The 55,017-nt window shown below is 41.8% G+C and overlaps 1 protein-coding gene across 1 annotated transcript; it reads right to left on the bottom strand.

Moving 5' to 3' along the window:
• Positions 1–1,561: 1,561 nt before the first annotated feature.
• On the bottom strand, positions 1,562–54,358 carry GOLM1 (golgi membrane protein 1). Its single transcript, XM_065406926.1, has 10 exons — positions 54,283–54,358; positions 44,253–44,400; positions 39,933–40,112; positions 25,789–25,843; positions 23,178–23,280; positions 15,078–15,216; positions 11,408–11,585; positions 9,011–9,337; positions 2,061–2,186; positions 1,562–1,638 (listed from the first exon to the last, which is right to left on the bottom strand). Exons 2-10 carry the CDS (start codon positions 44,379–44,381, stop codon positions 1,562–1,564), a joined length of 1,314 nt encoding a protein of 437 aa, XP_065262998.1. The 5' UTR covers positions 44,382–44,400; positions 54,283–54,358.
• Positions 54,359–55,017: the final 659 nt, after the last annotated feature.

The raw sequence follows: 55,017 nt of genomic DNA, 5'->3' as shown, positions 1-55,017 counted from the left end.
CCAGGTTTAATGCAGCTTCTGAGCACAGCCCTATTTATTGTATGGCAACTACCGTTATTTAAGATACAAAAAAAATTGTGCTCAAATTATTATAGCCAGATTACTGGCACTGAGCTATGGCATACAGTACGTAACTGGAAAGGAAATAAAGTGCATGAGTAGTGAGTGAAGCATCAGATTTCCCTGGCTGGCAGAGTATAACTTAAAGGCAGTGTGCAGTCCTTTGTACAATTTAGTCATGCCTACCACCTCTTCTCTCCTCTAATCTTGTTTTACTGTCTCCTATTCTGCATTAGTATCTGAACTGTTGATTTGGATTTGTTCAAGTTATAACAATAGTCCTCTTGAACAAGAGTTACAGGATACAAGCTGCTTTCATTTTCTTTTCCCTTTGTCTGAAACACTGGACTATGGCATACAGGTGACCTTCAGTATCAAGATCCAAATCCCTGTAACCTACCCACTTTTATCAACCAGGATTTACAAGTGGAATCAAGGACAAAACCTCAGGGGTAGCTGAGAGTATGTGTGATATTAATTGTTTTAAAACAGCATGGTGGAGAACTATCTGTGATAGATGGTGTGGTGGACTTTCCCCACTTTAAACTCCTGCTTCAACAGGCACCTTGCAGTAACAACGAGAGACCAGCACTCCCAAAGCTTTCCTAATGGCACTAGGAGGTATTGTATGTTTGTTTACCACAATGAATACATTCAACATGTTACAATAAAAACATTGTACAATAACAGTGAGAAAGTATTCTGTTATGTATGATAAACTTCAATGTGTTCAAGTTTACTCATGGAGTCCCACATAAAAATGTCTTTAAATGCAATGGTGGATGTGTGAAGGAAGGAATATATATGGCACACCATTTTAGCCTTCCCTTAGACAGTGGTAGCTTCAAGTCAGTTTGGCAGAAACCAAATCCTCCTACTAAAATGAGTTGTAAAGCTAATCCACACCACCTTGCTAGCTTTGTGAATGCAGGTTCAGCCTCTTTGAAATGACCTCCCATGGGAACCATGCTATTCTTCTGTGGTGAAGAGAGATGATATTACAGGAGGGGAAAAAAGGCTATCCAAAAGCCCTGTAGTAGTTTGAGGGGGTCAGATCAACTATTCCAGCCTTTGTGACGATAAGGACTAAACATACCATTTACTGGGGGAGGATCAGTCTAAGTTTAGCATCTGAAGCACAGGTAGGGATTCAAAATATGATCTTACAATTACTTTGTTTCCCCTACTTCATGCCATTGTTGTATGATTGTACAACTTAGCTGACTGTTTAAAAGTATTACAATTATTGCTAGCTCATTAAGGTTTTAAAACAGTAAAAAAAAAAAGTTTGACAGAAGTCAGAACTGCTTTAAATCTCTGTAAGAAACATAGTATAATTTTAACCATTGAAGCATAGTACTAAAACTTCACAACCGCAATCTACTTTATTTGGGACCCTTTTAAAGCCTTGAGATGGCAATCAAGCATTCTAGCTTCACCTAGATCTTTATGGTTGGATTTGTTTGCAGGTGATTGAGTCACACATGGTGTGCTTCCTTATTCACAGCCTCTGTCTCTCCTCTTCACCTTGATCAAATAAGTGGTTCTTCATATTCGGATCTTCAGGATTTTGGGCTACTAAGGGAGGAAAAAAGTGAAATTCTTAATACTGTAAGAGTTGGAACAACAGCAAGAGAAACAACATTGTCCTTACTGAAAGGATTGGATCACTGTAGAATAGTGCAATATCACAAGTATCCAGTTATGGTTTGCTTTTACATATACCATGAAACTGTACTGAGTGTCCAGTTCTCTTCTCTCATGTAAATGGGGAGTAACTTCACTGAAGTCTTATTGCACCAGAGTAAAATTGGTAATAGCAAAATCTGGCCCTGGCTATATTCAGAGCAAGCACAAAGGCATCAGAGTTAACTAAACTGATGAATAGAAAGCCAGTCAGTTTCATCCCTCCCAAAACCCTTTTAAGGGGACAGTTCTAAAAATACAGTATGCTGTGTACAAGGGGATTTAAAAAAACAAAAAACAACTCAGGTTTTTACCATGCAAGTTATTTTCATTGCCTGTCAGTGCTGCTTGCTTGTCAGTTTCAGATTCAGCCTCATTTTCATCTAAGTTGTAGTCAACTGCTATGTTGTTCTGGTTTGCTGCTTCGGCTCCCTGTTTATCTATAAAGATATTTAGTTTAATTAGTTAGTGGCCAAAAACCTGCTACAGCTGCAGTAGAGCACTGTTGCTAGAAAAACAGTCTCCCTCATACTCCAACTCTACAACAGGTAGAATTTATCTTAAACCTTTGAAATTTGATTACCCTCTGCTTAGAGGTTCAGTTCTCAGCTATTCTTATTTGCTGCAGTTGCCTATCCAATTTCAGAACTAAGTTTGCTATAACCCTTGTATATAGAAGGCTTGATAACATGAGATATGTAGGGCTGGAAGGGACCTTCAAGAGGTCATCTAACCATCGCCCCTACTGAGAAGCAGAAATGCATACACCAAGACCATGCCTGATGACATATGTCTAATTTGTTCTTAAAGCTCCAAATGACAAGGATTCCATCACCTCCCTAGATAACCTGCTTCAGTAATTAACTATCCTTATAGTTAGATATTAAGAAAAGCACTCAAACCTAATCTCCCTTGCTGCAAATCTGTCCAATGGACAGATTAAAATTCCCATACCCCAGGATGCTAAACAAGTCAATGTTCAGCGGAATAGGAAGAGCAAGTGTTAGCAAAAGGTTACAGAAAGAAATGGTAAATGGCAACCAAAGGAGGATAAACTGAACAAAAACAGTAGTAGCTATTAGTGGCATCTGCAAAGGAAAAGAATAATGAATAGCTTCCTCTGTTCAGCAAGATGTTTCAAACAAGCCCCAGGAACACAGGACTTCAGGATTCACAATGGTAGTCCACATATGATAGTCTTGCAAGCCTGTTTGTCTAATGACGTGGGACAAATAACTAGTTTGGTAGGTAAGTAACAATTAGTTTTATCATAGCAAGTGTGGGCAAGGAGATTTTGTGCTTATGCAGGTAAATTTTCATGACAGTTCTGAAAGACTGATATGAAGAGCAAGTGTTGTATGTAAAGTTAGCCTAACTACATGTATCACATTCAAGGAGTATAAAAAAGACTAGTTTTCTGAACTTCATTACAATCTTGGGCGTCTTACTTTCACTTTGCTTTATCTGCAAGAGAATATGTGCTAGTACCTGGAAAGCAGAGAACTGGTTTGCAGCAAAACTGGGAGTGGGGGATTCTTTTCATTTTGCTACAATCAGACAATCTTCATTTTCTGGCCTGTGTGAACTCTTCTGCACCATCCTGTTGCCTGTGTGCTTTTGATTTGTACTTTAGATGAAATTCCAGATATAGCTCAGAATGTTGTCACTAAGGCCTGGTGTACACTAGGAGTTTGTCGAATTTAGCACCGTTACATCGAATTAACTCTGCACCCGTCCACACCACGAAGCTATTTAGTTCGACATAGAGGTCTCTTAAATTCGACTTCTGTACTCCTCCACAACGAGGGGAGTAGCGCTAAATTCGACATGGCCATGTCGAATTAGGCTAGGTGTGGATGGAAATCGACGGTAATAGCTCCGGGAGCTATCCCACAGTGCACCACTCTGTTGACGCTCTGGACAGCAGTCCGAGCTCGGATGCTCTGACCAGCCACACAGGAAAAGCCCCGGGAAAATTTGAATTCCTTTTCCTGTCTGGGCAGTTTGAATCTCATTTCCTGTTTGGACATCGTGGCGAGCTCAGCAGCACTGGCACCGATGCAGAGCTCTCCAGCAGAGATGGCCGTGCAATCCCAGAATAGAAAGAGGGCCCCAGCATGGACTGATCGGGAAGTCTTGAATCTGATCGCTGTGTGGGGCGATGAGTCCGTGCTTTCCGAGCTGCGAGCGAAAAGACGGAATGCAAAGATCTACGAGAAGATCTCTAAAGCCATGGCAGAGAGAGGATACAGCCGGGATGCAACGCAGTGCCGCGTGAAAATCAAGGAGCTGAGACAAGGCTACCAGAAGACCAAAGAGGCAAACGGACACTCAGGATCCCAGCCCCAGACATCCCGTTTCTATGAGGCACTGCATTCCATCCTAGGTGCGGCCGCCACCTACCCCACCAGTGACCGTGGACTCTGAGGATGGGATATTGTCGACGGCCGCTTCCTCGGACAGGTTAGCGGACGGGGAAGATGAGGAGGACGAGGCAGTCGACAGCGCTTACAACGCTGATTTCCCCGACAGCCAGGATCTCTTCATCACCCTTACAGAGATCCCCTACCAACCGTCCCCAGGCGTTAACCCGGACACAGAATCAGGGGAAGGATCAGTCAGGAAGTGTTTTAAACATGTAAACATTTATTTGTAACAGAACAGGAATATTAACAATATTAACAATGGGTTTGTCATGATTAGTTTGCCCTAGGCGCTTAACGTCTCAGTCCTTGGCAGTGCAACTACTCAAAAAAAATCTAACAATGTCCGGTTTAGCATGATTGTTCTGCCCTAGGCGCTCTACTGTTTAGTCCCTGCCAGTGCAGCTACAGTAAAATCCGGTCTATATGTCCGGGGATAGAGCTGAAATCCTCCAGGGACATCTCTACGAAGCTCTCCTGGAGGTAATTGGAAAGCCTTTGCATGAGGTTCCCTGGGACAGCCGCGAGGGGGTGGGACAGGGGCAGAGTTCATGCTTGCCGGATTGCTGGCAGCAGGGACTGGGATTGCTTTCAATGTGAAAGGAGGCCAGTGCTACTATTAAAGTTTTAAGCAGCCACAAGTCTACGGCTTACCATGTCGGCCTGCAACACAAATTCCGGCGTCCTGCCCCGCTTCTCTGATCTGCACTGCACGACCCCAGGCACTGAATGCGAAGGCCGAAAATTCGACCTTGTCCTGAGTGCGCATGTGATAGGTGCTGTGCATGGTCTTGTTCACAGAGAAAGACTATGTTCTTTGTTCACAACTAAATTTATCTTTCTGAGGAATTCACTCCCTTTCTCCCATCCCACAGCTGCGACTGTCTCCCGACCTAGCCTGGCATCACACTCCCAGAGGCTAGCGCAGATTAGGCGTAGGAAGAAGGACACGGGAGGACATGTTCTCGGAATTTATGGGCTGCTCCCGAGCCCAGGCAGCCCAGCAGACCCAGTGGAGGGACAACTTGTCCCAAATGCACCGATCACACATGGAACGGGAGGAGAGGTGGCGGCAGGAAGACCAGCAGGCGACTCAAACGCTGCTTGGACTAATGAGGGAGCAAACAGACACGCTCCGGCGCCTTGTGGATGTTCTGCAGGACCGGAGGCAGGAGGACAGAGCCCCGCTGCAGTCTATCTCTAACCGCCCTCCCCCGCCACCAAGTCCCACAGCCCCCTCACCCAAAGTCCCAAAAAGGAGGGGCGGCAGAGTCCGTGAAAACTCTCACTCCACCCCTGCAGACTGCTCAAGTACCAGAAGGCTCTCATTCCCCAAAATTTGATAAGTCCTTTCCTTCCCGCCTCACCTAAGCCCCCGTCCAAGTTTCACCCCCCAGTTTCATGTGTAGTTGCTAATAAAAAATACGTTTCTGTTAATTACTGTTTCCATCATGTTCTTTTAGAGGAGAGTCTGTCTGAAGGGGGGGAAGGGGGTTGGTAATTGGACAGGACAGTCACCTTTACCAGGGTACAGAAGCGGGGGCAGGTTCAGCAGCAGGGCACACACACATTGCAGTCACTAGTTACCCTGGTCAGTCTGGGAGGTGGTTTTCATGTTGTGTGTGTGTGGGGGGGAGGGGGCTATTTGATTTTGTGGCGGGGGAGGGCGGTTAGAAATCTTATGCAGCGGTCCTTATCCTAGATCACAGAGCCACGCAGCAGGGGATCTGTAACCGTCCTCCCCCTGCCACAAAGTCACATAGCCCCCACACACAGAGTCCCGAACAGGAGGGGTGGCAGGCTCCGTTGAAACAACCAGTCCACCAGTGCGGAGCCTGTCATTCCTGGAGTCCTTTGCATCACTACACTACACCCGCTCCCCACCACAGTCTGTGTCCCAGGTTCAACACTTTACCGAGAAAACAGTAATAAAGAAAACTGTGTTCATTAACAAAATTCCAGTGATTTTATTTTTAAACGTGTGTTGGAAGGGGGGGAATGGGGTGAACGGGGTATGTAACTGGAGAGGATAGTGAACATTTACTGGGTAAAGAAACGGGGGTAGGTTCAGCTTCTCTAAACAAACTTAATAGTCACAGGTTACCCTGCTCACTCAAGAACCTAGCTTTCAAAGCCTCCCGCATGCACAGCGCGTCCCGCTGGGCTCTTCTAATCGCCCGGCTGTTTGGCTGGGCGTAATCAGCAGCCAGGCTATTTGCCTCAACCTCCCACCCCGCCATAAAGGTCTCCCCCTTGCTCTCACAGAGATTGTGGAGCACACAGCAAGCTCCAATAACAATGGGGATATTGGTTTCGCTGAGATCACAGCGAGTCAGTAAGGTTCTCCATCTCCCCTTGAGACGTCCAAAAGCACACTCCACCACCATTCTGCACTTGCTCAGCCGGTAGTTGAAGAGTTCTTTTTCAGTGTCCAGGATGCCAGTACAGGGCTTCATGAGCCAGGGCATTAGCGGGTAGGCTGGGTCCCCGAGGATGACTGTATGCATCTCCACATCCCCAAGAGTTGTTTTGTGGTCTGGGACGTAAATACCTTCCTGCAGCCGTCTAAACAGACCAGAGTTCCTGAAAACACGAGCGTCATGTACCTTGCCCGGCCATCCGACGTTGATGTTTGTAAAACGTCCCCTATGGTCCACCAGTGCTTGCAGCACCATTGAAAAGTAGCCCTTTCGGTTAATGTACTGGCTGGCCTGGTGGTCTGGTCCCAGGATAGGGATGTGAGTTCCATCTATAGCCCCACCGCAGTTTAGGAATCCCATCGCGGCGAAGCCATCTATGATGACCTGCGCGTTACCCAGGGTCACTACCTTTGAGAGCAGTAGCTCAACGATTGCGTTGGCTACTTGCATGACAACAACCCCCACGGTAGTTTTGCCCACGCCAAAGTGGTTCGCGACTGACCGGTAGCTGTCCGGCATTGCAAGCTTCCAGAGGGCTATGGCCACTCGCTTCTGGACACTCAGGGCTGCTCGCATCCGGGTGTCATTGCGCTTCAGGGCAGGGGACAGCAATTCACAAGTTCCATGAAAGTCCCCTTCCGCATGCGAAAGTTTCGCAGCCACTGTGATTCATCCCAGACCTGCAGCACTATGTGGTCCCACCAGTCCGTGCTTGTTTCCCGGGCCCAGAATTGCCGTTCCACAACATCAACATGACCCATTGCCACCATGATGTCCTCGGGGCAGGGTCCCGTGCTTTGTGACAGGTCTGTGCCACTCTCAGACTTCAGGTCCTCACCGCGCTGCCGTAGCCTCCTCGCCCGATTTCTCAGCATCTGCCTCTGGGAAAGGTGGATGGTAAGGTGCGAGGTGTTGACAACGGCCATAACTGCAGTGATGGTCGCAGCAGGCTCCGTGCTCGCAGTGCTGTGGCGTCCGCGCTGTCACTGACCAGAAAAGTGCGCGAACTGAATTTCCGCCGGTGCTTTCAGGGAGGGAGGGCGGGAGTGACGGTTGGATGACGACAGTTACCCAAAAGCACCCTCGACACATTTTTTTACCCAGAAGGCATTGGCGGCTCGACCCAGAATTCCAATGGGCAGCGGGGACTGCGGGAACTGTGGGATAGCTGCCCACAGTGCACCGCTTCCAATGTCGATGCTTGCCCCGTTAGTGTGGACTCACAAAGTCAAATTACTGTCCTTAGTGTGGACACACACGTTCGACTTTAATATCGATTCCACATATTCGATTTAAGTAAAATCGAACTACTCTCGTAGTGTAGACATGCCCTAAGACTGCACCACTAGCAAGATGACTGTAGCTAGAAGTTTTGATGTACTTATAAAGCTCTGTTCACATTAGACATTTTTGCCAGTATTGTAATGTCAGGGGAGTGATTGGTTTTTTTAAATTACATTTCTATACCAACAAAGCCTTAATGTAGATGCAGGTATACCAGGATGAAAGTGCATTTGGTAGTATTGCTTATTTGGCCTGAGGACTGGTATAAACTATATTCAGCAAAAGCTATATCAACACTAGGAATGTGTGTCAGTACAGTGTTACCAGCAAACCTTTTCTAGTGTATCCCTGGGCTATAATTGAAGCCAAAGATTCATGTCTGCTTAAAAACATACTACTTGCTAAATGTTTCAGCCTTTGGGCTTAATCCTGCAAGATTCTGAAAGCATCAATGAAAGCTGAGGGTATGTGCCATCTACAGGAGACTCAATGCTTCACAGAATTAAACCCGTAGAAAGGACAGAGCCTAAGGACATTACTATATAGGCAGGAGAAACTGAGTGATCTGGCTGGTAAACACTGAGCAGTGAACTAAAACATAATGGCTCTAGTTCACCAGGCGTGAAGTAATGCAGAGTAAATTCAAACTGCTTTGTCTCCAGGTACATATATAGTAGTGCAAGTCTGCCAAGTCAAGTCCAACAGAAATATTACTGTTTAAAAGAATTTCCTTTTAATTTATTAAAAATAGAGTGGTGGTGTTTTTTTTGCCAAACCAACAAAAACATTTCACCCCCACCCCTCGCTATAGCTATATTTTAATAGGTCAAATCCTATTAGAATTACTCATAAGGAATCTGATGTCAATGGACGTGCTCGTGTAGGTAAAAGAGCAAGAGATGGCCCAACATCTGTACCAAACAGGCAGGACAGCTGATCCCAGTGGAGATTTGGACCCAAACCACTCCAGAATACAACTAAAAAGCATAAGAGCTGGAAACAAATTCCAGCTTCCACCCACAGAGCAAGGAAAGCAGGGAACTTGTCTCTGAGCACCAGTCTCTCACATGACAGACCACTGCATTGTGACATAAGCCACTTGGCAGCTAGATAGTCTGAGTGAGTCTTTGTACTAACCATGCTGATTGGGCTCCTGGTCATCCGGCTGAGCATCATAATTTAAGAGGTGCTCCCGCTCCACTTCTTCATTGGCAGCATTTTCTTGATTGACAGCATGGCCTGCAGGTGGTTCTTGCATTTTGACAGACTCCCTTTCTGCATCACCTTCTTTAAGAACATTTACCCCCTCATATGGATTCGTTTCCTTTCCTAGTTCAGGAGATAGTTCCTCATGATCCATGGCACTCTTGGCTGAATCATGTGGGGGTCCTTGATCAACAAAAAGCTTCTCATCTTCTGTTTTAGGCTCCTCTTTGTTCACCGCAACCAGATCACGTGTCCCTTCTGAAAAGCAATGTAATCATAGTTTGTGCACTAAGCAGAGTTTTGAACCTAGCAAAGCTTAAGCCTTTAAAAAGCTAGAACAGAATCAACTGCCCTCTGCCCACCCATGTTCAGTATTTTTCCTGTGCAGGGACATCTCTTTAAGCTGCATCAACTCCAAAGGATGTATAGGCATAAATCAGGGTACCCTAAGTTAAAGGTTCTATTAGAAACCACTGCAGGATTTATATTTCATAAGGGGTTTAAAGTCTGCATTGTCTTTGTTTTATGGTAAAAAGGGAAAAAGTCTGAATCCCTTTCAGGTTATAGTGAGATCAATTAATAATTGGACATGCAAAGTAGAACTATTTAAATACAGAGTTTTAATGTTCTATGTAAATGCCTATTCTCACAGCATTAAAAGTGTAAAAAGCTTATTTTTGTGTGTGTGTGCAACCTACACTGTTAGCAATGCAACTGGCTTTAAACAGAGTCAGCCTACTACAAGGTTCACCAGATGTGAGTTCTACAAATAGCCTGTAGCTGCTTTTGTCTTTAATATGGAGATGCAGCTCAGGGACACTACTGGTCCCAGCATACACTGCTGCGTCATTTTCGCCATGTAGCTGTATTCTTACAGCGTTTTGAGATACAATTCACAAGAAGATCCTTATAAAAAAAGTCACATTGAAATACTAGCTCTCTAGAATGAGACCTGCAATATGCTCAGAGTTGTATTTTAAGAAAATATGGTAAAAAAAATTTACAAGGAAATTGAATTTCAAACGTATACGATGCTAAGCTGAGAATGTGGCAACCATTCATTCATTCATATTCATAGAGTTTAAGGCCAGTAGGGACCATTAGATCATCTAGTTTAAACTCCTTTATATCACAGGCCCTTAAATTTCATCCAGTTACTTCTGTGTTGAGCCCAATAACTTGTGTTTGATTAAAGGATAACTTCCAGCGGTTGCAGGAGGGTCACACCTACTAAAAACAAACTAATGTGTTAGGCTATTAAAGTCAAGTCCTTGTTTCAGAAGGTCTTCAGAAAAGAGAGCGCCTTTTCCATAGCAAATTAGGGATACTAATTTAGGCCTGCCAAACATAACATTGTCCTGTTACTTGCAGTGTACACCTAGGGCTAGATTCACAAAGATTAGGCACCTCATTGCCACTTCAGATGTCTAAATCCAAAATTTAGATCCTCAGAAACTCAGCTGCCACCTAACCTGTGGGAGACCCAGGTTCAAATCCCCCTCTGCCCAATGTGAAGCATGGACTTAAACACAGATTTCCCCCTTCCCAAGTGAGTGCCCTAACCACCGGGCTAGCGGACAGGTCTCAATCTTTTTCCTACTGAAGCGGGTATGCAATAGAGCAGGGACAGGAACCTGGGTCTCCCAGAAGAGTGCACTAATCACTAGGCTACAGAGTCACTCATTCTTTCTCTGACCCACCACCACTGTTTTTTGCAGGAAAGGCTCCTAAGTCTGGTCAGTCCTAACTCCAGGAGAGGGTTCACAACTGTGACTCCTAAGTGGAGATAGGTGCCTCTATCTGGTCCAGAGTTGGGCACTTAAGTCCTTTTAAGGAGCAAGGCTAGTCCCTGCACCTCTCCTCAGTATTGCCTATCTTAGGCAGCTCCCCACTTAGCTTGCCGGCTTTTGTGGATCCCATTCTTAGGCATCTAACTCTTCCCATACATCGTATAGGGAGCCTGGGTGCCTAAAGTTAGGTGTTTCAATGCTGAGCCCAAGTCCTCTTTGTGGATGTAGCCACCACTACTTGAACATATTTTTCAGCCAATGGAAGTATTTTAATTTAAAAAAATATATATTTTGACAGACATTAGCTATTAACTATAACTTTCCATAAGCACGGAAAAAATACAATGTCAATCTGCTGAACTAAGTTGTATCCAATTTTTTCTACATGTAATTAAATTAAAATTAAATTTTTATGTTTAATTAAATTAGAATGAAAATACATTTAATTTAATTAAAACATTTAATATAAAAATGGTGAGAAGCCATTTCTCACCTCAGTTGCTATTAAGGTGTTAGTGATGTAAATAGCCAATCTTACCTTTGTCTTCATGAGACTCAATCTCTGGTACCTTTTTTACACTGGGTGTTGGCTTTGATGCTTCTAGAGCTACATTTCCAGGAATTTTGTTCTTCTCTTGCTCCTCATCTCCTTTCTGCTCTTCCAGGTCATGCAGCTGGAGCTCCGGTCGATTAAAAGTTGGCAGCTGAATATTACCCTTAAAAGCGTATACAGACATATGTGATTTGTCCATCCAAATGCTTATTCCTATGCTCTGATTTATATTTCATTTTTAACCCTGACTAGAGAAATCTAAATGCTCCAAAACCAATTCAAGAAATAGACTTGAACTGAAATCTTCATTGGAGTCAGAAGTAAAACACAACCCCGATAAACAGGCAGCACAGTTTCCACACACAGTACACCAACAGAACAGTTTGATATAATGCCTCTTCCTGTACTACTCCACCCAATACCATCAGATTCAGTAATTGCTATTCATAGTGCATCGGGGCTATTGTTCTCTGAAGCAACGTTTCCGAGCGTGAAGGACATGTCCCTCTGGAGCACCAAGAAATAGTTTTGGATACAGAACAGAGGCAGTGCAACTTGCCCCCAGGCTGCCCTGCTGGGCTAGAGGAGCTACTACTGTTTTTCTCAAGGAGGGCTCAGCTTTCAATAAGTTTTGGGAACACTAATTTATGGCAGCCTAATTCAGATACATGAATTAGTTCAATTTGGACTGTTCTGATGTTACCAGTTAGGAGTCCTGCCCTTCTCCTCTGCACTCAATGCACATATTTTTGTTGTTTACTTGTCGTAATGCCTGATCACAAGTTTATCCAAGCCTTATGCCAGAGAGTGGGTGAGTGGCAAACATGGGTTTAGATGGACATCTTGTAAACCCCTAAATGCCATCTCCTACAAAAAAGTATTGTAATCCTTCCTCCACCTCATTGGCACCATCTGCTTCTTTATCACACCTGTTGACAGATGAAAGCCAAAATAATACCCTAAGAGTGACCACCACCAGGACTGTTCACAAAGGCAGATGGTAGCTAACAAGTGTGGGTTTAGTACAGCAAATGTTTTACAAAGCCAGAGACCACTTCGGCTATCACAACTTGCTACAGCATGAGTGTTCATTGATACAGAGACTGTGTGCACAAGTAACCACATAGCAGACATCAGCATCAGATGATAAGGTGAATCAGTCACTAAGAAACGTCAGCTGAGCTCCAACTGTGGTATACAGAATATGGAATAGTCCAGTTTATTCAGGGGTGAAAGTAAGTCCAGTGACTTACCGGTACGCTGGGGCCAGCTCTGGCCCCCGGAACGGGCGGGGCCTAGGGCGAAAGGGGCATGGCTGAGGGAGTCCGAGCCAGCCCCAGCCCACCCTGTAAGGTAAGTGCCCCCCCCCCCCCCCGGGGTAGCAGCAGCAGCCCGGGACTCCGGGGGCTATTTAAAGGGCCCGGGGCTCCCCTGCTTCTACCGCCCCAGCCCTGTAAATAGCCGTGAGAGCCCTGGGGTAACGGGGGGGGGGGCGGGCTTCCCCAGGGGGCTATTTAAAGGGCCGGGGCGGTAGAAGCAGCAGGAGCCCTGGACTTTTTAAATAGCAGCCAGAGCCCCGCAGCCCTACCCAGGGCTCCAGCAGTGGGGCTCTGGTGGCAATTTAAAGGGCCTGGGGCTCCAGCCCCTGCTGGGAGCCCCAGGCCCTTTAAATTGCCCCCTGGGGAAGCCTGGCCGCCCCGGTACCGCAAACCGGCTCTTGCCGGTATGCCGTACCGGGGCGTACCGGCTTACTTTCACCTCTGCCCCCTAAAGATTCAAATAAAATCATTCTGAGATCTCAGATAAAGTGGTTTCAGATGAAAGGAGGAAGCGGGCGGCCTCGCTATAAAGAAGCAACTCTGGTCCACCAATTCAGGAGTGCAGCAAAAGGAATTACAATTGGCTGGCTCTACAGGGGCATGCACCAAGAAACCCCAGGATGTAGGTACCCCAGGATTATGAGAACCAAGCTTCAGTTAAACAGGCTTCACTGTAATGCAATGGAACTAGGCTAAATATAGTATCAAGGAAAGTTCTTAACAGTGAAATCTGTTAAACTGTCATAGTCTCCCCCAGCTAAGCTAAGCAAAGCAAGTGCCATCACTGATTAATTTACAAGTAGACTAGAGATAGAACACTAGAGCATATACCAGGAAACCCTTACTCTAGTGAACTGCTTAAAGTTTAATGGGTGTAAAAGAATATCAGCTTAAAGATCTGCCACTTTAGAAATTCAGCCATTGAAATTTTAGGGGCAACAAACCTTACACCTATGAGCATTTTACTGGCTAAATGCTAAGCTAGTTTGCTTTTACAAGCATAAAACTGAGCAGCACTTAAAGTTCTGCTGTACTATATCAACTTCTTGCAACTTGAAAACTAGGCTGTAATAAAGCTATTACTTCTCTGTACTTGTTTACAATGTATGCAGCAGAAGAACAATTCTACATAAGCTCACAGAAGCCAGGGAGCATATAAAATATTTTATATGCACAGTACATAAAATTGTCAATGCCAACAAATAGGAACCCGACAGTGCAGAAAATCACATGCACCATGCACAAAAAACTTTCCTGTCTGAGCTTCAGTAAAGCTAGAGATGAACAAATACTTTATTGCAGTATTTACAAACAATGGCTGAATAAAACACACAAATTCACTTGGACGGTATTTGCACCTTTGTGTATTACACAAACATTTGTACAGCAATTTGTTTTCAAGAATGTCCGGGGGGGGAGGGGGAGGGGAGAAAAGGGGGATAATCTTAAATAAAACTATGGAAATGTTTGTTAAGGCTTTCCAATTTCAGTCAAAGTCAGGGCTTTGACTTGGGTGACCAAGCACAGCACAAAGAGCAAATACTCAAACCATTCATTTACTGAATAGTACAGAAGTAATCCATAGGATTAAATAGGTTTGCACAAAATATGTGAACAATTTTTAACAATGAATAATTGCCAAACAAAAAAAAGGCTAAACTTGAATACATTTATTTGTGGTGCATAGTTGACATTCAACTTTCTAGATAACTAAATAGGAGACTTTTCAGGCTCAACACAAACCATTTTTCATTCCTCAGGTTACTTTATAAAATGAAACTGCAACACAAAAATCCTTTAAAGGTACAATTAATGGCAAATTTGCTTTATAACATATTACTCTAAAGCTTGTTTTTTAAACTTGTGTTTTAATTTTAATGTATGAAATGCCATGCACTGTCAGGATCCTGCCTCCTCCAGCAGCAGCTGCTCTTCCCACTCTCCTGGTGGCAGAGGCCGATCGGGGTTACTGTGGTAACTGGACTTTTGATGGTCCAGCCAGCAGCGCTGATCGGACACTGCACAGGTCCCCTTTCAACTGGGGTTTCCCGTCAAAAACCGGACACCTGGCAACCCTAGATAAGCCTCACTCTGACAACAGAGGTCAAGCTGCAACTTCCTCATTTATTATCAGAAACACTAACCTCCCAAGCTTAACAGGATCATCTAGTACGTTAAAAATCATGAGAATCTGTTGCTATTTTATATGTTAAAGGATCAAAGAGTAGCACCTTATCGGAGAAAGCAACATAGAACAGCTCCATTGACATCTTAAATAATGGTACAACTGAGTTTCTGCCAAAAAACCAAACCAAAAAAACAACACACATGCTTACCTGGTAGTTTTTGTTGGAATTTTTCAACAATTCTTTGATTTCCTTGGCCTGTGGTGCCTCACTGCCTTTTTTTGTGATCTCATCTATTCTTTCTTCACATTGTTCTTTTAACTCTTTCATCTGACTGATGCACTGGGACCTTGAGGGAAAGAACAAGTAGCTTATAGAGGTACTGTCATCCGAACATCTCTAACAGACACACACAAAAATAATCTCACAAAAGGTGCATATCTTTCCTTTTTCCATTTTGCTGATTTCCTAGTCCTACATTTGCATAGTTTGAAAAAACAACAACAACAACAACAGAGAAATAGGAGGTGGGGCTAGAATCATCTGAGGGGATGATTTCATTTAAATTAATATAACAGTGCCCATACAGAAGCATTTTGTATTAGATATAAATTACCATTAGAAAAAACAATGTTATTTCAAAATGTGCCTCATTTATTTTGTGCCTTTCTTAGTTCTTTACTGAAATGCCACTGCAGCAAGTGCCAAGAAAATGGAGGTGAACACTTTTAAAAGAGAAAGCCATGTTGCAAATAGCTCAGCTGGCATGTGACTTCTCAAGATGGATGGGGGAAATTACACATTTCAAGTACTAGTTGTAAGCCTTTAGGTATTAATTCTGCATAGAAACAGTTGGACTGATGATGTTCCCCTGAATTAATGGAATGTTAGGAGGTAGCTGATAGCTTCTCCCCATGCCTGCTGCATGAATGTAAGTTAATTTAGCAGAGCTAGGGAAGTGCTTTAGTTTATTGTGTTGGTGGGCTCAGAACAGTTCCACACACATGGGCCCAAGAAGGATAGACAACTTTGCCCACAATAAACTGCAAAACAATTGCTAATGTGGCTCAGTTTAGTGCACCACTGAGAACCAGGGGATATGTCCCCAAAAGTTCTAGTGCCTCACCCAGGTTGCTGCAACACCTGTGTAGACATGGCAACACAGGTATGACTCAAGTATGGCTTTGCAGTGTGGAGACTCACAGATGGGCTTGGCTATCTCAAGTAAACTCTGCAGTGAAGACATATCCCAAGTGAGCAGGTCATTTGTTTTTAATGCAAGAGTCAAAGAGGCACTTACTTCACATCTAGAAAGGAAAGGAATAGGTAGACAGATGTGCTGTTGAATGTCAAGTTAGTGACCTTTGCTAATATTTTGTTTGTGCTGCACCAGGAGAGTTTTGGCTGTTCAAAAACAAGATTTGGCTGACTAACTTCTAAATGTAAGAAAGTCATCGAATGAAAGGAAACACCTAAAATTAGCAAGAGTGAACACCACGGACTGTAGAAAAACTGAGCACAGGCATGAGTTATATTAATATTAGTTTCTTAACTCCTGGGGGAGATAAGGAGATCTAAAATTGTCTTTATGTAATGTGGGAGATTTTGAGAATCTTCTGGGAGGGTGCTAACTGTGGCCTACAATGACTTGCTTCACTCTCCATTTTATGTGTGCTTACATACTGCATGTGCTAATAAAGCCAACTCGTAAGCACGTAGTTTTGATTGTTGTTGCTGTAGAAGAAAGGTTGCAGATCAGCAATTCTGGAGATTAAAATCCTCTGTTCATGCACATGACAGGTAATGTGCACATAGCAGCAGGGCAAGCTTCTCCACATTGGTGGGGGCGATCAATGTGCCCCATCCACACCTGGAAAATCTACCACTCAAATTCAGTCCTCCTGGCCTGGTCAACGATTGACCTCTCTGCCAATTCTAAATAAAATGTGCCAATTACAGCAGCATGTTTGCTGTACAGAGAGCTGCACTGGCCACTAGGAACTAGACTCAGACCAGCAACTCATTTCATATAGGCCACCAGAGAGCCACCGGGTCATAATGATTTTTCACTTACTAGAGCTGCAGAGATTGAACAAAATATTGAACTCTTCATTTTAAGAACAGATTAGAAGAATATGCAACTGAACATTCAGATAAGAATTCAAGAGAACAAAAGTATTTTTTATTTTTTTATTTACAAGGAATGTACAAAGTCCTGCTTCTCCAAACACAGGAGGAACCAAGCACAAAAGACGCAATTTCTTAGCTTACAGTCTCAATCAAGCCTCTTTGGCCAACACCAGACCCAAAACCAAAAGCTCTCTCTAGCTTTTTCCAGGGTCACACAATGCTCACAAGAGTATTTCTTGGTTTTCTGTTTTACTTCTGCCTCTCTCTTTTGTCTTGTTGGTTCTCAGTTTGTGTAGGTTTTGCCTTCCCTCACTCTCTCTCACACACACACACACACACACACACACACACACACACACACACACACACCCTGTCACAATACCCAGTGGAACCCTTCCCCACCCTGGACAGAAACTGTTAGGCTCTGTTTTACACGTGGCTCCTTAAGTGTTTCTTACAAAGATGGGCGCATTCACACATCAGTTCGAATGAGGTTTTAACCTCAACCCATACCAAGATTTCATCCAGCTCATAACTAGGGCCCTACCAAATTCACAGTCCATTTTGGTCAGGTTCATGGTCACAGGATTTTAAAAATCTTAAATTTCACGATTTCAGCTATATGAATCTGAAATTTCACAGTGTTGTAATTGTAGGGGTCCTGACCCCAAAAAGGAATTGCAGGGCGGGGGGTGTCACAAGGTTAGTGTAGGGGGGGTTGCGGTACTGCTATCCTTACTTCTGCACTGCTGCTGGTGGCGGTGCTGCTGTGACGTTATGAGTGTAATATAATATTTCATTGAAAGGTGACAGGGCCAGAAAGAGTTAATTAACTCACAGACTGACCTGACCCATGGCCGAACTTTAGAGACTGTTTAGGAAGATAGGTAAATGAACAGAGCTTTGAAATGCAAGTCTGCATTGTTAGAGATAGAAGGGTAGATGTTTGCTCAGGTCTTGTGATGTAAGCAAACAAGTCTTGTCTATTGCTATAGCTTTAATTCAAAGATCAAAAAGGGAATATTAACATTTATGATGACGACACTTGAGAATGAAATTGTCTATATGTCTCTTTGAAGGTTGTGGTAACCTGTATCTGAACTGTTTAATGGATAAATTATCCTGTGCTAATTGCCATGATGTTTGGGAGAAGGAAAGTTAAGCCTATTGTTTTCTCAGGCCAAAAGGCTGCAGGAAATGTATAAAAATCTTGGGACACGATCCTTCTTCATCTCAGATCTGCTTTGGGTTTCAAGAGGGGGAAACCTTAAGCCATAAGGATTGAGATCCCCAGTCATTGACTGGAGCCACCCTGAGTATGGACATTGGACTATAACCTATGGACTATTTCTAAAAGGACTTTTGGCAACTACAAACTCATCTCTGCTATGTATCTGGACCTCAATAATTGAATTCAAGTCTGTATGTACATTGATCTTTTAACTTCTTTTCTTTTTTAATAAATTTTAGCTTAGTTAATAAGAATTGGCTATAAGTGTGTATTTTGGGTAAGATCCAAGTTATAATTGGACCTGGGTATGTGGCTGATCCTTTGGGGTTGGAAGAACCTTTCTTTTATATGATGAGATAAGATTTTCAGTAATCATCATCATATCTGACATGTGTGTCTGGATGGAGGCCTAAGGCTGGGCACTTTAAGGAAACTGCATTATTTGGACTTCTGAGTAACCAGTGAAATACTATAGAAGCTGTTTTATGCCGGCTTGGTAAATCTAAGTATTGGAATATTCACCAGCGTTTGGGGTTTGCTTGCCCCGTTCTGTTTGCAGTTCACCCTGATTGAGTGACCTCAGCTGGCTCAGATAATTTTAGAGTAAACCAGATTAACTAATAGAAACAAATAGGTCTGCTGCAGATTTTCCTGCTCTTACTTTTCTTATAACAAAACATTCAACTGGCATATAGTCCAAATAATTGTTACTTAATGCCTTGTAATTCTGAGTGTAGCAGAAGTACCCTGCTGCATCTTGAGAAGACAGTACATCAAACAGAACTATCACACTGAATCACAAGCACATGGAATATACACTCTTTGTTCTCAGGAGTTTACTCTATGTGAAAGTGTTTGCATTCCTATCAAGGTGAAAGGTGAGCTTAATTACTGATCATGGCTAATTCCAAGAGGAGGAAATGAGAGACACTACTGAATAAAGAGCATTTTAACCTGCTGCCAATATACAGCAATGCAGACAACAAAGACTCTTTCATTTTGTGGGCATGAAACCACATTTCTGAATTGCAATTTGCTAAGAACATAAGAACTGCTAGAAGAGCTCCTACTCTCATTCCTAGATGTAACAAATTCTTCTGAATGACTAGGTTGTGCTAAGGCTTTAACGAACAGTTTCCCTCCTAAAAGACAGTAGTATGTTTCCCACAAGATTCAGAACCAAATCTGTTAGAGACTACTATAATAATTGATTTTCTCAATGTCTTCTAATTTAACATACACAATTCAGAGCTGTAGCATTGTTGTCTGTATTGGAATATCTTTTTTTTTTAAACAAGACAATTTATTGAGTAATTTTTGAATTTATTTCTCATTTTAACCCATTTTCTGGTACTGAATGATACTACCCCTCCTCATTTTCTCCCCTCACTAAACTTAAATTGAACTCATGGAGGATTAGCAGTTCTCAACGGCAGACATGTAGGCACAGTGAAACTGCCCTCTCTTTAATCACCACCACCTCATGTTTATTTCATTATCACACACCATAGACCACACTATGCTAACAGCAATGTTTGGTTTTACTGCTCTTAAAATGAATTAGAAGATATTATTTATTTCCTCAAGAGTAAATAACACTGTGAAGATCTTTTTATGTTTGCCAACAAAGTAATTACTTCTTCAAAAGGCTCGATACACAAATAAGATGGAAAATGATAATTCCTAAGCCTTTAGAATGTCTACGTCACAAGTTCTCTCTCCCTCTCTCTCCATACACATTTTAAAAGTGTGACTTGCCCTCTACTGAGCACACTTATGTATACATTTCTATGACTAATGAAATACAAAGTGCAATGCAGCGTTAAGGCGACAGTAAAAAGAAAGCACAACAGGTAATATAAAAAGTTAACAGCAACATTAAGTCTGACACATTATACTGCCTGTGAAATGTGCCATAAAATCATGAAAAGTATTTTCTATAGCTATAAAAATAAGAAACGTATGAATAAAAACTATGTACATCTGTACAATGCAACTTATGCAGTTATGGAAACAATTTCTGCCTTTCTTGACTGAGATTATAATTGGGCAACCATAAACCCAGAATATCCCCCGCACAGGTAGCCCATGGGAGGAGTCTCAGAAGGAGGAAAGCTCCATAGGGATTCCGCACAGCTACCCCTGTTGGGGAGCTGGAATTGCACTATCAGAAAAAGTCATGTTTCCTAACCCCTTCACTCCCACCCTTAAAACATGCCTGATCCCCAGAAGCCACTCAGAGGCCCTACACATCCACAAGTGTTCTGACCCCCACCAACCTGGAAGCATGGATTAATTGGTGCCACACTACCAGGTCTTCAACCTGGGCTAGGCTATTGTGTGATATATCCCTGACACCTAGTCTACACAGCACACAATACTCTCTGAAGAGCCTTGGGGAAGGAGAGGGAGAGGGTTATGGGTGGATGGTGCCTGAGGCCCACTCCGTAATAAAAGGGGGAGTTTTGTGCATAGATTGCCTCCTGTGTGTGAAGATCTGGCTCATTAGCATTAAAGACATCCCATTTAGGGTTTGGTATAAAACTGCTCTTGCAGGTCTCAGCCTTCCATGGGAATTTCTGGCAAATAACTGATTTTTGCTGCCTCCAGTCCTGCGTCTAGCAGAGGATTATGCAGCAGAGGCCCAAAATACATTATTCTGTCCTCCCCTTCCACACCTTAAACATGCCAAGGGGTACATTTGGCCATCTGTTGGGTTCAACAAATTTAGAAAACCAGGTTACGTGTACAAGACCCATAAGTGGGGGGGGAGGGGGAGGAATAGCTCATTGGTTTGAGCATTGGCCTGCTAAACCCAGGGTTGTAAATTCAATCCCTGGGGGGGCCATTTAGGGATCTGGGGCAAAAATCTGTCTGGGGATTGGTCCTGTTTTGAACAGGGGGTTGGACTAGATGACCTCCTGAGGTCCCTTCCAACCCTGACATTCTATGATTCTAAGGTTTCAATTTCATAAGGTCAGCAGTTACCACCTAAGTAAACAGGGTGAATCATCAGGAAGTCAGTTGCTCTACAATTTAAACAAAGTCTACAAAAAGTTTACTAACATGTCACCTGTCTTTTTCCATATATACAAGAAACAAGGTCAATTGTTTCACAAGTATTTTCATTTGAGACCATCTGACAATTAACCTTAAGCACAAATTCTCTGGAGCTAGAAGTCTGAAGACCCATACCTAACATGCAATTCAAAATAAACTAAACAAAGCCTAGTAATGTATAACTATTTGAAAGGTAGCTCGAATATGGGGCCTAATCTTGTGCAGGAGGTGCTCCACATACTAAATATCAGTTCTCAAGCCACAATTTACAAATGTATTGAGTACAATCAGCAGAACGAAACAAAACAGAGACTGATCCTTCAGTTCTAAAGCAGGCAAAATTCATATTGACTTCGAGTTTGTATAAAAACAGCAGGATCAGGTCCATAATAGCAAAAATTTTCTTCTTGGTGACAGTTGTCAAGATTTATCAGAAACCAAAGTAAGCTACTACTTATATAGGGCCTGACTTTTTCATTCCATTGCTGTGGAAGTACCAGTCCTGCCAGCATAGGAAGCACAAGTTAACTTGCTGCTAACTGAGTAGAGAGCCATAATAATTATAAGAATGCAAGCAAAGAAAGTTGCATTGGTTCATCCTTCACAAGATACAGAGAAAGGAACATCAATGTTAGCAAGAAAGGGAAAGAAACAGAACTCATAATTAGTACAGGAAATAGTATTTTCAAACAGCTTCAGTAGGAGGGAATAACTCCTAGTGAGTACATAGAAGTGTTAAGGGTTATTGAAGTTCTTACCAGTATCCCTGCACATATACTTTGTTATTCACACCTTACAATGCTTCAGGAGTACCTATTTCCATTGCTGTTTAGGGCACAGTGAAATCAACACCTTAACCACGGCTTCCCATACTGGCAGATATCCACCTACCTCAAATTCATCTAAAAAAATTCTTCAAAAGTTCCATCATATTTGAGTTAACAAGGACCTTTCAATACATTAAGTCCTTATATAATTTACTGAGATTCCAACTCAACTCCAGAAAACCTTTCTGGCTTGCAGCACAAGAGCTTGAAGATTTGGGGTTTTCCCCTGAAGATCAATAGCAAGCAAGCTGGAAGGATACTAACTGCCAAATAAACACCTCAAGGACCCAAATGAAAAACCCAGTGGCTTTTCACTTCTGTGGAAAACATGTCCACTTCGAATCGCATCCACACATCACATGGCAGATGCTCTTACCTCCTCCATAGGGGGGACTGAGACACCATCCTATTTCTGACTGTGGAAATTGACTTCAAACTATGGAGCACCTCATCAACCAGTGTCCCAAACAATCCACATCCCAGTGGCATCTCAGCAATACACTCTGTCACCTGAAGCAATCAATTAGATTGCTGACCTAGACTTAGACATCTAACATTGCTGTTTTTAGCCATACAAAAGAAGATGATGACGACGACTTCAAGAAACATAACAAAAATCTGATTAAAGCCCTGGCTGGGACTTGGAAGATCTGTGTTCAAATTCTGGCCCTCCCACAGACTTCTTGTGTGACCTTGGCAAGTCACTTAGTCTCTCTGTGCCTCAGTTCCTTATCTGTAAAGTGGGGATAATTGTACTTCCCTGTCTGCCAGGAGAACTGAGAGGAACACAAGTCAGAAATGTTTGTGAAGTTATCCAATACTATGGTGATGGGAGCCACAAGTACTCACACAAATGAGCAGAAACCAATCAGGACCATAGCTGGTATAGTATTTTCCTTTTCTGAAAATGCTATCTAGTCTCAAAATATCTACTAGACGCATTTATATTTTAAAACTGTTAACTATGGGGGAAAGTGCAGTATTCAAGTACAGGTTTCGAAAGAATAATTTGACTTATGACCTTTCATTCTGTAAGTCATGTATTTAAAAGAACAAACTTACATATCATAGGAAAATTTCTTCTGAAGGTTAGTCTGGTTTTTCTGAAACTGGTACACATCCAGTTGTAGCTTTCCGTATTCCTTCTGTAACTTTATCAAGTGTTCTAGGCCAAAAGAGGATTATTATTTTTAATGGAATATTATATTAAGATCAACAAATCCCTCCCTCCAAAATCAAAGATGCAAATTTGACAGTGAGAAAGCTCTATTGGCTACTTTTCTCAGTCTCCCAAATTCATTTGGTAGATCAAATACACACAGTCACATTGTGGCACCTGCTCAGCAGCAAAAACACAGAGGACGTGGGAGGGTTTTCTGCCTCCCCTCCTCCAAAGGGAGAGGTCTAACTCATCTATATTCTCTGGATGCTCTTGGCTTGCAACCTAGCAGACTAGAGGTCACTGAAGGACTAGTCCAGGGGTCGGCAATGTTCGGCACGCGCCTCGCCAGGGTAAGCACCCTGGCGGGCCGGGCCAGTTTTATTTACCTGCTGACGCGGCAGGTTCGGCCGATCGCGGCCCCCACTGGCCGCGGTTCGCCGTCCCGGGCCACTGGGGGCGGCGAGAAGTGGCGCGGGCGAGCGATGTGCTGGCCGCGGCTTCTCGCTACCCCCATTGGCCCAGGACGGCGAACCGCGGCCAGTGGGGGCCGCGATCGGCCGAACCTGCCGCGTCAGCAGGTAAATAAAACTGGCCCGGCCCGCCAGGGTGCTTACCCTGGCGAGCCGCATGCCGAACATTGCCGACCCCTGGACTAGTCACTATAGTGCAGGCTACAATGGTAAATTTTCCTACTACTATCTAAATTCAAGTTTACAACTCACTGTGATGTTCTGTACCTCGTGGGAACACCCTACACTCCCATGTTCATCCTTATAATATGATTGTGTGGTATCTAATGCAAAGTTTGTCTTCGGAAGGCTCCTGATGCACTGAGCATTGTTGTTATAGTGATGTTATAGTAATTGTTGTTACAGTAATGTTATAAGTTATAATTTCATGTATATAGTTATCAGGCTGAAAATGTATCCTCATGGCTTAAAGCAAGCCCAGGCAAAAACTCTCTAAGAGCAGAAGGGCAGTTCACACCTCATCAAGGCATGTATGGGACAAACCCAGCCCAGCCTCACAGGAACAAAGGACGCTGGCCTAGGCAGCAGCAAAGGATCTGTTGGACTCTCAGTGAGTCACCCCCCTTCCTTTGGTCAGTTTGGGACTGCGATGAGGTAATGCTCACCTGACTCTGAAGGGGGGGGGGGCGAAGCCAAGAGGGAAGAAAGAACATGAATAAAGGGAGAGACATTTGCCATGCTCTTTCTCTCTCTTCCACCTCCATCTACAGACATCATCACCAAGCGACTGAAGCACTGATCAAAGGGGAGAGCCTGGCTGAAGGGCAACCAGCCAGCCTGTGGTGAGAAGCATCTAAGTTTGTAAGGGCATTGAAAGTGTTAAGATCAGCTTAGAATGTGTTTTGCTTTTATTTCATTTGACCAAATCTGACTTGTTATTTGACTTATAATCACTTAAAATCTATCTTTATAGTTAATAAATCTGTTTGTTTATTCTACCTGAAGCAGTGAGTTTGGTTTGAAGCATGTCAGAGACTCCCCTTGGGATAACAAGCCTTGTACATATCAATTTCTTTGTTAAATTGACGAACTCATATAAGCTTGCAACGTCCAGCGGGCATAACTGGATACTGCAAGACGGAGGTTCCTAGGGTTGTGTCTGGGACCAGAGATATTAGCTAGTGTCATTCAGTTGCACAATCCAAGGAGCAGCTTACATGCCAGAGGCAATGCATGAACAGCTCAGGAGTGGGGGTTCTCACAGCAGAGCAGGGTAAGGCTGGCTCTCAGAGTCAGAGATTGGAGTGACCTAGCAGATCACCAGTCCAGATAACACCAGAGGGGAACGTCACATGCACCCTCTGTAATAGCAGTTTACAGTTCACAAAGCAGGATTGTTTGTAAGTTATTAGTTTTCTGTGGTGGAACCTCCTCCATCATGCTGTGACACCCTGAATGTTTGCTCCTGACAAAAAGCTTTGCGTCAGAAAGCTGAGCACGTCAGAGAGGCTGACAATTATATTTACCAATGGCCCAAACGCTAGAAGGCATAACTCACTAGCAATGATTCTAAAAGTGTCAAAGTGGTTAATAATTAATAAGGCCAAATTTTCCTTTTAGATATGTGTGTATTACTCCCATCCATATATAGGAGTATAGAATTTTAGAGTTGAAAGAAGATTATACTATGTGGGTGGGAACAGATAAGTTGTTCAAGTATATATTATTAATATAGGGGGAGTCTGTTCTATTTATGTTCGTTATTTTCTGCCATTAATATCTAAGGCCATGGAGTCCTGCACTAAGAGCCACATGGTTGGACCCTTTTGCCTACACAGAGCCCCACTGAAGGCAGTATGGCATGAGCCCTGCACCCGTGAGGAACCTGTACATGGTCAGGGTCTAGTTTATGGTGGTTCCTACACTTTCTCATGGCTTTAAGATGGAGAGCTCACACACCCAAAAGACATAGGAGTAAGACTGAGTCTTTGAGAGAACTGGCTTTAAGTCTGATAATAATAGAACTACAATAAAAAGGTACCTTTTAGATTCTGGATAAATCGCTCATTTGTTGTTATGTTATTCATTAACACTGCCTGCAGGGAAAAAGTGAAACTGTATTAAAACAATGCTGATCAAACCACTTATTTAATAAAAATATAATCAAGTAATTCTTGAAAATAAAACAAAAATGTATTTCTAAGTAATATGATACAATTAAAAAACAAACACTGTATTAGGTGCAGTTGAGATCAGTTATGTTATTTCAATTCCTAGATTATGAAAAAACAAAAAAAATTGTACTACCGAAATCAATGAAAGATCGTCATTAAAAATAAAGCAAGATCACAACATTTTAAACAGGTTACTCATTGGAATTATGAGTTTAAAGAGTCCACTGCTAAATACTTGTTTACCATTGTCTCCATTTCATGTTAATCTTACAATCACAGTAACAATCAGATTTAGAGTGTACTAATCAACTGGACCTTTAAGAAAGAAAGATTCACCAAACTGCATCCTTTCAATAATTCTTTTGAGATAGAACCAATAAGCCTACTGTCAGGATTGCAGGGAAAAAGTGCCAAAAGAACAATTATTCCAACAACACAAATAAAAACTCTACCAAAGTCAGTAAATCAAAGGAGAAATGGCTTTACTGTACTATTAGGTTTTAGATTATGCACCATTATATTTAGTCCACTTCCCTGATGAATGGGACCCTCTTTTCCTTCCCTGGGACAAGTGAGAGGTGTAATGCCCTTTCATTCCCATATCTTTAACTCCAGACACACTAAAAAGGCAGTAATCCCAGGAGGGAGGAGAAGGGCAGAAATACACATGCACATGAAATTGGACAGGTGTAGGGGAAAAATAACACTACATGAAAATAGTCACAGACAAATGCCAACAGAGAACTCAGCTTCAATGTCTAATATTTAGAAATTGTGTAGGAAATCAGTTTAGTTTTGAAGATGACAGATGATCATGCCTATTTAGACGTATAAATCTGTATATCTTCTGAAGTATCTATTCACTGTGCTTGGAAGTAAATTATCAGGATTCCTATTTATTCATCCCAGGATGCACCCAGTATTTCACAGATTTCAGAGATCAGGATACAACCATTCCCAAAAGAGGTTTTTTTTCACAGAAGTAGCGCTGTTGCCATACAGTATATGGGCTGCCTTAACTGGAAGGATCACTTCTATGATCAAGATGGTCATTCAGTCTGTGCAGGCTACTGATAATGATGCCAAATAGTGCTAATTTTGATTGTGCTTATTGTAATGTAATCAGCCATTCACTAGGAGCTAGAGAAAGAGTTCACCAGTTCATCTCAAACACCTGGCAGATGGTAATGACTTTTGTTCACTAGCAGCCTAAACCAGATTTGTGTCCTACCATCTAGTTCCCCAAACAAACTGTTATTTTAATGTAATGACAGAGATATTATTGTTTACAGGAACCAGTAAGTTATATTCACATCTTCATGCGGAGGGAGCAAATTTCAAACAGATAAAAGGAATTTTTTCTTCTACACAATACCACACAGCCCATGAAACTCAATGCCAAAAATATCAGAGGTTAAGAGCTTAACAGGTTTCATAAAAAAAGACCATTAATATGGATGACAAGAATACCCAGACTTATACTCATCAAGATTTAAAAAAAAAAAAAAAATATCAAGAGTTTTCGAAGGATTATAAACCCTGATTGCTTCATCACATAAACCAACCTTTAATGAATGGTGCTTTGCCTATGGTGAGGTTATTCCATAACTTCCAACTGCAGGATTTCTTATACTGGAAACATCTGGTACTGGCCATTGTTGGAGACAGGCTACTGGATTAGATGGTCCAGCAGTCCAATTCAGTATGGAAATCCCTATGTTCCCATGTTATTTTCCTAATTTTTGAACATGGAAATAAGACTATGCTTCATTCTGAAAGCATTATAGAATGACTGCTAAATTTCATATTACTCAGAATGGTAGTAAGGGTGAGTAGTAATCATCTCAAAGGGGAAAGCACAGGTACATGTTATTGGAAGGTCACTTATTAAGTCACAGGTAAAAATGCATTACTTCATATCCTTTATGCATCACATACAAAAGACCCTTTTAGTGAAGCTGCAGTACCCTCCTGAATGTGAAAATATGATGAAAGAAGGGTCATATAGAAAGAGATCAGGAAACGCTGGTTAGTAAAAGCACTTTAATGTTTGCAGCAAATCCTGTTTAATAATTTACAAGAAAACGTTTACAACAGCCAGAAGGTTGTTTCTTAATGTTGCTGCACTAATACTTAGAGTTTTATATTTTTCAAGAGCTGTACCAACATTAACTAATCCTCACCACATTGCTCTGTTGTAGGCAGGCAATCTCCCCATTTTTTTGCATGTGGAGAAAGAGACACACAAAAGGTAAACAACTTGGCCAAAGGCCAGAGAACAAGTTCGTGTCAATAGCCACAATGAGAAGCTCAGGTGCGCCTGGCTGCCAGGCCTGTGCCCAGGTCAATTTAGACCCAGGAGGAGGATTAGATTTGGTATTTCATTCAGCACATAAAGCATTGCATACAACCTCTAGAAGAGGAAAATTCAGAGCTTAGCAATTCTGTACACAAGCCGTGCCCAAGTACAGCAGCCCTCAAGCCACTCAGCAGAAAGACTTCCTGACTACAATCAGTGCTGTTGAAAGCAAGTAAATCATGTTTTCACATGCCTGACCAAAAAGCAGCACTATCATCAGCAAAGATGGAAGCATCTCCCAGCTGGATGACAGTTGCTACAGTGACTGCCAGAGATTTGCTGGGAGAAAAGCATGTCTGTGTAGAAACGGTTGTCCACATTGGGGAGACAGAAAGCAATGGAATGTATAGCAACATCACTGAATTGGTGGGCAGAGAATGACTTACCCTAAAGAGAACAGTAATTCCTGCAAGAGAGTTTTCTAGTTTCACAGATTCACAGAAAAGGCCAGAAGGGTCTATTAGATATGTTCTGACCTCCTGTATATCACAGGCCATTACATCTCACCCAGTTACCCCTGTATTGAGCCCAATAACTCATTTGGCTAAAGCATATCCTCCAGAAAGGCATTCCCTTGTAACATTCCATGTTATCTGTCAATTCCTTCAGCATTTCCCATGACAACAGCCAATGCTGTATTAAAACCAGGCTAACACAGATCCGAAAAATGAAAAATTGGTTTACTTGCTTTCAACACTGACTGTACACAGTGTATCTAATACATAAAGAAGCATTGTAACAAGAAATGGTAACAAACAAACAAAACAAAACATACCAAAGCAATTGACTAAAGTAACATTTTGTAATTTATCTGTATTTTCAGAGTAGTTTTCATATTAGGGGAAAAGTTGCTGTATAAGCAATTAAACTGGTCAGACATTAACTAGACTGATTACTATTATAGTTTATTAGTTAAGACTGCAGTAGTTCCCAAAATACCACAAGCTCTGGTCTCACAGAGTGTACAGTAATGAGACAAAGACAAGAAAGTGTGTTGGATAGATTTACAACACACAAGCCAGGAGAGATCAGTGAGAAGATAACCATGTGCCTTATGTTTACATATTTGGTGGCTATTGAATTTTATTTATTTAAATTAAATCTTAAAATTTCCCTTCCTTCACCATTCACCACACAGGTCTACCCACCACCATTTGTCTGGCAACATTCTTCAATTCTAGTGTCTTTATGCTCTTCTCTCTCAGCACTTTGAAAATGATTTGAAGAGGCACGCTAGCCACATAGCCTTTCATCCTAGGTCATGAGATTAAAACATCAACAGGTGAACTAATTTTTTCCCCCCAAGGCTTTCAAGGTCACTGAACATATTTTCTCTACTGTATTTCTTTTAGGCTTGTCGGTATGCTGCAGACTCATTTTACACTTTTGAACAAGAGTGCTGTGTGAAAAAAGTCTAAAGCAATTTTCAAGCCAATAATGGAATATTTAAGCCATACAGTTTTCCACCGAACTTTAGCATTCATTCTCTCTAGAAGTTACAGCCTGTTCTCAATAAAATTAAACGCTGAATGAAACAACTCTTTGGAACTGACTGAATGATACAGACAATTGATAATGGGAGACCAAGCCCTTTACCTCTAGCTCAGTGTTTGGATCGTGGTCAAGGCTGTTGGACATTAAAAGTCTACAGCTTCTGGCACCTATTCTGCATGACAGCAGTCAGTGGTTTCAGTTCATCTCTTATTCCAGAAGTGAGCCACAGAACACATCACAAAAAACATCACCACAATCGGCTCATTTGTCAACAGTCTCAAAAGAGGCACCAAGGAGACAGTGGGCATAAAGAATGAACTGTCCTTCCAAACCTGCAAAGCAGTGTGCACGTGCTTGCGCTGTGTGTGTTCTGTGGACACAGGATCTTTGTCATTATTGCCATCAATCTAGCATATGTATTATCGCTACATTCAATTACAAGTAAAGAAACATTTGGCAGTATGAATAGAATAAAATGCACTCTGGGCAGGGGTTGCTATAACTCGCTACAGCAATCATTGTACATTAACCCCTTTTCTCTTGTCAGCCATTTTACTATATATGTGAAAAGGCAGAAATTTTCAATAGGATATTCTTAATTCACATGTGATCTGAATTTCCATGCCTTGGAAACCTATGTATTGGCCTAATGCAGGGATTCTCAAACTTGTTCATAATGCAAATACATTTTAAAAGAGAGACTCTCCGCTCCCATTTATGAGTATGTGGACCATCTCTGTTGATGATGTACTTTCCCCAAGGATGAGATTTCAACAGCAGTTGCTTAAGGGAAAGTATTTAGTTTATTTTAGCTTCTTTTAATGCAGTTTAGATACTGGAACATGAGAGACCCTGTAACACATGATCAGCCAGCTTTGCACAGACCACCAGCGTGGGATCCACAGACCATCTGAGAACTTCTGGTTAATGAATGCTGTGTTTGAAGCCCATTTCTCTATGAAAGAAATAAAAGCCTCTTTTAAGACAACATAAAAACCAGACTGGAGGAGGAACACTGACAAGTCCATTACTTTACTACTAAATCTATTGTAAATATAAGGCTAACTTCTGGCCCAGCTGAAAAAAGTCACAATACATTCAAAGTCATTTTGAACTGTAATTAAACTAGAAAGACCATAATCAATTAAAGCTCTGCCTGCAGGTGTAGTGGCTCAGAGGTTTATGTTACAATCAGCCATGTATAAGGACTTGTCTACACTTCAAATTTGTTGCAGGTCAACTTGAGATGTTTCCTGTTAAAATGTCTTCGTCCACAAACAAAATGTTTTGTTGTATATTATCTAGTGTTTTAATGTGTGTTATCAAACCCAGCTTTGGAAGCAGGTTTACTTGGATGTGGATTGAGTTTACCCATGGCAAAGCAGGAGTGACTATAACCACATCCTGTAACAACTGTTGTGCATCTGTCAGATCTTCCTGCCAGTATCCCACGCTGCTTTCTGGCTCCCTGGGTCAGCTGTGTCCTCTCTACAGCTCCAGGGTCATCCTAACTGGATGTCACATCACCATTTAAATAGCTGCATACAGCCAGGTGCAGTTCTTTGTAATTCCAATTTGTGGTGAGTTCACACATACTTGTGTGTCATACTCCTGATTACTCCCCCCACCACACCGTACATTGCCTCCTGCTGCTGCACCATGGTCCCAGACTGAGATTCTGGACTTTATTGAGCGCTGGTGAGAGGAGCTTTATTTTGCCCATCTGTATCTTGGCACGGGTATACAAGCAGATACTATCGACACTGCTCAGAAAGGGGCATCACCAAGACTCTCTGCAGTGCTGCAGTAAGGAAAAGGAGCTCTGAGTGGCCACAGACATGTGAAACACAATTTAACTGTACAGAGAGGTACTACAGCCTGCTCTTGCTATGAAGAGCTTGACCATATGTTTGCTAGAAGTGACACCACCATACCAGAGTTTGATGTGGATTCCCTGACTGAACCACAAACCCTGGATGTGGGTGATGCAGTGAGCCCAGCGAACCAGAGTGGTAAAGCTCCAAACCACCTCTATGTAGAGCTGGAGGATGAAACCGAACCACAGGGGGACACTGCGATGTTTGTATAACTTTCCTCTGGCTCATGGGCTTTTACTTCCCGCCACCCCATCCCATACTCAGTACTGTACAAACTCTCCATTCCTTTTGACACTATTATGAAAACACAAACACCACAAACTTGCTATGTTCTGGCCTACACCTCTCATACAGTAGTGCTTATTCATCTTTCTCCCTCCACCTGGTCAACTCCTGCACCCTTCACAAAAATGGTGGCACTGCATAGCTTAACAAGGAAGGTACTTATTTTAAGTTACCTTTTTTCTTATTCCTCCTCCCCCTCCCCCCACACCATATTAGTAGCAGAAGGAAGAGGGAAAACAGCATGCAATAGGACATTGGATATGGAAAGGCAAAGAAGTTCCGGGAGCACATGGCCTTCTAAGTTTGCACAGGAGTATGATTGCTCAATACAATTTTTAATGCTAACAAAGTTCACCACTGTTGTAAGCAGGTGCAATGCTATTGACATAAAAAGACTTATGGGTGAATTTTGCCCACAGTGTTGCTATTTCATGGCAAATCAGAAAACCAATATTAAAGAACATATTTGTTGAGTGGCCAAATAAAACAGATTACCTTTAAGAAATCTCTGAATGATTAGTTAAATATGCAGAGGAATAGCTACCGGAGAGGGAAGGAAAATAGAACATAGTAAACCCATTATTTCACCTTTACATTTACTGATATTCAAACTAGTACTGACCCTTATTGCCTGGAGGATCCCTATCAGAATGGGGTCAGCCTAACACCAACATACAACTGGTGTAAATGAGATGAGGATAAGGCCCATAGCATTATTCCCTTACTTAAGGCCTCTAAAGTAACATGACCAAACAACATGATCCAAGGACAAAGTGATAGACAACTTTAAATGTCATTTTGTAGATTTCTACCACATTCATTAACATTTGGGTATTAATATTTTATGAGTTTTACATTATATTTTATGAGTACTGTAGATAACATTTATCGATTATTCTCTTTGTACATAATTTTTTCCATTTGGCTTGAGGGGCTCAGGTTATTACAAAGCTTTGACTAAAGAGTCTTTTACAACCATATGAGCTTCCTAATAGTCAAATATTTACAATTTGAGTCTAGATGTACTACAGAATTAGATAATATATTTATCTTTTCTTAATCTGCTTCTAAGAAGGAAAAGAAACCTGCTCAACATGAGTGACTGAACTAAACCAAAAAATCAGGTTATGAATCCGATACTGTTATAATCTTTCACCAATAAAAAGGCAGCCAATCAATAGTGTCAGTACTGAGCAGTGTGCTTCAAGATCACATATCAAAAATATTTATAAAAGGGTATTTAAAAACTAACCAAGTCAGTGCAAGTGTACTGCATTTTCTTTTCTAAGTCAGAATAATTTGATTGTACCTTGGATACCCTCTCAAAATATCCAAAGGGACTAGTCCATATTATTACTTAGTGATGCTGAAAATTTTCAAAATTTCTAATATGAAACTGCTCATGTAATTATGAGGAGACAAAATTATTGAGTGCAGAAGTTAAATTCCCTTTTCTTCCAATCATGTAACCCAGAGAAATAGAAATGTTTTCAGATAAAAACACCATATGCCAAGGGTCAGTTTGGCTCATGTTCCATGGACCATTTTAAAAATGGAGAATTTGGCATAGTAAACAACAGGGTAACAGTAAAATTAAACAGGACTATTGCAATGCACAATCCCACATGAAATTACTGCTATTTGATTTTGTAGAAGGCATAATAGAAAGATTTTCAGCACGAATCTGTGAAAGCGTGTAGGTGTGCTGTGTAGGGTACACGTATGTATGCCCCCCTGCAACTTCGCCTGATTGGGGCAACAATAGAATTGCTTTAACAGATGGGACAAAGAGAAGCCAACACACATATCATGTTCCCTTTTTAATAAGGCTTCAGGATAGGAATTATTACCACAAACAGTTCATCACGATCTCGGTTCAGTGCTCCCAAATTTAACATCCATACTCAAGTCTCTGAATCAGGTTAGGCTGGTCTCCTGATGCCAGAAAGAGAAACCGCTACTCTCTGTAGCCTGCCTTGCTTCTACTCCCCTCTCTCCTCAGTTTCCCATTCCTGTGTTTAAATAGCTCAGTCCCAGGGTGGGGCACTGCCTGCTGGATTATTCCCAGGCTGTAGGCTCCAGCCTGTCCCTTAAAGGGGTAGTACTTTCTCTCACATCTCCAAAATAAGGATGTGTTTGTACTTCCATTAAGAAACTGATTTATAAGATAGAATGAAAAATTGTGGGTATTTATGCTGAAGTTTATTTATTGCTTTTTTCTAATGTTCAGGTGACCAACACTAAAAGGCTCAGACCAATTAACAATGAAAGCTGAGTAAATACAGTCTGTAAATATGCATATTTAATGTAGGTGAAAAGTATTTAATATACAACACATTTATAAATGCTGAAACATATAGGACTAGTAATAGAGACAACAGTGGGGTATTAAAGACAACATCATTTTCCTCTCTCCACATTGTGGTTTCTCACTAACTGAACTAAAATAAAGCATATTGATAGGTATATATCTCAGATGCATGCAATACGAACTGAACCTTTCCCCAAGGGAGGTGTGAAGAACAATTGTGGCCATTGTGAAAAGCTGTGAATAAGCAATGGGGAAATGTATTCCACATCCAATATACAAAGCTGTTGTAAGTATTCTTTTTAAAACTACTTAGTGTTCCTATTTTGAATTTTAAAATTGATTATTTAAATTCAAACACAACAAAAAATTAGAACATGCATTAACTGTTTATCCAAACACCGGTTAGAGCACATATAAACGGATATTTTTCCAGTTATTGTTTAAACAGAAAATGGTGGACCTGTGCACATCCTAAATGCTGTGAATGCTGAGTGATAACTAGAGAGGATATTAGTCGCCTTTAAAAAATTGTTTAATGGATTCAAAAGTGCCCTTTTGAAATTCTGATTCCTTATTTGTCTTCATTGAGACTTCATGTAAGCTTCCTGTTCTCTTCAGTCTATATCTGTCTGAATTGCCATAAGTGATTTGCCAAATCTAGATTAATCCTTGAAAATGTGAACATTTCTAACAGGAAAGACTGAGAATGGAAGAGAGACGGGCTCTACAGCCTGATGGTTAGGGCACTCACAGTGGATGTGGGAGATCTGGGTTCAAGTTCCTGCTCTGATTCAGGCACAGCAGAGAGACTCATATCTCCTGCATCCCAGCTGAGTGCCATAACCACTGGGCTACTGGTTATAATGGTCTCTCGTCCCCACCCCCAAAATTCCACCGTGAAACCCAAAAAAGTTTAGATGATACTTCCTACAAAAGGGAAACATTTCCAGTTTGACTATGGAGCACTTTCCAACAAAAAAAAAAAAATTGTTGAAAAATTCCCAACCAGCTCTACTGCCTTCATCTCAGGTGGATCCTCATGCAGCCAGCTGCCTGAACAGCCATCTACCCCTAGCAACCAGTGACTCTCCTGCTAATACCCAGTAGGCAACCTCAACAACCCCTCCTCCCAACTCCAGCCACCCTGGGGCATCAGGTGTATGTATTAAGATGGAGAAGTCTTTTGTGCTGACCTCAAAGGGGTCCCTATATAGAGTCTGCCTCTCCTCAGAGAAGGCATGGTGCTTTTTCTCTGCCAGACACTGGGGTAGGGCAAAGCTCCTAACACCCCTAAGCCACAACAGGGCACGGATGTTGACAGCATCTGACCCATTTTAAGTAGATTTCATCCCAGCTGACCCTGTTCAAGAGCTGGGGTAGCCCCAATGTTGTCAGCCTGCTCAGCAGGCCACCCTGCAAGCTGCTATCCTGCAGGTCCTTGGGGAAGTGGAGGGAGAAGGATCTCAGTTGCAGATGGGCTCTATTGAGCTTGATCTCACAATTCTTTCCCAAAAATCTTGTGTTATACTATCTGCCATCATGGCAATACATATTTGATATGCAAGTAATCCAGTGCATAATTAACTCCTGAAAGTTACTCATCCATTGTCACACAGACAATAGGACAATGAAATAAAAGGCAATATGTCTAGTAAAGAACTGCAGCAATAGATTGGCCTTGCATGTTACCTGAGAGTCTGTTCTGGTAAAAGCTATCTACAGCCCAAAGATTTGTTCTCTCCCAGGCCCATGGAACTCTCTCTATTTCCCCCACACATCATGGGCCCTGCAAAAACATAAACATAAATAAATAAAAATTCCCCCTCTCTCACATCAGATACTTTTGGTTTTCAATCAGGTTTTTGTTGAAATGCTGATCATTCATGGAACAGCCTGAAATATGAGTTAGCTAACCATATTGCACGTAACTGCCAAAATTGAGAGCTTGGAATTTCTGTGCAAGAGAGCATTTCTTCTGAGAGCTTTCCCCATTTGTAAAGCCATTACTCTTCTCAGTCAAAGCACTTTAAAATGCATGGGTATGAAAGAAGAAAGGGAGTAATGTACTAATTTATAAGCTCTCCTATAAAGGGCTAAGTGTTCTTTTATGCACATCATTCCCTCCTAGGAACAAGGAAACTGAACTGGATTCAGTTTCTTCCTCCTTCACCATAGAAGGCAGGGTTGCCCTCCATCCCCACAATGGCAGGGAGTTTAGTCCACAGAACCATTGTACACTGATTTCCACTGGAGGCCAAGGTCAATATTGCAGAGCAGCACACTCCTGTAGCAACCATCCTTCCACCGGCTTTCCCTCTCCAGGAGGGTTTCCAGTCTGTAGTGGGGGAACCCATGTCAGCTTAGCCAGTGTGATCTTGTGCTAAGATCACCAACATGGTGGCAGGGAGAGAGGGAGAAGTCGGGATCATGGGGCCATGGAAATCATCCCCCTCATCTGAAGCGGCACAGACTGAACACGTGTCACATCACAAACGGTTTCCATGGGTGAGTTGGAAGGTGTAACAGGCTACTGCGCACACACTTTCCAGTGCTGGTATGCAGGAATGTGCTACTCTCTGTTCACAAAAGCAGAGGATAGCAGAGAGCCCAGTGTGTTAATGTTCACATAACTTGGGCTACAATGCTGGCCTTGTAGTTTTAACATCAGACCCTAGGGAGTATTCCATTACTGAATGTTAAAGGCCTGCATTTTAGAAGGGACCATTTAAAGGAAAGCATTTTGGAAACAGAGGTCTAAATCTTCCCACAGTTCAGAGGAAATCTACCAAAGGGAAGGAACTGTAAAATGCAAACGTTCACATTACTTCAAAATATCATAAGCGCTGATGTCTATGCATTAGGCAGAGTGTAATGTCATTTTTCTGGTGACATTATTTGACTGTGCTTCTTGAGGAGCACAAATGGAACATGGATAGATGCCAAAAATAGAGAGGGAGGTGCTGTACCTAGCATTACAGAGCTGTACGTTCAGAGATGCAAACAGAGGTATCTTCACTGAGGAAAGTAAGGGCAAATGGGTCCCACAGGACCCAGCACTAGCCGCAGCCATCACTACTAGACAGGAAATCTGGCAACAACCCAACCACAAGAAAGTGCTCACTGGGATTCTGTCTACATTAACATCTGAAATAGTGTTAACCCCTTTCTGGAGCATTGTGTTTAAAACATCCAAGGATTAATTTCAAACTGGAGCAAATTTCTTAAATAAAATATATAAAAGTACATAATAAACCTGGTCTGTCAAGCCTTTTCAAGGAAAACAAAACTTAACACGGTTTTTAAAAAGTACATTGGGGTGTAACAGGAAGCCAACACTATTTAGATTCTTAAATCACCTCCCTCACCATAGTGTCTCAATGCCCGCTGCTGATTTTTGTTTGTAAGTGTTGCATCTCATAACTTACGATGTATTTTTCCATCCAAAGGTTTGAATAGCAAACTATGGTCCAGAATAAGGTGCCATAGACTTGTGCTCCACTTGAAATTGTATCTTAACACAGCTCCTAAACTTTCCTGTTTAATCAGCTACCTCCAGTTTGCTGAGATCTGGTGGTCCCTGAAGGCCACAACTCAGAGTGTCGGTCAGAAGGCACTCCATAACAGGAAAAATAACCCCAAAATTATTCCCATCAGCAGAAGTCATCCAGCAGCAATGTGGGGAAATTACTACTGGATCAGGGATGGTTTCCAAAAGAAGAAATCTTTGAGGAACAAACATCTCCCTAGTGAACTTTAGTAACAAAAGGCTGAGAAAAGCTATATTTGAATGATGTCACAATATTATTTTAAAGTAGATGTGTGTCATTTTTCATATAAAGAATTTTCCATCTGTTAAAGCAGAATTGCCAGCCCCAAGCATTCAAAATTCACAGATTCTAGTTCTTCTGCAAAAGTATCTGAATACTTCTGAGCTTTTTTGCTAATCATATTAGGTTTGGGGAGGGGTGCACAATGTGCAAGACCTTCACATATATACAATAACCATTACCACCTATGTAAGCACAAGGGAATACAAACATCCTTGTAATTCTTGCTGCTATTTTTAATTTTAGAAGTTAGTGTAAAGGCCATAAGGCCAAATATAGCAACTATAACGGTACTAAGTTATTGTCAGTTCCAGGGAAAATCATCACTACTATCTTAATGTCTTGAATCAGCAATGCACATTGTGGTAAAGGCTGGGATTCAGTGTAGCTAGACCTGGTCATTCCACTGTCAACCAGATTTTTATCTTGAGGCAGCTGTTGAGAAGATGGCTTAATTTAATAAGCATGCACAGCGTTTTTTAGAGACTTCCATCACGCCTTTGATTCAGTGCATCTACAAGTTTGTGGAATCTAATAGGCAACTCTGCGTCCCTGCGAAGACAGCATCATTGACAGAAGAGCTCTATAATGGAATGCAAAGCATTGTTCAAATTAATGGTAGATACAGAGAATGGTTTCCTATTTCCACAGGAGTTTGTTCAGCAAGGCTGCATCCTGTCACCATCATTGTTCAATATCGGCATTGACTGATTGGTGGATAAGCTTCAGGAGGCAGTTGTCAGTGGCAGGTAGCTGAGCACCATTCTACTTTGAGATCTTGAATATGCTGATGACATCATCTTGTTGGCTCAATCTGGCATATGGCTGCAGCTGAAGGCCAATCTGGTCAGGCAAGAGCAGCGCGCATCAGTCTGACTTTTTATTCAGTTAAAACAAAGTCCCTGGACATTACCAAGCAGCTGTTAGCTCGAGATTACAACCCGGATGAGATGTCGAGCATGTGACAACTGTCAAATATTTGGGCAGAGTCAAAGACAACTTTGGAAGTTGTGAACACTCCTAGAACAGCAGATGCTACCATGTTTCCATCCCTGCAGCGGCATCTGTCGGGATATCATGACATCAAGCTTCCCAAGAAGCTGCAGAAAACCAGTTACACAAAGGCTGTTGCATGTGAAAAGAAGGTCCTGAGGAAGACTGAAGACCACTGCATTGATGTTTTCAATTCTTGTTGTATTCATCAGATGCTCCATAGCCAGTGGCAGGACAAGATCAGAAATGAGGATATTCAAAGCTTAACCCAGCAACCACCTCCATCAGCACCAGCTGGATTTCACCAGCTTTCTTGGTATGGGTATATTATTAGAATGGAAGACCAATGAATTCTAAAGCACGTTTACCAAGGAAAGCCCTTACATGGCCGGTGATCACATGGGCACCAAAAGCTTCGGTGGCATGCTAAGGTTGGCAGTGATGGACATAAACTGAATATCCAGCCAGACTACCTTAAGAACCAAGCCAGAGATTGATCCAGGTGGTGTTCAGCCTGCAAAGAGACCATGACCCTTTGGGATTTACCATCATGATGAGTAACAATGTACACAGAGGTTTTTTGACACAGAAAGGACCAGCATAGGATCATGAGGCCAAGTTAAGTTATTTTTATCACTGACTTCAAAACAGGAGCTGAGTTTGGTCAATGCTAAGTACTTCTGAAAATCCGACCTATAACTTCTAAAGTGCTATTTAGCAACAGCATCATGTGCTATACTTGTTATAACTGCATGTAACGCATCCATGAGACACCAGATTTTGGTGTATTGCCCATTTTGTCACCCATGAAGGATTATTTTCTCCATTAAAAATTATTCATCATTTATGTTACAACTCTGAATACCTTCTCATCCTGATGCACTTTATTGACATTTTCCATCTGAAAACCGTGGAGGGACTGGATTTTATCAATCTGCTCACGCTGCTTCTCTAGTTCTCCTTGGAATTCATTCTTTTTGAGTTCAACAGCCCCTCTCTCTGCTGCCGCCCTGCGGACTTTCCTTTCTAGTTCCAGAATCCGACTCTGAAAGGAGGCAGATAAACAAGAGATAAATATAGATGGTTCCTATAAGTTAGTGTTACAAGGAGTATTTCTTTGTATGATCTGACTTCAAACTTTCTGTGAAGAGAAAATCTGATTCACCTGTTATGGATTTTCAGTCTACCACCTTCATCTTCACTGGCTACTTTTTATATTGCATTTATGGAGTGCCCCTCATCTGAAAGTTGTTGCCTAATCCATTGAGTGGTTATTGATTTTTAAGAATTTCCAATTTGTCACTGATTAGATTTGAGGGTTTAAAAGGCTCTGGTCCCAGAATCAGGCACAGCAGAATTAAGTTCTATGTCTGTTTGGGAACCCAAGTGTGCACAATGACAACACTCACACTGAGGGCAAAGCAAAGCTTTAAATATTTGTATTAGTATAATTAATAAAAACAAATGTTTTAACCCAAATAAAATCGCTTAAGCTAGGGTCTTACAGAATATAGGTCTGTAGGTTTCTTGCATTGCCACTACATAAAATACCTTTAAGATAGCTCTATGGCCTACAAAGAGTCTACAAACTAATATGCCATTTCTATTAAGAGGCCACTTCATCCACTAGTGAAAACCAGTAGCTGTTTAACCACACACAGCAAACCTTATGGAACAGTTTAGGGCAGGGAGCAAATACCACATATACCTTATAACTAAACCTGCATGAAAAGTGTCAGTAGAGATCGAAATATACAAGTTGGTTGGACACCAGAGTTAAAACCCCCACCCTCGCAAAAAGTGCCCTAGGGTCTTTAGTAATTAAGTGGTCAGAACGTTTTTAGGTCTCAGAGGAAAGACCACCACCACTCAGATCACCAATAGATATTTCTTGAAGAGCTATCCAACCTCTGACCCCCCCATGCAAGTACTGCCCCAGCCTGACTTTCTTATTGTGTGTGAATAGGTAAGACCACAGCAGGTGGTGTATGGCTGAAGGGCAAAGATACATATTTGTGAAGAACCCAACTTTATAAATATGAGAAGTTTAACACTTTTTTTCTGGATCGCTTCAAGACCACACTGAGAACCAGTGGAAGATTCAACAAAAGAAATATCACCATCATATATAGAGAAAATGTCAAGGAATTAAGTCTGGGGATTTTTGGTTTGTTTGTTTTTTAATAATTGATTCAATTTTTCCAGGACACTCTGGGAGGTACCTCATATGTTCTGTTGCTTGTTCTCTAAGAGTCATTTATATACTTCCTTCTAAGTTGTGTAACTGCTAGAATCAGTAGAGATTTTGGGGAGGAGGTTGTACAAATTTCAACAGCATTTGTCAAGCATATTAAAACATCTACAGCCTCAGACTGAAGCTTATACTCAATCTGGAATCTAACAGGATGTATCAAAATCATCTTATCTACTGAGTCTTCAAGAGCAGAAGCCTTGTTACTCCACAGTATGCCCTGCTAGACAGAGCCACGTTTAAGGAAGCCACTTGCCTATCCTTTAGAGCTGGGGTTAAGCTCCTACACTGCAATTACCATAGGAGATGAGAGAATGGAAAAACAGAGAAAAATGCTCATGATTAAACCGCAGGAGCAGAGAAAACTCATTCCATCTTAATCAGCATGGCAGTAAAGTCCTGCCAAGAAACTGTGTGAGTAAATAGAAAGTGTTTTGAAATGTAATGGTAAAGACTCTAAGTGCAGCCCAACCCATAAGATCTGAATGGTGCTTCTTTCAAACTGTTGCCAAGGCACAGGGATGGTTTAATGGAAGTAAAGAACTTTACATTTCCTTTGGGGAAAGGCACTGCACACAATGTAGGCAATCAATAATGGCAAACTCACCTCTACGTTACTGAATCAAGTGTGATCCAGGATGGTAATGACTTTTGATTCACTATCTGTCATCAGTTTTGTGGCCTGTGTCATGACTTAATGGTCTCAACCTAGGTCTTAATGGATAGGTAACAACTACCACAGAGAGGCCAGGGACTGAAGAAGCTTAACTAACCCCATAAGATATGAAATTCTGTCCTCAGAGAAGGGCTAAGACACACTGGAAAAGCAGTGGTGAAAAATTTATCCTGACATTAAGTCATGACACAGTATGGTACCAGTTCTGCAGGAAAAGAGGATTTGGTTTCTAGGGCTGTCAATCCAGTTAAAATTCAGTAAACTCTGAAGATCTAGCATCTGTTCCATAGACAAGGTTGTGATGAGTTTTCTGTTACAAACCCAGTTTGACAATTCCTCCCCACAACTTCACCAGAAATGAACCAATCCACCCAGCATAGTTCTGGTGTGCTGTTCTGCCAGGGGAGACATTTTTAGAAGAAAGCGTGGGGTTAATTGTGACAGATATTGTAATTACATATAGTATCTTGGGGGAACATCTTGTATTAAATTTATGTATCATTGTGGGCCAGGGTTTGTATGTATGATCATGTTCTACTCCACGGGAAGGGTTACCATAGCTCCTACAAGAACTAAAACAGTGGGGGGTGATCACAGTGAATCACTCTCATTATAAATATCTTCAGAGAGGTGCTACCCAACCCCCACCGCCCCGGGGAAGTTTGCATATACTGGTTCAAACTGAGTTTCCAGAGAGTAGGAAAACAAAGAAAAGGGTTTTGGCTTAAAAAGGCTGCATTTAAACTGTCTCAAGACCTTCTGTCTAAGGACCCCAACCTTGCAGAAGGGTTGGAAAGACTTTGGTCTATTAGGGTCCCATAAGTCTGATGGGTGACCTCTGCTTTTAGCATGTGTATAGGAACTTTTGTTGGATTTTTTGTGCATTTTCTCTGTAATGCTTTCACCTTATGAATACATGTGCTTGCTTAAAAAGAGTTGTGTGATAACTTATAACTGCTAGCAATACACTGTTCAGAGCCCTCAGAGAGAAAGCAAAGCACAGGCAATGGCCTTTAGGCACAGTGGCTTGCTAAGGGTATCATAGTGTATGTACAGTAAGTGGCTGTGCAACTTTGAAACACTCCTGGTCAGAAGGGAGTGGGACAGGGTGCTTACCTAGACACAGGTGATGGCTGGAGATCTGAGACCTGATTGGGAACTCCTAGAGTGGAGCATGGAATGGGGGATACAAGTGCAGTTATCCTGCAACTGTGACAGTAATCAGATAAGGTGTTAATGGAAAAATAACAGGGATACTTCACTTCAATGTTAAAAAGGAAGAATGTCATAACTCAAGAGCAGCTTGGCTTAGAGACATCAATCTTGCAATTAGATTCATGTGGCCAGACTCCCTGCAGAACCTCATTAGCTAGTTTAAGAACGAACATTTATCGTCTCAACAAAACAGCCAAAGACACAAGTCCTCAGCAAGGTCTATAAAGCAAATTAAGACTACACACGTGGAGCCCCATTGAATCTCAGTTAGATTGTAAGGTCTGATGAGCATTATAAAAAGCCCCAGCTCAGTTAACAAGGACCCCGAGCATTCATTCATTCTGTCTTGCATAACTGCAGTAATTTGTTCTGCACCGCATTTCCACACATCAAGATTAGATAAATTTGAGAAATCTAATTTAGGTGTCTCAGTCAAAATCTTCCTTAAGAAAACATCATTGCCTTGGAAACAGTCAAAGTGTCATTTTTAAACACCCCTCTGAAAAAGTAAAAAGAGGTTCTCTTATGTCTGATAGAAATAAAAATCTGGGAAAGTTACTTTGCATTTTAGCTTGCCTGATATCAACTGCTGCTTGCCTCTTTATGTAACTCTATAATGTCCTAAGCAGCAAGGGCAGCCATAAGCCCAAATGCAGGAGCAGGCTAGGAAAATTTTGGGAGACAAAAGTTGGCAGTAGCTGATAAAGAGCAAAAATGTGGTGTTTCAGTGGTGATGTACTGAAAAAACAAAAACAAAAAATCAACCCAAAACCAAACTTGAATATTTAATAACAAGGGAAGTTTATCATGGAGCTATAATAGCAGTATAAAGCTGCAAAATTACCTGAATGGATAGGACTGGCTAGTGCAAGTGCAATGCCTTTCACAGATACTTCTCTTCACCCCTTTGCTGGGAAACTATTAGGAGTGGAGATTTGCAAAGTTTTGCTCTGTTTTGGTTTGTTTTCATACAGTCCAAAAGAATAAATGCCTTTAGCAGCCATATCTATTTGAATCTACAGGAAGGAGTACAAGAATACTACCTGTAGAGCAACATTGCGAGAACTTGCAATCCAGTAATTGAAACCCAAAACGATCATACAAGCTACAAGCGCAGCTATTAGAAGAGGTGGAGATTTCATCCCTCGACGGCTGTTTCCTAGCCCGACCATTTCAAAAGACTGTGGAAATCTGTAAATTAAAATAAAGAAGTCACATTACATACTTCTTTGCTAGGACAATTTCATGAATATATCAGACTTTCACTGGAACCAAGAAGAGCTGTGGTTCTACAATAGCTTAGTTAGGTAAATAAGAATTGGAGTATACCCAGCAAGGAAAGCATTCTCCCCTGGATTTGTAACCTGAAGGTCACACTGTGTCATCAGTTTTTATGGCAAATTTCACTGGATTTCAGTGTGGAGTACTGCATAAAAGCTGATGAGATAATAAAGAGCCACAATAACTGTCATACTGGAACAAGCCATTGTCTACCTAGTCCGTTAACCTCTCTCTGGCAGTGGCTAATGTTGGATGCTAACTGGGCAATGCTACTCCATTGGCAGAAGGAGGAAAGGGGTAGATTTTTTTTGGTATCTCATCCCAGTTGGTGATCAGTTTAGTCCCCAATGCAGTAGGCTAACTTAGGTCTTCATTTTAAAATTTGTCCAAGCTAGTATAATTTCAGATTCTTTTCTTGGTGACATTGACTACTCCAGCTCCTTTCATCAGGAGAGAATATAGAGTAATGTTTCTTCCTGATATTGTGCTCTTCTCCTGTGCTTGCAAAATGATAGATTTAAAGCTTTCTTTTTTGCAAGTTGTAGATTCTGGTGGAGCAGGTTTGGCATTTGCATAAAGGGCAGGGAATGGTGCAACACTATGTGCCATGTATTATTTGCAGGCATGAGGAGAAAAGCATAACAACGACAGAATTTAAACATCTTGCCTAGGTCAGATGTGAAGAGCTGTCTTAGGATACCTCTTAGTATATGAAAACCTCATTTGAGAATTTTGAAAAACACGCTTGGTTTAGTGACTTTAAAGAATGCTTTTTTTAAAGTGTTGTGTAGAAGTTTTAGCACTCAAAATTAGCTTTGTATTTTTTAATTTAGTAATCATTAAATCCATTGAAAATTTTTAAATAGTTGCCTTTTTATTTCACTGGAAAACACAGCCATCACAAATAGACAAATTACTAATGTCATAGGGAAGTTAATATACACATACTGATCCACTATCATGACTGAAAGAATGTGTTGATCAGTGAATTAATTCCTTAGTTCTAGTAATCTGTGTGTGATTATTTGACAGATGTACATTATATACCAGAAAGGCATGACTTTTCATTTGAAAAAAAGATTAAACTGCTCTAAATGGGGCTATTCATGACATATTAGATCTGCTCCTTTGAGTGCATTCCTCACACCTCACATCTTATTTTAAAAGACCGAAACAACAAAATAAGTGAATGAAACATTGTATTTCCACTTAAATACACAGAAACAAAGAACACAAAAGTTGACCCTGAAGAAAAAGACAATTGTTTTAGTATTACAGCTAAATAAATATTTTACCTCACCCCCCAGAAGCTACCTGCATTCTCTAAATTAGAACCGATGTTTTACTGATACTGGAAGTTGCCTACTGGAAAGTTTTATAAATGTTTTGGGGCCAATCCATTGTTGAACTACACAATTTTGAATAAATAAATAGAACCCACTTTACAGTTCTGAAAGTTCCGTCTTTCTCATGCATTCAGGTTGGACAGGAGATGCACTTCCTTTGCTTTAACCAACCTCAGATTTAAGGTGTCAGCTTTCCTTTTGAGAAAGAAGCTGAATTTCCTAGGCCTCAACCAACATTACACTTCAGGTATCAGCTTTCTATTGGATTGTTATTTAATTTTTAATCCCAGAGATTTGTTCTCAGCGTTTAGATCGGGGTAGGCAACCTATGGCATGCATGCCAAAGGCGGCATGTGAGCTGATTTTCAGTGGCACTCACACTGCCTGGGTCCTGGCTACCGGTCCGGGGGGCTCTGCATTTTAATTTAATTTTAAATGAAGCTTCTTAAACATTTTAAAAACCTTATTTACTTTACATACAACAATAGTTTAGTTATATATTACAGACTTATAAAAGAGACCTTCTAAAAACATTAAAATGTATTACTGGCACGCCAAACCTTAAATTAGAGTGAATAAATGAAGACTCAGCACACCACTTTTGAAAGGCTGCCGACCCCTGGTTTAGATGAAGCAGTTAGAATAATATGTTTCATCACATTGCAGTTCTTCAGTCAACAATGTTGTGTCTTGACATTTCAAGGATCTCTAAATAGCTAGTGATGTTACCAAAGACCATGTAGTAGCATAATTGGGGAGTTAGGTTCAGCATTAAATATGAACCTCTTTCTTTTGGAGGTGGAGAAAAAAAGCTATTAAATCAGATGTGACTATTTTAGGGACAATCCTGAAGTTCTTAAGCATCGAGATAAAACTTCAATTGACTTAAATGGGCACATTTAATTAGTAAGGTATGCAGGTTCAAACCACACACTGCTAACGCTTGGTCTGTGCATCTTCTCATAGTTGTAAGGTATTTAACAATTCTCTTGTGCCAAATCAGATAGGAATTACTTCATTTTGGCATGCAGTGCTGTTTCTATAAAATGTTTCTATAAAATGGAATATTTTGATAAATCTAGGAGCAAAGAGAAATTATCACATTATGTGGAAAAAAACAGCTGCCTCTCAGTGTACTTCACAAATATACCTCTCAGTGTACTTCACAAGATATCATCTGTTCTTAATGCCCATATGAGGTCTAGCACAACAGGGCCCCCCCAGTCTCATTTGGAATCTTAAGGCATACTGTAATAGACATAATAGTAGATTTCCTACAGCCTGAACATCCATTATACTACTTGTACCAAAACTCTCGAGAATCAAATCAAAGACAACAGCCACAGAATAAAGTATCTTCTCTGAAAGAAGCTACATCTAAGATTCTGTGTGGTACTGGAATTTCACAAACAGAAGTGAGCCTGATGCAGTGGGTATGGATAGCAAACACAGAGTTTGGGGACACTGCCCCAATTTGAATGGGATGGATTCTCTATTAATATTTCATACATTCTCTGAATAGGTGTGTTTTTAATAAAAAGACCAACTAGCTATCCCAATGGGATGCAATTCCCAGTGTCTACCTTATTAAATATTTAATGATGGTGGAAATTCCCAGCAGATCTATGGATGGAAGTAAACCAAATCACAGAGAGGGTGAAAGAGGATATCAGCAGCTAGTGAACAGCAGAGAAATCGATTTTATTGCTTACCAGTATTACAGTGCCCTAGTAGAGCCTGCTTTAAAAATAGTTGACACAATGTTTAAGGTTTTGTTGTTCCAATTAAGCAACACCTGTTCTTTTTTCTTTCCCCAACCTCAAGAGGGATAGGGGAATGCACAAAGTACCAGACTATTTTAGGGTTTGAATAGCAAGCAGGGCAAAAGCAATGCCAGATAAAGTTGTATAACCCTGTATCTGTCCTGTCTTTGCTGCAACAGGAAATAGTGTGGCTTCTTGAAAGACCCCTGCCTTCCCTCCCTGCTATAAAAAAACCCATGTGTGGCTTAATTGGAACAACAAAGCCTTAAATATAGTCAGCTGGCTATGGGAGCACTTCACATGTGCAGGGGGACGGTGGCACCACCAAACAGAAGTCAGCCATTGGTTTCACTGCACATGGCGCAGGATCAAGAAAATCTACAGCACAGTCCCAAGGGGCCACCACAGGCACTGTGTAGCTACACGGAGTGGAAGCCGTCATGGAAGGAGCAGCAAAAGGGGGGGAAAGTTTATAAAAATGAAACACAAGACGACACAAGAACAACAAAGCGACAGGGGCCAAAAGAGAGAGACAGATACAGTGACAATTTAGTCAGGGCATGAAGTGAAGGGACATATGGGAATATGTGTCACTATGTAGTGGAATGCTACCTGTCCTTCTCAGGGAGGCTCCAGCAAAGCCGTGGGAAGCCTTTACTCCTCTTACATAGCATTTGGAAAGAGTCAAAAAGCTCTCATCCGTGACGAAGATAAGAGGTGGCAAGAGAGGGATGATTCGCACTGACACATTAGTTAAATGAAATGGAATAATTGTTTTTTATATACATTTGAAATCTAGCTTAATATCACCTCAAATTACAAGCAAAATGAAACTTTCATTTTTAACTTATTCTCTGTATTTAGTTATATGCTTACTCGTTTGCTTACTTGCAAACACTGAAAGATGATACAATATGGCACAAAGAACAGGAGTACTTGTGGCACCTTAGAGACTAACAAATTTATTAGAGCATAAGCTTATGCTCTAATAAATTTGTTAGTCTCTAAGGTGCTACAAGTACTCCTGTTCTTTTTGCGGATACAGACTAACACGGCTGCTACTCTGAAACCTGACAATATGGCACGAGATATTGCAAAGCATATTGCAACATTCATTCCAATTATTTCATAAAGTGTCATTAAGTTGGTGGGTGGGGGATTTGGCAGTTTGAGGTAGAAGAGACAAGTCATTTTGCAAGCCAGAATAATTTACTTTGGAGACAGACTGGCTGACTAACTGCTAGTAAGGCAGCCACACTGTTCAAATGAAGGAACTGTAAATTCAGCATTCACCTTCCCATGTGGAATGGCTAGAAAGCTCAAAAGGGACTTCAAAGGATTTGATAGATTGTTACGATGCACAAATTTGATAGCCCATTGCTTATATATGGTTCTCACCAGAAGTCCTGATTTTACCATAAGAACTGCATTGTTAATGGGTTTGTCTCTCTGGAAACTCCATAAAAGGTTGCTTGGATTTAAACAGTTAATATTCATGGAAACATTGTTCTATACTTGTCTGAGAGTTTAGTGTTTATATTAAGTTAGTATCCCAGACCCCAAATCAGGATCAAGGCCTTATTGTGGAAGATGCTATCAAAAAACAAAACAAAAATCTTACCACATGAAGACAGTCTTCTCCCCAAAAGCTTACAGGCTAAGTAGATAGACCTGAAGCGGATCTCTTTAAAGTTTTGAAAGTTACAAGAACAGGATCCCAAACTACTAAAAATCAGAAGATTCATCAAAAAGTAAAATAACATTCTTTTACTAGGAAGTTATTATTTTTAGAACAAAGAAGGACCCATGGTTAAAAGCAAGCATTCCCAACAGAGAATGAGGGAGAAAGGACCCTTTCAGTTAACAGGCAGCAAAACTTTCACCTTGAAAACAGCAATAGAGATGTAGTTTTACTCACCAAATGGGCAAGAGTCTGTTAAACTGTTATCTCTGTTTATGCCTGCTTAAAGTACCTAGATAGCACTGCATATTTGAAACAGTTTGTTACACAACTAAGCAAGCAGCCTAGTAAATGTTACAAACATGATTATATAGATATTAATTTGTACAATGTAGATGTCTGGTGGTACAACATATAGTTATTTCAATTGCTATTGTAAGTAGTTTTTTGATTCATGGGTAAGCAAGTCACATTAAGTAAGTAAGTAAGCCCCATCATACAGGTATTATCATGAGATTAATGTGTCCAGTTACCTGCATAAACATATACAGGAAAACACTGAGAAAACACATAGCAGGAATCCGATTTGTCCTGTGAACCCCAAGTTTCACCTCCCTTAAAAACTACAGTAACTCCACACTTAACGTCCGCTTGCTTAACGTTATTTTGATGTTACGTCCCTGCTCCATTACAGAACATGCTCATTTAAAGTTGTGCAATGCTCCTCTATTATGTCATTTGGCCGCCTGCTTTGTCCACGGCTGGCAGCCCCCCATGCTCCCCCACAGCGCCTCCCACCCACCGGCGGACCCCGGAGGAGTTACCGTACTTGCTTACAAAATCAGACATAAAAATATAAGGGTCACAGCACACTATTATCGAAAAATTTCTTACTTCCTCATTTTTACCATATAATTATAAAATAAATCTACTGGAATATAAATATTGTACTTATATTTCAGTATATAGTATAGAGCAGTATAAACAAGTCCTGCCTGTGTGAAACTTTAGTTTGTACTGACTTTGCTAGTGCTTTTTATGTAGCCCATTGTAAAACTAGGCAAATATCTAGATGAGTTGATGTACCCCCTGTAAGACCTCTATGTATCCCCAGGGGTATGCATACCCCTGGTTGAGAACCACTGCTCTAAAGCATCTGGCAATAGCCACTGTCCAGAGTGCTTGTCTCTAGGAGGGCCACTGGTTTGATCCAAGATGGCAGTCATCATAAAAAATAAAAATAAAAATAATATATCAGATGTTGAGTGATGTCATTGAGTCAATATTTGTTCAAACTATCAAATTACCTCTTTTTAAAGTCCACAGGAAATGAATGGGTAACATTTAGAGAGCATAGCAAATTAAACTGCTTAACATTTTGATCATTCTGATGCAAGCATCATATGAAACCCCTGTGATTCACGGTCTCAGAGCCATGATAAAAGGGAGAACTTAAGCCACAAATAGCTTATTAAAATAACCAGGAAATATTGAAATGTACTACTCCTTCTTTCTTTGTTACCACTACTCTATTACTTTAAATCAAGGAATATTTATTTTCTCCTTTAATTTAATACCCTCTGAGATGCCAAAAGTAGAACTAATTGCTTTAACAATTTTGTCCTCCCTATACTTAATAGATAGCAGAACCTAGAGAGGTTTGTGGCTCAAAATAGTTTGAAGTTTCAGAATTACATATACATTTCAAAAATTAACAGCCAATAAAAGTGTTTTCACAACTGATTTAGAAAATCCAACAGCAACTGTTGTTTTAAATAAATATTCCCTTTGATTTATTTGCAACATTGAGAACCTGAATGTGAAATTGACTATGAATGAAAGCAAGACTGAATAGCTTAATTGCACAAGCAACAAAATTCAAAAGAGTAAAATCACCATAAATAATCCCCATAAACTGGATTTTTTATGTTTTCAGTTTTAATAACCTAGGGTGTGACTAGTAGCAGGGAATTGGAAAGTTTTATACAATATGATTTTTACTTTTAATGTGCCATTTAATACCACCATCTAAAACGGAATCTCACAATGCCTCAAGTCCACAAAAATGCCACATAAAACAATGTTAGGAGAGTAAAAGGGATGTCTAGAAAAAAAGCACCAAAGTGATGCTGCAGTCTCTCTCTTCTAATGCCACTGCATATGGCATTTGATTGGAACCCGGGGAAGTTCTCTTCTTAGAAAAGCATTAACATTGCAACCACTGCATGTTGCCTCTTAACACCTTCTGCTAAGCAAACTGTTGTTAATTTAAGGGCTTGTCTACACTGACAATTTACAGCGCTGCAACGTTCTTGCTCATGGGGTGTGAAAAAACACACCCCTGAGCTCAGCAAGTTTCAGCGCTGTAAAGCACCAGTGTAAACAGTGCACCAGCGCTGGGAGCCGCACTCTCACCGTTGGTAGCTACACCTCTCATGAGGGTGTTTTTTTTAGAGCGCTGGGAGAGCTCTCTCCCAGCACTCTGCCATGACTACACAAGCCACGTTAAAGCACTGCCGTGGCAGCGCTTTAGCGTTGCCAGTGTAGATTATCCCTAAGTGAAAGGGACCCATCCCATGATCAAGCCGAGTTAAAGATAGGAATAGGCCTTCGAATCCCTAAATTGTTCTGGGTTTCTAGTGTAAGCAAAGACCAGTGTGGCTCCCAATTGTTTACTTCTTTGTCTAGGCATCTTGCATGATGTCAACAACTCAACTCAACAGTTTACCAGTGTTTCTCAACCTTTTTGATAGCAGGGACTTGCTGCCTTCTTAAACTGTATCAGGGAGATCTCAGGGACTGGCGCCAGTCCACGGAGTGGTCGTTGAGAAACACTGTACTAGACAACTGATTTCACATGCTTTTGGGGGAGTGCCTTATCAAGTGGGAGAAATTTTAAAAGTAGGAAGTCCTTAGTAACAGAACAGTGGATATTTAGAATCCATGCAACAGTTAGGTTAGGGCAGGGTCCCTAACCTCTTCTTCTTGATACTCTGGCACTTGTCTTTATTTAATTTCATCTTGTTGAGTTCACATCAATTCTCCAATTTGTCACGGTTATTTTGAATTCTAATTCTCTCCTTCAAAATTCTTGCAAACCCTCCCAGCTTAATGTCATCTGCAAATTTTATAAGCATACTCTCCTTTCTAAGTCATTACTGAAAATACTGAATAGTTCAGGACAGACCCCTGTAAGGCCCCACTAGAAACACCCTCCCCGTTTCACAGAGAACCATTTATAACTACTCTTTGAGTATGATCTTTCAACCAGTTACGCACTCACCTTATAGTAATTTTATAGAGACCACATTCTCCTAGTTTGCTTATGGGCAAGTCATGTAGGACTGTGTCAAAAGCCTTACTAAAATTAAGATCTATCACATCTACTGTTTTCCCCATCCATTAGGCCAGTAACCCTGTCAAAGAAGGAAATTAAGTTGGTTAGGCATGATTTGTTCTAGACAAATCCATGCCGGCTATTACTTATTATTGTCTAGATGGTTACAAGTTGATTATTCAGTGATTTGTTCCAGTATCTTTCCAGGTATCAAAGTTAGGCTGACTGGTCTATAATTACTCAGGTTCCCTTTGTTCTCCTTTCTAAAGGTAGGTAGTATGTTTGCCTTTCTCCAGTTGTCTGCGACCTCACCCATCTGCTTTATGAGTTCTCAAAGACAATCACTAATGGTTCTGAGATTGCTTCAGCTAGTTCCCTAAATAGCCTAGGATGAATTTCATCAGGCCCTGCTACCTTGAATACATCTAATTTAGCTGAATATTTCTTTACCCTGCTCTTTCCCTATTCTGAAATCTGTTTCTCCCCCACGTTAATATTACTTATGTTGAGTATCTGTGACATTTTTAAGAAAAGACTGCAGAAAAATAGGCATTAAACACCACAACCTTCTTAATGTCACCCATTATTAGTTCTCCTTCCCTGCTCAGGAGTGGATATTATATATAAATACACAAAAATGTATATAAATAAATATGTGCACACACACGCCCTCACCAGTCTAAGCAGAGGTTCTAAGGGCTAGTCTACACAGGCAACGCAAAAGCACTCTAAAAAAAAAAAAAACCACCTCCACAAGGGGCGTAGCTACCAGCGCTGGTGCACTGTCTACACTGGCACTTTACAGAGCTGAAACTTGCTGCGCTCAGGGAGGCGTTTTTTCACACCCCTGAGCGAGAAAGTTGCAACGCTGTAAACTGCCACTGTAGCCAAGCCCTAGATAAAAATAAACATGAAACATTCACAATCTGGCAGTGAACCCCATCTGATAATTACCATGACTGAGCAAGTTTATTTTTCCAACCACTCCTTCCCCTAGCCAAGTCTCCACTCCACGTGCTAAAATCCAGCCTCTGGGTTGCCCCTTTTTCCATAGACCATAGGCAAGCCCAGGAGAAAGGATGAACCCCCTCCCCAAATCCCTTTCTGGAACAGAATCAGAAGGTGACACTTTTCCAGAGTAGCCTTGTGGTACTTTGCTTCCTTCTCTTACTTCTCACCATCCCTGCACCAATCAGGGGGCTGCACCTCAGTATAGTTGGCTGCACACTTAAATGTCCCACCCCACCCCCAAGAGGTGGCTGCATTTCAGTGGTGGGTGAAGAAACTCCCCACCAGAGAGACAGTCTGCAAGAACCGAGAAACACTTTAGCTAATCCCTGCTCCGCAGAGAGCTGGCACATGGCAGCTGACTGACACAATCTCTGCGAGGGACCGTATCACATGGGGCTCCCTCCAGCCTGCTGACCGCCCCCCGCTCCCAAAGCTGCAGGGGGGAGGGGAACTGGTCCCCTTCCCTCCATGGCCAGGCTGCTCTCCTCGCGCACGTTCCAGCCGAGGCATTGGGTTCAGCAAGGAGCGAGCCAAGCAGGAGCCCGGCCCGGGACCGAGGCAGTCCCCGCAGGGACGCGCTCCCGCCGCGGGGGAAGGGCAGGAGGAGTCGGGGTGGGGGAGCCCCGCAAAGCGGCGGCACCGAGACTTACTCACCTTTCTCCGCCGCTTGCAGCGCTGCTTGCCGCGGCACGGCCCGCTCCTGGGAGACAGCCAGGCCCGCAGCACCTTCCCGGCTCTCAGCAACGTCCCCGCGGCCCCCGGAGGAAGGGGCGGCTGCTGGCGGCAGGGGCTGCTGCGGCTGGCGGCGCGGCGGCCAGAGCAGGAAGCGCGGCGAGGGGAGCCTGCCAATGAACGGGGAGGGAGCTGAGCGCTCCCAGGCAGGTTGGGCAGCTCCCTCCGCCCCTCCGGGCACCAGCCGGCTCCACGCTCACGCTGCTGCGCCCCGGGCCCCACGCGTGTCTATCGCACCCTCGCGGCACAGGGACAGTAGCCAGGGCTCCCCCCATGTGCCCGCTGCGGAGGCAACCCCAGTGCCACAGCCGCCCCATTGCACCAGCCTCGGGCAGCCGTGCAGACATTGAGGCCCGGCCATATCTTGACCAACCCAGACACCTAGTAGCAGGAAATAGGAGGAAACCTTCCCATCTGCCCCCTAGCACCACCAAAACGCCCCCACCCCTCCGGCAGTGGTGATTATGGACAGCGCTCCTGGGTTATGGAGCCCCCTGACATTCTTGGGATGTTTTTCCAATGTTTCGTTTGGTTTCTTTTGTTTGGAATTTACAGTAGAACCTCAGAGATAGGAACTGACCGGTCACACACCTCATCTGGACCTAGAAGTACGCAATCATGCATCAGCAGAGATAAAAAATAATAAAGCAAATACTG

The sequence above is a fragment of the Emys orbicularis genome, chromosome 6 (assembly GCF_028017835.1).
Source record: "Emys orbicularis isolate rEmyOrb1 chromosome 6, rEmyOrb1.hap1, whole genome shotgun sequence".
Classification (NCBI taxonomy): Eukaryota; Metazoa; Chordata; order Testudines; family Emydidae; genus Emys; species Emys orbicularis.
The sequence above is the reverse complement of the archived record's forward strand: the minus strand, read 5'-3'. Positions and strand labels throughout refer to the sequence as shown.

What these genes read in the sequence shown, in the direction of transcription:
- GOLM1 (XM_065406926.1), bottom strand. Translation starts at nt 44,381, where the DNA reads ATGGTCGGGCTAGGAAACAGCCGTCGAGGGATGAAATCTCCACCTCTT. An exon ending in AAGTGCATCAGGATGAGAAG is followed by an intron (nt 25,844 to 39,932) that starts GTATTCAGAGTT and finishes TTTTCCCTGCAG; the next exon opens with GCAGTGTTAATGAATAACAT. An exon ending in CCAGGAGCCCAATCAGCATG is followed by an intron (nt 2,187 to 9,010) that starts GTTAGTACAAAG and finishes ATATCTTTATAG; the next exon opens with ATAAACAGGGAGCCGAAGCA.